The sequence below is a fragment of the Gossypium raimondii genome, chromosome 12, assembly GCF_025698545.1.
Source record: "Gossypium raimondii isolate GPD5lz chromosome 12, ASM2569854v1, whole genome shotgun sequence".
NCBI lineage: Eukaryota > Viridiplantae > Streptophyta > Magnoliopsida > Malvales > Malvaceae > Gossypium > Gossypium raimondii.
Window position 1 is genome coordinate 13,004,654 of NC_068576.1, and position 72,089 is coordinate 13,076,742.

Sequence of the window (72,089 nt, forward strand, 5' to 3'; positions counted from 1 at the left end):
GGCTTTAGGGAAGACAACCAAGTCGTATATACCTAAGGCAAAGATATCTAACCTCTTTCTTACATCTGGGTGGGTGAGAATTGCATCCTTCAAGCTCCTCCAAGGAATGCACTTGTTGTCCCCCTTTTGCTTAACTCGTGCAGCGACCCACTGCTCACTCATCCCTGTTATTCCTATAAGCTTCTTTGAAAAGGTTGGCACATTCACCGCTCTCGAGTAGACCCTATCCACTTGAAACTTTGAACATTGGAGTAAAGGCACATATTCCTCTATCGTAGGTACCAAATCAACATTCCCAAACGTGAAGCAACTGTAAGCAGGATTCCAAAACTGGGCGAGGGCTCAAAACAAATGTTTGTCTATATTCACATCAAGCAAATAAGGCAAGTCCCCATAATTGTCATAGAATAACTGCCTAACCTCATTATTCCACTGATCCCAAATTTCTTTCAACTCCTGCAAATTGTTTTGAGCCACACTGATGCGAGTAAAATCCCATAATTTCGATACATACCCATCAGCCAGGCTATCACCCTTTTCTTGCTGCGTTGTTTCAGACCAAGTTCGGACAACCGCATTGTCTTCCACTTTATCAAGAAACCCTTTTTCCATGTCAAGCTTTCTATCTAGCAACCGAATCTAAACTGACGCCTTTTATGATGAAATGAAATGCCATGTCATGCAAACAAAAATAAAACACAAGAGTCAGTATCCAATACCAAGCATATAATCAAGGAGGAGTAAAACGTCTATTAGGACATTTACTAGGGGTTTAGTATAGCTCTGCTTAGGCAAGCTTCTAAGGCTCATTATATGTAGTTTGGCTCTAAAGTAAAGGTACCCGAACCAGCAGATTCCTTAATCCTCACCCATTATAGGCTCATATAGATCAAGTTCGGTTCAGGGGGACACATTTTCCCTATGACTATACGGAGATGAAAATCTCACGAAGGCATAGGTACCGATGTATCCCGAAAGCAATCCACTATCCTATACAGAGGTGAAAACCTCACGAAGGCATAGCTTCTCACTCCCACTTAAAAGGGTAAAAATGTTCAACTCATGAAACGTAGAATGCAAACAATATTTAAACAAGAAGATAATGAATGCAAAAGGATGTCATGAGTTTTTTAAAAAAAAATATTTTCTCGACCATAAGACAAATTAATCAACTTTGTGGCTCGACTCTCTTATTTTAAAAAGTCCCCAGTGGAGTCTCCAAGCTGTCGAAACCATTTTTCGAAAACAAAAATTTTTAAGTTCTCGACTTTATAAAATGAAAATTGGGAGTCGCCACCAATCTTTTATTATCGTGTGATTGGATCACCTACAATGATTTTGATCTACGAGTTTTAGAAAAACAGGTTCGGGAGTCAGTTACGTACGAGGAAGGATTAGCACCCTCGTAACGCCCAAAATTTGGTACCAAGTTGATTAATTAGTGTCTTAAGGTTGAAAATTTTTAAAATATAATCTTTAAAAAAACTTAAAGCGTTGCGTATTAAGACCCTTCTCAATTTAGAGAAGCAAAAATGTCACACCCAATACATTAGGGCGCAACATTCTAATTTCCTCCAAAATGAATTGGGCCAAAATACTAGTGCAATAAAACTTTAAAAGAACATCCACTTATCCAAGATTTAAGAAATCACACCCAACGTTAGGGCACGATTCCTCTAAAATCCCAAACTTGGAATATTTCCTTTACTTTAAAAGAACATCCACTTATCCAAGATTTAAGAAATCACACCCAATACGTTAGGGCACGATTCCTCTAAAATCCCAAACTCGGAATATTTCCTTTATTATTTTTTTTAAATCTTCATTTCGAGAAATCAATACGTCACATCCAATACGTTAGGACACAACGTGTTGAATTCCCAATAATGAGTTCTTATTTTAGTTGGTTTAAAGAGCAATCATTGATCATTAGATTTTCAAAAAACTTCGAACCCAATACGTTAGGGCTCAATTTCCTTGAGAAATCCTAAATACGAGTATTATCTCTATTTTGAGAAATTTGATTTTAAAAAAAATTGAGTAAAAAATGTAATGTTATGACACTTTAAATATATAATGCAATAATAAATATTATGATAGCATAGAAATAATACAAATATATAAACAAATAAGTACAATAATGGCATGCAAAATATCAAATAAATGGGCAAGATAATAAAAATATGTAAACCTAAATCAATGGAAAAATAATTGAAATAAATAAAAAATGTATACATATACACATAGAAATATATAGGTTTAAAAGAACTAAATAATATCTACATTATCAAAGTTAATGAATAAATATATATACACATGAGAAAATATTAGTTGCAAAAAAAGTAATAATAATAAATATATAAAAATATACATATATATAGGTTTTTTTTTTAAAAATAAGGAAAAAATATTATTAATTGATAATAAAAAATAATGATAAAAAAACTAAATTGAATTGCAGTTTAAAAAAATGGGTAAAATCCACAAATAGTAAAAATCAAAGGACTAAATTGAACGCGCGAATTACATAGAGGGGCTGGAAGGGAAATTTTCCCTTCTCCTCTAAAACGACACCGTTCCAGTAGAATTAAATTGAAATGGAAAATAAATTAAAGAACAAATTTAAAAACACAAAAAAAACCTAATTGGAAATTCATTAAAAGGCGGAGGGGTCAAAAGCGCAATTTGCCCCTCCGCATGAAAAACGCGAGGATCCTAGGTTCGGGTCGGGTCGACACGCGGATCCTCCCCTCAAAACGGCGCCGTTTCAGTTGGCTATTTAAGCCAAAATTAAAACAAAAATTTCATTTCAAAAACAGTTTTTAAAAAAAACCAAATTCTTCTAAAAAAAAACTCTCTCAGCCCCTCAGTCCTCCGACCATCGATCGGTCATCGGCCAGTCATCGGCCACCGCGTCGGCCGCCGATCTCCGGTGCCGGCACCACCGTCTGCGGTGGCCGAAAAGGGGAAAAATTTCCAGATTTGACCCTCTAGACCCCCTGAGCCTAAATCCGGGCTCAAATCTCACAAAACTCCAACGGAAGTCCCCTTAAAAGCACTAAAACCTTTCGGCTTCCGATCGTCTTTCATCGGAGACGACACCCTCGGCCATCCACGGCGATCTAGGGCTCCGAAACACAGGTTGTGTCTTCTCTTCCCCTATTTATTTTATTTGCATGCATATAATGGTAAAAATAATAATAATAAATACAACAATAAGTAAAAACTGCAAACAACCTTCAATTCGTTTGTTTCTCTCCTTGTGTTGTAAAAAAAAAGCTTTTTTTATTGATTTCGAAATCCGGCCTTCGTTACAGTATATTCGATGGCCTTTTATAGCCATATGAAACTAAAACAACAATAGAAACAAGAAATTTGCTTGATTTGATCTTGATTCGATTTAATTTTCTTTCCTTTCTTGTGTTTGCAGGTGAAGATTCGGCTACGGCGCAAACGAGCTTGGTGGTTGCGGCGTAGATGACCTAGAAACCCTAGTGTTTCTAATTTTTTTCGGGCCATTGTATTTGGGCCTGTTTTATTCCAGTTTGGGCCATGTATTTTGGGCCACCTTATTTGGTTTTGGACTTGTAAAAAAACTGGACTTTTATTTATTAAGGGCCGGGCAAATTTTAGGCATTACAAGTTGAATTACTGATTACAGCTTTAATCCATTACAGCTCTATTCAATTACAACTCTATTCCATTACAGTAAACCAAACATACCCTAAGAGAGTCTTGAACAGTATTGCATTGGACCCCTCTTTTTTTGATTTGCTTATGTTTAATTAGTTTATGTTCGTTGTTTTCCTGTTTACTAAAAAAAAAGGGTAAACAAAATCTCTTTGTAGGATTTCAATATTCTTCTAAGAAATATTTTCCATTTTTCTATTTTTTATGTCAATTTTATAGAATTTTTTTTAATTGGGGAGGTTCTTTGAGATTTCGTACTTTGTTTTTTTTATTTAAATCCTTCGCAACATCTTTTTTACCATTTTAAAATTTAAAATTTGCCTAATTTTTTAGGCATAATTGTAAAAAAAAAACCCTCAACGTTTAGGGGCTTTTGGTTTTGTGCCCTTGACCTTTTTATTTTTTTATTGACACCCTCAACATTACAATTTTTTAAGAAATCCATCCAATTTTAACGGTCAACGTGAGTTGACTGTTAATCAAACTGTAGGTCAACATAATAGCCCATGTGGCATGCCACATAGCGCAGGACGTCATAGATGACGTCATCTATTTAGCAAAATTTTTTCTCTCATTTTCTCTCTTGCCAAACGCCATTTTTTATCTTCAAAACATATGGTTGGAGTAACTGGAGATGAATGCAACCCGGTTTCAACAAAAAACTCGAACCCGGAATCCATTTGCTTTACCAACGATGCTGAGTTTGTGGATCAAGATCCAGGTCACTCTTTCGAAGCTGTTGAACAACAAGAATAAACCACACAAATCCATGATTTAGCTCCTTAAATGAAAAATGTCTCCCTAATTTTTCAGTTTTACATTAAAAAAACATCGCAGTTCAAAATTTTGAATCGTTTAAAAATAACGATTGCAAAGAAAGCAGATGAGATCTGAAAAAAAAAAGTAAAAGTACCTTTTTGTGAGAATCCATGGAAGAAACAGGAAAGTAATGTCGCTTAGGAACTTTAACAAGCCTTAAGGAAGAAAAATCAAAATCCTGAACGACAATATCAGCCGTTGATTCTTGTGATTGTTTTTGAGTGAGGGTTAGAGTAGTAGAGGATGAAGAAGAAGTATCATGATGATCGATGATAATGTTATTATTTTGTTGATTCGAAGAAGAAGGAATCAAACGGCGACGTTGAAACCAGCGACGAACACCGTCCACGAGACTTCCACTTCCCCCCATGTACTCTTTTTTATTTGGATTCATAGCCAACCAATATCAACATTAATAATTCCCTTAATAATTTTTGACTGGTCAGCATAGCCAGCTGTGGTGTCTAGGTTGTCAACATCGTAATCAAAGTTGAATTTTGTTTCAAGTGGAAAAGGGGCAATGTCCCTTTTAATAATGTATATATGCTTATAAATATAGTTGCTGTCATTGTGGAAGCCTAATAGAAATTGTTATTCGAGGCTTCGTCTGTAATCTTGAAGTTTCTACTGACCATGTTTAGGTGGTAGATTTATTTTTCATCTTAGCTAGCCTGAAACTTAAGCATCACTTCTTTTTGTTTTTACAGTAGTTCCAATGATAAAAAAATAAGAAACATTTAGCCCATGGCTACCTACAAAAAACAATCTTTGACAAGAGAGAAAATGAGAGAAAAAAATGACAGCCGACAGTGGAGGAAAAAATAATGATTTTAAGTTGAAAGTGTGGTGTGGGTTTACAAAAATTGCACAAAAGCATGATTATAATCATGGTAATTGATATTCTTGTAGATGAAATGAGCTAACCATATGTTTTGAAGAAGAAAAATGGTGTTTGGCAAGAGAGAAAATGAGAGAGAAAAAATGGCAGCAACTATGTGTTTTGAAGAAAAAAAGTGGTGTTTGGCAAGAGAGAAAATGAGAGAAAAATTTTGTTAAATAGATGATGTCATCTATGAAGTCATGCGCTTATGTGGCATGCTACATGGGCTATTTTGTTGACCTATAGTTTGATTAATGGTCAACTCATATTGACCGTTAAAACTAGGCTGATTTCTTAAAAAATCGTAATGTTGAGGGTGTCAATCAGAAAATAAAAAGGTCAATGGCACAAAATCAAAAGCCCCCAAATGTTGAGGGTTTTTTTTGCAATTATGCCAATTTTTTATTTAAAATTTGAAAAGAAATGTTATTATAGCCTTATAAACTTGATAAAGGGTCGGCACACTAAAATTGTTAAAGGGTAGAAACCCTAATTTTGCCTTATGATTGGATTTAGAGACGGGCCAGGTCTGCATCAAACTTTGAAAACAGGCCAAAATGGACCATTATCAGACTAAAAGGGCCAAAACTAGACCATTTTCTGACCTTAAATCAGGCTTTAAAAATTAGCTTCAAAATTGGACCTTATTGCAAAAAAAATCTAAATTGGGCACATTGGACCTTATGGAAAATATTAAAATTGAGTTTTTGCACCGGTCAAATGATGATAATTAAAAATTAATTTTAAAACAAAATTGAATTTAGTTTTAAAAATTCAATTTTATTTAAAAACAATTTCTAACTATCTCTTTTATTTAAAAATATCCACACTTCCTGCGAAATTCTCATTAACATAATAATTGATTAAATATTTTACTAGACCCAAAATGAATTTAGATCAGAATAAAATAAATTCAAATCAAATCAGAATAATATTTTCAATTAAAAATTAATTGAAAACTTAATTTAACTTTAAATCAAAATTTAATTTTATCCAAAGTTAAACTAAAAACTCAATTTGGTCCTTTAAATTTCATTTTAAAATCTAAAATTAGAATAAAATGCAACTTAGTGTTGATTTCAACTTGTCTAAAGCCAATTCATTACATAATTTGGGTCAAAGGGCTCAGACAAAATTAGGTGCTTACAATTTTGTTTATTTGTGGGTTTAACTTAGAAATGGTGCTATTTTATGTGAGTAAAAGAAATAAAAATAATACAAAAATATTTAAATATTAATTATTGATACACTAACAAAAATGTAAACAATTTTGATTAATTTAGATTTTGGTTATGTTGGTATAGTTTAGATTTTAGAACTCATATATAACTAGTTCAGATCTTTAGGAGAATGGTTTTTTTTTTAAATAAGTTAAATTACATATATAATCCTTTTAATACATTATTTGTTTTAAAATTTTCATCATTCAGTAATTTTTCAATTTAGTTATACCCGATTAATTTGTAACATTAACTTAATCAAGAGTTTGAATAATAGTATAAAAATCTTAACTTTAAACGTTAAAAAGTTATGTCGATAAGGACTTGACATTGTTAGCAAAAGTTAGGCCTTCGGGCCCTTAAATACCTAGTTTCTGGTCCACCATGAATAATTGCCCCATGTTTTTTTGTTCATTTGTGTTTTTGTCAAGGTAGACAATACCATATTAGTGGATATACCGTTTTTCTATTGGTATGTAAGGGATTGATCTATTTTGGTGTATCATTTCAGGTTTATTCTTATTTTAAAAAATATTTAATATATGTATATAAAAAATATTTACAAATATCAAATAATAAGGTTAAATAAATCTCAAACATAAAATACTCGTCAAAAATAAAATTTTGGTTGAAGTGGCAAAGAAAATATTTTAAAAAAGTTAGTGCTATGGGTTCAAATTAGATGTGATCATGGGTCGGGCCAGGCCCACACAAAATTTTAGGCTCGATTTTTAGGCCCAAGCCCGGCCCAGCCCGAAATATGGGCCTAAAAAATTGTCCAAGCCCAGCCTGAGAGAAAATTGCTAAGCCCGAGCCCGGCCTGGCCCAGCCCATATTAAATATATATTTAATATCTATAAAATATATATTTGATTAAAATAAAAAATATATTTAATATATAATTCGGGCCGGGCCGGGCTCGGGCAAAAAAAGTTTTACCCGAGCTCGGCTGTTTTCTAAACGGGCCTAATTTTTTTGCCCAAACCCATATTTCGGGCCGATATTTTTACCCGAACCCTCCCATTTTTTGGGTGGGCCGTCGGGCCGGGCCAGGTAGCCCAACCCATGATCACATCTAGTTCAAATCTCACCGTACTTAAATTTTAAGATTAAAAAAACTCATTACTTATATAAAATATTCTTTAATAAACTTCGCTAATGCAATCCATCATCGCATATTGTGTATAAAACAATTCATAATTCAATAAATTCAAAATAAAAATTTTAAATTATCTTTTTGGCACTACAAGTAAATAATAAAAATGAAGATTTAAATTTTAAATATATTTTAAAATTATTTTTTCAAATAAATAATAAATAAATAAACTTAAATTTAAATTTAAAATATATTTTAAAATTATTTTTTTGGTATCGGCTAGTACACCATATTCCGGCTAATATGGATGAAATCAATCAGTATGCACCAGTATAATGGATATCGATTAGAATTTACATCGGAACAGAACATAAAGTTTATTTTTATGATTTACTACTAGAACATAGTGTTTCAGCTATATGGGCAATACCGGGACAATACCGGCCACTAGGGTTTCTATATTGGTTTGATTCTTTAATCATGCGTTTATAATTATATTATATTGCATTTGTATTTATAAACTCTAAAAATACTAAAACAATATTATTGGATTTTAAACACTTTAATAATATTTCATTATTATATTATTAATAAATAAAACATTTTAAAAATAAAATCACCAAATATAACAACAAAAAAATTTTAAAATAAGTATAATTTAATAAATTAAAAAAATAATTTTCCATTTCTGTTTTTTAAATTATATAAATTCCTTCATGATTTAATTTCAATCTCTTTAATAACTTTCTATTAAATAAACAAGATGTTGTTACACTTGAACTATCTAAATCGAGCAAGTGACTTATGAACAATACAACTAGATCCCTCGAAAGGACCCCACACAAAGATTCTTCTCCCGAGACAACAGTCAAACGTATCCAACTCATTAACTGTCACCTCAAACTCCTATCACAACGTCCCATCTGAAGTTGCACAGGGTGAATCATAGCAGCACCCTAACTAGACTTAAATTATCAGACCACTTGACCACTTCCCACTAATAATAGCTTGACAATAAGTACCAAGGGATAAGTTACTAAGAGTATATAAGATGCAAAAGGACCAAATGGCAAAAGGATCTCTCCTTCACCACTCACTCAAACTCTTTCTCCCTTTCTTCTCATTATTCTCATCTTTGGCCACCATATCATGCCCAACGGTTCTCCACCTTGTACAAAACAAGGTGAACTGTGCATCTCTACCACCTTCTCCGTTTTATCCTAATTACCGTCAACAATTGATATGGAGAGTGTGGACTCACTTTCGCCGTGATACCTCTCTGACTGCAAACCCAGAAACCACACCATTCTTACCAATCAAGTTAACCAAACCCAAAATATCAACTAGACCTAGCCAACCCAAAATTTTAATTGGAACATACTACTACGAACTTTACAATCAATACGATCCACGATACATATACCATCTAGAGATATTATGAAACTTATCCCAACTACCTATTTCCAAATCAAAGCTACACAACTCAAAACCAAAATTTAGTTCCTAACAGTTCTCTGAGTTACAAAAACAATTATGAAATATGCAAGAGTCTTTAGATAGTCCCAGGAATCTCAACAGCAACAACTGGCTTATCAACGGCAGCAGGAGCTACTACAATACAGTATGAAAGAGCTGTTGAATGCTTAGCACTAGGAAAGAAGACAACACTGATGAGGAAGAAAGCTTCCTCCATTCGCCAAGAGCAGGATTACAACTTGAACTGTGAAGCCCTACGACATGGGGACGTAGCAAAAAACCTTGTAGAAAATAGGGGAGCACCATAGAAAAGAGTCCTAGAATATGTTTATCAACGCGTTTCAACATGGGAGGCAGCATGGAAAAGTGGAGTAAAAATCCTTCGGTAAGAGTTATAAGAGCTATAAACTGCGTAGCTTGGTTATACTGAATAGATGCTAGATGCCAACACCCCTTTGGCGCCTCATATCACTAATAAATTGTATCCAACCAATTTCAAGCTCCCAAAAGAAATGTCCAACGAGAGAAAGGACCCAATGGATCCACCTTTTACAATTTAAAAGCTACATGGAAATTTTAGGCCATCAGAAGAGTTGAAATGCAAGGTATTCCCGTTAACGTTCTGAAACAACACGAAGAATCGGTACAACTCTTTGTAAGTAGGGTCAATTACCAATTTTTAGGAGCTTTCTAAATTCTACATGGGTTACTCCTGGCCAACAAAACTGCGTTGAAATCAAAGTAGGGCCTGTTGGCAGTGAAGCATCAACTGGAGAGCCCCTTAGGGAGTTTATTCGAAGGTTTAGTCAGGTAACCTTGGAGATAAAAGACCTCATTGATGATTGGGCCAAATCGGTATTCATTGCTGGCCCTGATCACCAATTCTTAAAATATGCTTTAGCAGTCAACATGCGAGAGGAGTTGTTTCAGTTGTATGACATGACTGTTGTTGACACCATTTTTAGGATGAAAAATTGGGTCGACTTGGTTTTGAAAAATGGAACGGGAGTCGCCACCAATCCTTTTTATGAGGTGTGATTGGATCACCTCGAAAAGTAGTTGTTTTTAATAAAAGGGTTTGATTTTATTAAAACAACAAGTTTGGTCCACGAAATTTAGAAAAACGGGTTCGGGAGTCGGTTACGCACGAAGAAGGATTAGCACCCTTGATACGCCCAAAATTGGTACCTAGTTGATTACTTAATGTCTTAGTGTCGAAAAACTGAAAACTTTAAAGAAATTTAAAAATATGATCCTTATATTAAAATGTTGAAAATTTTGGGAAAAGGGGCACGTTCCACGTTAATCGAGAAAGAAAGCATCATATCCAGTAAGTTAGGACACAATGTCTCGAATTCCCGATACGCGAATGAATGCTAAAATTTTATTTATTTTAAAAGATATTTTCTTATCTCGGGTTTAGGAAAGGGATCATGCCCAGTAAGTTAGGACACGATCTTTTCTTAATTCTCGAGATCATTTAAAACTTGAGTTTGAAAAGATTCGTAGATTTAGATTTATTGTGAAAATCGAAACCCAGTAAGTTAGGGCCCGATTTTCTCGAATCCAAACACGAAATGCCATTTAAAAAAATATTATATCGAGTAAAACAAAACACAAAATCATAGTGAAAGCAAATTACATTTTTATGCATGGCAAAATCTTAATGAAGACAAAAGCATAAAATGATATGAGCAATAGTAACAATAATAAATAAAAGTCAAACCTACGATCATAACAATGCATACAAACAAATAAATTAAAATATTTGTTCAAAGTAATAATGAAAATGAAATAAATAGTGAACACGAATAAAAATACAAAGAGATATATATATGTATATAAACATAAATTAAAATATGTGTGTATATGTATATGTATTTACTAAAATAAAATATGTATGTATAAAAGTATAAAATACAAATAATATATACATCATAGGCGCATTTATATCTATATAAACTTAAAAGAATATGTACACGCACATATAAGAAAATGTAAAAATTTAAAATGTATAAATATTATATAAGAATATAAAATATGAATGTGTGTATATCCTTACAAAAATAAAAAGTGTGCACATATATTAAACATAAAGTGTAAAATATATAAGTATGTACATATATATATATATATAAAAAACAAGGTTTTGGAATGAGACATAAAATGTAGCAGAATAAAAAATAATAATAAATAACATTAATCATAGCAATATTAAATGAAATACATAAAAAATGAGAAATACTAAAATGAATTTCAGAATGATATTTGGGGTCTTAAATTGCAAACACATAAAATAAGATCGTAAGGGACGGAAATAAAGCGCGTTCAAAGTATGAGGGACTCGCGAGGAAATATATCCCAGTCCCAATACGCTGCGTTTTAACAGAAAGGCGGCATATGGTCTAAGGACCAAATCGAAATGGGAGCTAAACTCACAGGCCGAATTTATAAAGTAAATAAATAAGCAAAAGGACGAAATCGAAATAAATAAAAATACGGATGGATCAAAGGCGCAAATAGCCCATTTCATGTAAACGCGGATCCCCACAGAGCGGTCGGATCGCATGCGGTCATGGGGCCTCAAAGCAGCGCCGTTTAATGAAAACTTAACCCCCTCTTAACCTAGTGCATTCACCTCAAAAATAAGAAAAGAAAAGAATCCTTCTTCTCCTCATTTTGTTACTTAGACCTAGGCCATCATCGCGCCTCCATGGCTGGCCGGAGTTCTTGAGAACGGCCTCTCGGCCTCCTTCTGCAGGCGTCCCAAGGCTAAACCTTCTCGACCACGGGACCAAAGAGGAAAAAGGTAAAACACCTCCTTTTCGCCCAACTCGGTGGATCGCCAAGGTGGGACTCGGCACCGATTCGTCGGCGGTCAGTATTTCCTTTTCTTTTCTCTTTTAAATTCCTTTTTATTATTAAAAAGGTATTGAAACAAGTAAATGAAAATAAAAATAAAATAAAAATAAAATAAAGAAGATGAAAACAAATAGAAAAAGGATTGGAATCGGGCCTTTTCTTAGATTTTTAGATATGCTTTTGTCCGATTATTCCATTTTCTTTTCGTTTCTGTTTTTGCGTGTAAATGATGAACATAGAAAGGAAATAAAAACAGATTAAAAGGAGCATGAATGGGTAAATCTCAACCTTTTTGATTTCTGTTTTCTTGTTCACCAGATAATCCAAAAAAAAAAACCTCCTCACTGAATTACATTTAGTTCGGCTTTTATAGCCAACTATGTTATTTTCTTTTTACTCTATTCTCTTGTTCTTTTCCCTGTTCTCTTCTATCGTTTTGTCCGGTTTGCGTGTTTTGGGCAAGGTCAGCGGTGTTGGAAGGATAACCCGACCATTTTGTGCAAAATCGATGGCGTCTGTCATGCTTGAGCGTGAAGTACGCTGCGAGCAAGAGAGGACGTCTGGCGACCGAGGTCGTGGTTGAGGGTTGAACTAGGTTAGGGTTTTGACATTTTGGGCTAGGTTTGTAGTAGGCTGTTTGGGTTACAGCTGCCCCTCTTTGTTCGTTGTCGTGTAACGAGAACAGAGCAAAGACTAAGAAAGGCCCATTTTGCCCGATCTTACCAAATCTTGATTTCTTGGCACCTTTTTCCTTTAGGTAGCCTCATTCCAGTCCACTGTGTCTTGTCGCTTCGATCCACTCTACTATAACTTCGGATACGACTTGTAGCTTCAATCTACTCTGCTACGACTCCATGAGGTTGAGGTTTGTTTTTAGTCTGCTCTACCACTGCTTAGGGAGATAAGATTGGTGGCTTAAATCTGCTTCACTACTGCTTAGGAAGATGAGATTTGCCGTCTTCGATCTGTTCCATTACTGCTTAGGGAGATAGGATCTAACATCTTTGACCTGCTCCACTACTGCTTAGGGAGATAGGACTGGTGGCTTAAATCTGCTTCACTACTGCTTAGGAAGATGAGATTCGCCGTCTTCAATATGCTCCACTACTGCTTAAGGAGATAAGATCTACCATCTTTGACCTACTCCACTACTGCTTAGGGAGATAAGATCTGCCATCTTCGACCTGCTCCACTACTGCTTAGGGAGATAGGACTGGTGGCTTAAGTCTGCTTCACTATTGCTTAGGGAGATAGGATTCGCCGTCGTCGATCTGCTCCACTACTGCTTAGGGAGGTAAGATCTACCATCTTTGACCTGCTCCACTACTGCTTAGGGAGATAAGATCTGCCATCTTCGACCTGCTCCACTACTGCTTAGGGTGATAGGACTGGTGGCTTAAATCTGCTTCACTATTGCTTAGGAAGATAAGATTCGCCATCTTCGATCTGCTCCACTACTGCTTAGGGAGATAAGACTGGTGATTTTGTTCTCTAGGGAATACGACCTGCAAAATCCATTTCATGGACCTGTTTATGCCTAGTGTTTAGGATGTCACGATTAGAATCACATGCTCCTGACTAGATGTGTATGAATGATATTTGCATGAATGTGGAGTGTCATGAGAATGATTCCTTTTTAAAGTTTGGGTTATCGTTGCTCGTTGTTCATCAAGGTTCTATCACTGATGCCTTCTTATTCAGCAAGTATCTTTGACAGAAGATTCAAAGAAATAGTCTCAATTTAGACTATCCTTTTCTCAAATGTTTTCAACCCTCGAGTTTGGTCAGTTCTAAACAATAGTCCTGTTTCAGGTCCTCGTATTATTTAGAAACTTGCAGAGTAATATGCAAAACTCCTGTTGCATGAGTATTGTCAGCCCAATAATCGTTACTTCAATGAAAATGTTTGAATAAGATTACCAAAATGGACAAGATGGAATATTGTTAAGAGCAAGGCTCTAAACAAATAAATCAATCAAGATAACAAATTTTGTTAAGATGAATAAGATGAAAAAGATTATCACAATGGGTAAAAATGGAAATTAATTGAGAGTAAAGCTCGAATGAGCAAATTAATCAAGATAGAGATTTTGCTAAGATACAAAAATGAATAAGATGAAAACAGTGCCCCAGATATCACAACGTGAGCTTCTAAAATCCTAAACTTTTTGAAGACCCTTTGAACTTAACATGTGTTTAGAAGTCCTAAAAGACTTCGTTGATGCCCCAAGCTGTAGTATCTCTCCTCTTATTAACTTGGAGATGACAAGATTACTGTATGCCTCATCTTGATCAAAAATTTGAACTGCCCATTCCTGGGTTTTCAATTCAATACCCCTTTGGTCTCAAGGCGCCCTTTGCGGGTTTTCGCCTTGGCCTCTCCCCCCCTTTTTTTTTTTAGGCAAAATACCTCTTCATTGAATCCGAATTCACAGGATTGGCCAAGCTTTTGCCATCCATTTCGGTTAAAATTAACGCTCCTCCAGAAAAAGCCTTTTTTACCACATAAGGTCCTTCCCAGTTTGGCATCCACTTTCCTCTGAAGTCTTTGTGTATGGGAAGGATCTTCTTCAGTACCAAATCCCCTTCATAGAAGTTCCTAGGACAAACTTTCTTATTGTAAGCTCGTATCATTCGTTTCTGGTACATTTGACCATGACGGATAGCTCTTAACCTCTTTTCTTCAATCAAGTTCATTTGATCGTATCGGATTGGACCCATTCGCTTCGTCTAACTTTAGTTCGACAAAACTTGGAGAGGGAATTTCGACCTCAATTGGTAGCATCGCCTATTCCATAAACCAAAGAGAATGGTGTTGCCCGGTAGAAGTCCTAACGGACGTTCGATAAGCATAGAGGCGAATGGTAACTTCGTGCCAATCTCTATAGGTCTCGATCATTTTCCCACAATCTTTTGATATTTTTATTGGTCGCCTCCACCGCTACCGTTCATCTTCGGACGATATGGCGATGAGTTGTTGTGCTTGATCTTGAATTGACTGCAAACCGCTGCTATCGTGCTATTGTTCAAGTTCAATGCATTGTCAGATATAATCCTTTCGGGCATTCCATATCGACATATGATTTCTTTCTTTAAAACTTATCGGTACGCCTTTGTGACGTTGGCGTAAGAAGTAGCCTCTACCCACTTAGTAAAGTAGTCAATCACTACAAAAATGAAACGATGTCCATTTGAAGCCTTTGGCGATATCGGCCCAATGACGTCTATGCCCCACATGGAGAAAGGCCATGGGGAAGTCATGACGTGAAGAGGTGAGGGAGGCACATGAATTTTGTCTCCGTAAATCTGGCATTTATGGCATTTCTTAGCATATTTGATGCAGTCTCCTTCCATGGTAGACCAATAATATCCGAATCTCATGATTTGTCTAGCCATTGTGAAACCGTTAGCGTGTGTTCCACAAATACCATCATGGACTTCTTCCAAGATCTGCTTGGCCTCCACAACGTCCACACATCTTAACAGCACCTGATCCTTTCCTCTTTTGTACAGGATCTCTCCATCTAAGACGTAGTCATTAGCCAGCCTTCTCAGCGTTCTCTTGTCATTCTCAGTTGTTTGGCTCGGGTATTCGTGATTTTTCACATATCGTAGTATGTCCTGATACCAAGGGTTGTTGTCTTTTTCCTCTTCAACGTTACAACAGTGGGCTGGAGCATCATAAATGCTCATTTGGATAGGCTTTACATCCTCCTGTTTATTTGCTTTCATCATGGAAGCCAATGTAGCCAAAGCATCGGCCATTTGATTCTCATCTCGCGGGAGATAACAGAAACTGATACCATCAAATTCCTCAATCAATTCGAGAACCAGCTTTCGGTAACTGATCAATTTGGGATCTCTTGTCTCCCATTCGCCTTTGAGCTGATAGATTACTAGTGCGGAATCTCCATACACCTCTAGTACTTTGATTTTACGCTCAATAGCTGCACGGATACCCATGATGCATGCTTCGTATTTTGCCATGTTATTTGTACAATCAAAGTCCAATTTGCTGGTGAATGGATAATAATCTCCATTCGGAGATACCAAGACTGCCCCAATTCCGTTGCCTACGGTGTTTGAAACTCCGTCGAAGTTTAATTTCCAAACATCGCCTCTTTGGCTATCATCTTCAATGGTTGCCACATACATCAGATCCTCATTTGGAAAATCAAAGCTCAAGGGCTCAAAATCTTCTAAAGCTCTACTAGCCAAAAAATCTGCTATTGCGCCCCCTTTTATAGCCTTTTGATTCACATAAACTATGTCAAATTCAGACAGTAAAATTTGCCATCGGGCCATCCTTCCATTTAGAGCAGTCGATTCCATCATGTATTTCAGAGGGTCCAACTTTGAGATTAACCAAGTCGTATGGTATAACATGTATTGTCTCAATCTCCGCGTAGTCCAGACCAAGGCGCAGCATAATTTTTCGATTGTCGAGTATCTCGTTTCACATTCAGTGAACTTCTTACTAAGATAGTAGATTGCTCTTTCTTTTCGTCCTGACTCATCATGTTGGCCGAGCACACACCCCATGGAATTTTCAAATACTGTCAAGTATAGTATCAGTGGCTTGTTCGGGCATGGTGGCATTAATACTGGGGCGTTAGACAGGTAATGTTTAACTTTTTCAAAAGTTTTCTGGCACTCCTCGTCCCATACACCTGGATTATGTTTCCTAAGAAGACGGAAGATGGGGTCACATTTCTCAGTTAACTGTGAAATGAATCGAGCAATGTAATTTAGTCTTCCTAGAAAACCTCGAACTTCTTTCTGAGTACTCGGTGGAGGTAATTCTTGTATGGCTTTAACTTTGTCTAGGTCAATTTCAATTCCCTTTTCGCTGACTAAGAATCCCAGCAGCTTTCCTGATCTAGCCCCGAAAGTACATTTGGCTGGGTTAAGTTTTAGCTGGAATTTTCTTAACCTTAGGAACAATTTTCTCAACACTTGTACATGCTCTTTTTCAGTTCTAGACTTCGCAATCATATCGTTAACATAGACCTCGATCTCTTTGTGCATCATGTCATGGAATAGGGTTACCATGGCTCTTTGATAAGTTGCCCCGGTATTTTTCAATCCGAATGGCATCACCTTGTAACAAAACGTCCCCCACATAGTTATGAATGTAGTCTTTTCCATGTCTTTAGGATGCATTTTTATCTGGTTGTATCCTGAGAAGCCGTCTATGAAGGAGAAAAGTGAGTATCCAGTCGTGTTGTCCACCAAGGTATCGGTATGAGGCAGTGGGAAATTATCTTTTGGGCTGGCTTTGTTCAAGTCTCTGTAGTCCACACACATTCGAACCTTCCCATCTTTCTTAGGAACAGGGACTATATTGGCTACCCATTCGAATACTTGACCATTGTAAGAAACCAAAGATCAAACCGCTTTTAACTTCTTCCTTTATTTTTAGCAAGACATCGGGCCTCATCCTTCGAAGCTTTTGTTGAACTGGCTTACATTCTTCCTTTATAGGCAGTCGGTGTACCACGATATCAGTACTCAACCCCGGCATATCTTGATAGGACCATGCGAAGACATATTTAAACTCTTGAAGTAACTCAACGAGGTTTTGCCTTGTTTCCTTAGTGATGCCAGTACCAATATTTACATTCCTTCCCTCTTCTAAGCTCACTACTTCTACTGATTCCTTATAGGGTAGGATTTGTTTTTCTTCTTCCTTCACCATTCTCAACAGATTTGGAGACAAAACGCTGTCTTGGTCATCTTCAAAATCCTGAGGATCATCTATACTCACGTCTTGTTCAAAAAGGGATCCTGAGTCAGTAACAGCGTCGCTCATCTCGTTGATATCTGAAGACCTGTTATTGGGACGAAAAGAGGCCCAAATAAAAGAATCTAAGAATACTTGTATGCACAGTATGATTATAAAAATGGAATGAAAAAGAATGAAAGAATATTTGCTCAAGGTGAGACTGAATGATAAGTTTTCATTGAAATTAGATTTTGGACATGTGCCTTTTACAAAAGATTCTTGTTACCCCCAGGCTTAGGGCAACAAGTGTTCTGAACATTACTCTGAATTAGTTCTAAATGTTACAGGGATCTCTTCTGCAGATCCGCTTATTCGAACGCTACGGTTCGTAAGGGCGAATACCCGATAAATTCTTTTCCACCCTTTCTTCCGCGGATATGGCATTGATGTCCAACCTTCCAATCCTTCCTTCTGTAACCTCATCCTTCTCCTCAGGGTAAACAATTCCCCCCGAAACAAAAGTCTTAGATATATGGGGAAAGGTTATCGGTCCCCATTTGGCTTCTATCCCGCTCAAATGTGTCCTTCTCTTTTCTTGCTTTTTCTCCATCTCCTTCCTCCTTTCCCTCGCATTAGGCTTATATCCCAAACCATAATGGTCCTGTTTGTTAACCAGGATCGGTACTTCGACCCGTCCCTGGAGGTATTTTCCAAGTCCTTTTCCAAGCAACGCTCCCTTTCCCATTGTTAGCTGTAAGCTCATTGACGTAGCTTTGGATATCTTAGGCTCTGGGATTTTGCTTCTCTCGATGACAAACGTGGCATTTACGAATTCCAATGATCAGAATGAACATTCTATCGCTTCACTATCAGTCTCTATATATGGCATATCATCGGTAACTGACGCAATGATGTCTTCTTCTGCACCTATAGTCACCAATCGACCCTCTACTACTAACTTCACCTTTTGGTGAAGTGACGATGGTACGGCTCCTACGGAATGGATCCAAGGCCTCCCCAATAGGCAATTGTAAGATGGTTTGATGTCCATTACCAAAAAGTCCACCTCGTATGTACTTGGACCGATCAATAGAGGTATCTCGATTCTTCCCATCACTCTTTTCTCAGTGCCATCAAATGCTCTCACTATATTTTGGCATGATTTCATGTGAGAAATATCCACAGGTAGCCTATTTAATGTGGATAGGGGTAAAACATTTAGTGCCGATCCGTTGTCAACGAGTATCCCCGGTAGTGTACACCCATTGCAACGGGCAGTGATATGCAAGGCCTTGGTAGATCCCATACCACCTGGCGGAATCTCATCATTGTTGAAAAAGATAAAGTTGTCGGCGTTTATGTTATTAACCAGGCGGTCCAGCTTGCTCACAGAGATATCGTTAGCAACATAAGTCTCATTTAGCACTTTTATCAACGCATTACGATGTGACTCCGAACTTAGAAGTAACTCGAGCACTGAGATACGAGCCGGTTGCTTACGCAATTGCTCCACCACGCTGTACTCACTGTGCTTCAAGAATTTTAAGAATTCTCTAGCCTCATTCTTAGTCACGGGTTCGTTAACCTGTGACCCAATTCTGGCCGTCTTTGCTTTGTCTTGTTCAACTGCCACAGCTTTTCCTTTCATAGACTCCTCTTTTGTATTTGCCGGGTCGTAGTGTTTTCCATTGCGTGTATAGAAACCTACATCGCTACACTCCTTTGAAGCATTTATCAGGTTCTCTTCTCCCGGGATCATCACATTGCAATTATAATTCCAAGGAACCTTTTTGATATCCTGGTAATGAAAGGCTACAGGTTTTTGGATTATGACCTTTGGCGCTAGTTGTATTCCTGATCCCGTATTTCTTGGTCTTGAAATAATCACCACCGGGTGATTTTGAGCTTTTCTCGCGGGTCCTTCCTCCGAGGCATAGACCTCTCCCTTTTCTAGTCCTTTGATCTCTTCATAAAATTCTAGCTCTTTATTGTCCATCATATTCTGTACCATGACCCTGAATTCAGTACAGTTTTGAATGTCATGGCCCTCTTTAGCATGGAACTCGCAATATCTCCCTATTCCTTTGGGCCTTTGCTTTGATTCTTGCTTGATTAGGCCTTGATTTTATCATTTGCCTCCAAACCCATTTCAGTGGGGTATTTACCTTCGCAATGTCATCTTTGATCCTCCTTCCCCCATTCTCAATGATCACGTTTACCCCTTTATCAGACAGATTGGGTAACGGATTCCCTGCTACGTTTGGTCCTGATGGGTCATCAAGCTTTACCAACCCCATCTTAATGAATCTTTCTACTGCCTTTTTAAACGCAGTGCAGTTCTCGATCGAATGCCCCGATATCCCCGCATGGTATTCACACTGGGCATTCATGTCATACCATTTAGGGTATGGTGGTTGCATAGGCTCTAGATAATGTGGAGACACTATATGCGCATCGAATAGTTTCTGATACAATTCCCCGTAGGTTATTGGAATGGGCGTAAATTGAAATCTCTCTGTGTTAGTCCTTGTGTTGGGCCTTGTGTTGGGCTCCTGCCTTGAGGAGGTCTCGTAACCGGGAGTTATCATTTTGGGGGCCAAGCAGAATCGGTTTTGAATGGCTCTTGCTATATGTGCTTACATTGTTCACTTCGTTATCCTTTTTCCTTGGGGCTGATCTTTTGAAGTTTTCCCCTGCTTCTATTTTACCGCTCCTTATTGCGTTTTCGATCATTTCACTGGACATTACCATATCCGATAAGCTCTTGGTGGCACTCCCCAACATGTGGCTGATGAACGGGGCCTTCAACGTATTGATGAAAAGCATAGTGACCTCTCTTTCCAAAAGAGGTGGCTGGACTTGCGTTGCCACTTCCCTCCATCGTTGGGCATATTGCCTAAAACTCTCGTTTTGTTTCTTTTCCATGTTCTGTAACGTAATTCGATCAGGTGTTATGTCTGTCACATGGCCATATTGCTTCATGAAAGCTTGCGCCAAATCTTTCCATGAACTAACTTTAGCACGACTCGATTGATTGTACCACACAGTTGCGAACCCGATCAAACCATCACGGAAGCAATGGATTAACAGTTGATCATTGTTGGACGTATCCTGTCATTCTTGACGAACATAGTTATATGAGCTCCGGGACAACTAGTCCGTTGTATTTTTCAAACTCCGGCATCTTGAATTTGGAGGAGTACGGATCGAGAACCAAACTTAAATCGTTGGCGTCAACTCCACATTGGTAGTCGATGTTTTCCATGCCTCTAAATTTTTCCTCTAGCCATCTACACCGCTCTTCCAGCTTGTTTTGGGTGTCCGTTTTGATTTTTCCATTTCGCTATGTCATCAAGATCCGGAACCACGGGTTGGTAGGGTTGTCCCGTGGTTAGAACCCGAGCCTACTTGAAAATGCACTTGGTATTGAGGCGCCACTCGATATTGAGGTCTAGGTGCTCCTTGTGGGCCTATGTCTTGTTGTGCTTGGGTATTTGTCGGGGTAAAACCTGGAGGATAAACAGGATCCTCCTGATAATTTCCTGAATTAATCACAGTGCTTTTTCCTTTATCAGCCAACAATTGTGCTAGTGGCTCATAATCTTTTGGGATTCCAATGCGTCTTGTTGAATTCTATCCAATTGTTCCCTGCATCCTATCTTGCATTTCTTTTTGCATTTGTTCTAGCCTTTCTAACCTCTGATCCATTGCTTTTGTTTGTCGTCGAGTACCGTAGTAATGTTTGGTTGGTGGATTTTTGTTGGTTTCCAGGATAACTGTGACAATTTTGATTAATTAGGGCCTTCTTAATGAAACTTAATGCATGTAATGAAATGTAATATAAATGCATGAATGCAAAGGAGGCATTGATTCTAATTCAATTTCATTAGAAGAACTCGATTTAGAAAACAAATTTCTTTACATAAAATGGACTACATATACGGCTTTGCCCTCATACTCAAAGTCTTAACACTCCTAAGGAGCTGAGCCAACTTTCGACCTCGGCTTGATTCTAATTCATAACTTAAACTCAGCAAATCAGCTTGAACTGCCAAGGTTTGCAGATGATCGGCTACTTCTCGTACTTGAGTAACAGCTTGTCCCATAACGTAATCTCTATCTCTAATCTGATTTTGGGCATGATGGAACTGCTCCTGGTACTGTTCGTTACGCCTTTCAAGAAGCTCCATTCGCAGCTCAGAATTGTGCAATGCGTCCTCAAGCTCTCCTATCTTTCCTTTTAGTTTTTTGATCTTTTCTAAGCTCACTCTTAACTCTATCACAGAGTTGCAACTACGGTGCAAATGAAGTGACTTTTCCAATTCTGCTACCCGGGCTTTTAATTTTACTTCTTCATTCTGACATTCTAACAAGTTTTTCTCCAAAGCATTCTCTCGAACTAGGGCGTCTTGAAATTTCTTCTCCCACTGATCAGCTTTAGCCTTTTCTTCTTTGACCTCATGTCGCCACTGCTCTGACGTTTTACCGGCAGTTCTCATCGACACTCGCAGCTTCTTATAATCCGTTTTTAAACTATCTAAATCTTCTTCGGCTTTATTCTTTCCTTTCTTCAACTTCTCAACTTCCAACTTGTGAATATCAACATCCAATCCCAAACGCATCTTTTCCTCTTCTAGTTGCTCAATTTTCTTTCCCAACTCCGAACTTCTTTTTTCAAAGTCTTGTTTAATGATCTCTAGTTCTGATGGAACTACTTGTAGATGCTCCTCTATCGGTCGAACATCCTCTTGGCTTGATGCGGGGATGTTATCATTGATTCTTCTTCCCCACAACAAATTATACTCGGGAGTTGTCATCGGGTTTACAGTGAATATCTTCATTCTGTGGACTTGGTTCCAAGCATTTGACATTTCACGAACCTTCTTCTTGTGATTATCTTCTTTGAACGAGAATTCACACTGAGCCAACCCATGTGTCGACGGTATGAACTGTCTAGACCTGTACTGCCTCAAGACTAGTAAAGGGGCGTACCCAACGGCTCCCCAAATTCCGAGCAAAGGAACCCAATTGAACTCTCCACACCGGTACAAAATTTCGCTAGGGATCATCCATGGGGCTCTCCATTCGACATCTTCCTCCTGAAGGTTTTGGAGGATCACCAACCATTTCTCTTCTGTGATATCGTCTCGTCTTGGCGTAGCTACTAATTCCCTTAATGGAGAATAGTTTTCGGAGAATACTCGATAGGAGATCTTCTCTACTTTCCAAAAGTGACTATGGAACCACACTAATAACAATTGCGTGCATCCGATGAACCTTCCTTCACCCGCTCTTCGACATACACTTAGTGATCTGAAGGTTTCGGCCAAGATTGCTGGGACCGGTGTGACCCTCTTGTCAAGCCTGTCAAACAAATCTGAAACTGCTTCGTCCACATGCCCTAATGCCTTGGGGAAAATGACCAAACCATAAATGCTGAAAGCGAAAATATCGACCCTCTTTCTCACATCCGGATGTGCCAAGATCAGATCTTGCAGACTTTTCCAAGGCATGCACTTGTTGTCTCTTTTTTGCTTGATCCGGGCTGCAACCCATTGCTCGCTCATCCCTGTAATACTCATTAATTTCTTTAAGAAGTTCGGGACATATGCCGCTCTCGAATAGGCCTTATCAACTTGGGTCCTCGGACATCGTAGCAAGGTCGTATATTCTTCTATCGTGGGTACCAAATCTACTTTTCCAAATGTGAAACAACTATAGGCGGGGTTCCAATACTGTACAAGGGCTCGGAACAAGTGTTTGTCTATCTTTACGTCGAGCAGATAAGGCAAATCGTCGTAGTTATTGTAGAAGAGTTGTCTAATCTCATCACTCCACTGATCCCAAATTTCCTTCAATTCTTGTAGGTTGTTTTGAGTTACGCTAATTCGAGTGAAGTCCCATAACTCTGACACGTATCCCTCCATAAGGCTATCACCCTTTTCTTGTTAAATTTTTTCAGACCAAACTCGGACGGCCGCATTATCTTCCACTTTACCAAGAAACTCCCTTTCCATGTTGAGCTCTCTATTTAAACACCGAACACGAATCAACACCTCCTTTATGATGAGAATGCCATGCAATCACAATCAAGGTAAAAGCAAAGCAAGTCAATATAATAAACAAAAATTCAAAGTATACAAGAGATAATAATTAAGGCTACTATTCAGGAAACTACTAGGGCTCCAGGAATCTCTACTTAGGGCAAGTTCCTAGGCTTGTTACATGCGGCTTGGTTCTAAAGCAAAGGTACCCGAACCAGCAGATTCCTCAATCCTCACCCATTATAGGCTCATACGGACTGAGTTCGGTTCAGGGGAATACATTTCCCTATGGCTGCACGGAGATGAAAATCTCACGAAGACATAGGTACGGATGTATCCCGAAAGCGATCCGCTATCCTGCACGGAGGTGAAAACCTCACGAAGGAGTAGCTTCTCACTCCCACTTAAAAGGGAAAGATCGAACGATCATGCAGTGCAATGTGCAGAGATATACATCTAAACGCAGTAATTATAAACAAGATAATAAAGACTGAAATAAAGACGAATGAAACGCAACACAAGGATCGTGTCAAGTTTTCAATCTTTGACAAAAAGACAAGGTAATCAATACATGGCTCGACTCTCTTATTTTTTGTCCCCAGTGGAGTCGCCAAGCTGTTGACACCATTTTTAGGATGAAAAACTGGGTCGACTTGGTTTTGAAAAATGGAACGGGAGTCGCCACCAATCCTTTTTATGAGGTGTGATTGGATCACCTCGAACAGTAGTTGTTTTTAATAAAAGGGTTTGATTTTATTAAAACAACAAGTTTGGTCCACGAAATTTAGAAAAACGGGTTCGGGAGTCGGTTACGCACGAAGAAGGATTAGCACCCTTGATACGCCCAAAATTGGTACCTAGTTGATTACTTAATGTCTTAGTGTCGAAAAACTGAAAACTTTAAAGAAATTTAAAAATATGATCCTTGTATTAAAATGTTGAAAATTTTGGGAAAAGGGGCACGTTCCACGTTAATCGAGAAAGAAAGCATCATATCCAGTAAGTTAGGACACAATGTCTCGAATTCCCGATACGCGAATGAATGCTAAAATTTTATTTATTTTAAAAGATATTTTCTTATCTCGGGTTTAGGAAAGGGATCATGCCCAGTAAGTTAGGACACGATCTTTTCTTAATTCCCGAGATCATTTAAAACTTGAGTTTGAAAAGATTCGTAGATTTAGATTTATTGTGAAAATCGAAACCCAGTAAGTTAGGGCCCGATTTTCTCGAATCCAAACACGAAATGCCATTTAAAAAAAATATTATATCGAGTAAAACAAAACACAAAATCATAGTGAAAGCAAATTACATTTTTATGCATGGCAAAATCTTAATGAAGACAAAAGCATAAAATGATATGAGCAATAGTAACAATAATAAATAAAAGTCAAACCTACGATCATAACAATGCATACAAACAAATAAATTAAAATATTTGTTCAAAGTAATAATGAAAATGAAATAAATAGTGAACACGAATAAAAATACAAAGAGATATATATATGTATATAAACATAAATTAAAATATGTGTGTATTGTATATGTATTTACTAAAATAAAAATATGTATGTATAAAAAGTATAAAATACAAATAATATATACATCATAGGCGCATTTATATCTATATAAACTTAAAAGAATATGTACACGCACATATAAGAAAATGTAAAAATTTAAAATGTATAAATATTATATAAGAATATAAAATATGAATGTGTGTATATCCTTACAAAAATAAAAAGTGTGCACATATATTAAACATAAAGTGTAAAATATATAAGTATGTACATATATATATATATATAAAAACAAGGTTTTGGAATGAGACATAAAATGTAGCAGAATAAAAATAATAATAAATAACATTAATCATAGCAATATTAAATGAAATACATAAAAAATGTGAAATACTAAAATGAATTTCAGAATGATATTTGGGGTCTTAAATTGCAAACACATAAAATAAGATCGTAAGGGACGGAAATAAAGCGCGTTCAAAGTATGAGGGACTCATGAGAAATATATTCCATCCCAATACGCTATGCTTTTAACAGAAAGGCGGCATATGGTCTAAGGACCAAATCGAAATGGGAGCTAAACTCACAGGCCGAATTTATAAAGTAAATAAATAAGCAAAAGGACGAAATCGAAATAAATAAAAATACGGATGGATCAAAGGCGCAAATAGCCCATTTCATGCAAACGCGCGGATCCCCCCTGGAGCGGGTCGGATCGCATGCGGGTCATGGGGCCTCAAAACGGCGCCGTTTAATGAAAACTTAACCCCTCTCTTAACCTAGCTGCATTCAGCTTCAAAAATAAGAAAAAGAAAAGAATCCCTTCTTCTCCCTCATTTCGGTTACTTAGACCTAGGCCATCATCGCCGCCTCCATGGCCGGTAATGGGAGTTCTGTGAGCAACCTCTCGGCCTCCCTTCTGCGGCGTCCCCGAAGGCTAAACCTTCTCGACCATGGGACCAAAGAGGAAAAAGGTAAAACACCTCCTTTCTGCCCAACTCCGGTGACTGCCAAGGTGGGACTCCGGCACCAGTTCGTCGAGGCGGTCAGGTATTTCCTTTTTCTTTTTCTCTTTTAAATTCCTTTTTTTATTATTAAAAAAGGTATTGAAACAAGTAAATGAAAAATAAAAATAAAAATAAAAATAAAAAAAGAAAATAAAGAAGATGAAAAACAAATAGAAAAAAGGATTGGAATCGGGCCTTTTCTTAGATTTTTAGATCTGCTTTTGTCCGATTATTCCATTTTCTTTTCGTTTCTGTTTTTGCGTGTAAATGATGAACATAGAAAGGAAATAAAAATAGATTAAAAGGAGCATGAATGGGTAAATCTCAACCTTTTTGATTTCTGTTTTCTTGTTCACCAGATAATCCAAAAAAAAAACCTCCTCACTGAATTACATTTAGTTCGGCTTTTATAGCCAACTATGTTATTATCTTTTTACTCTATTCTACTGTTCTTTTCCCCTGTTCTCTTCTATCGTTTTGTCTGGTTTGCAGGTTTTGGGCAAGGTCAACGGGTGTTGGAAGGATAACCCGACCATTTTGGTGCAAAATCGATGGCGTCATCATGCTTGAGCGTAGAGTACGCTGCGAGAGCAAGAGAGGACGTACGGCGCACTGAGGCTGTGGTTGAGGGTTGAACTGGGTTAGGGTTTTGACATTTTGGGCTAGGTTTCTAGTAGGCTGTTTGGGTTTGATTTGGGCCCGGGCGGAAAATGGGCTGTACAACTGGAAAGTGTGCTGAAATTGAAGATGTTGACAATGCTACAAGCTCGAGGTATAGCTTTAACCCTTCGTCCCAAGAGTATGATCAAGGTTGGAAGAAAAAATAGGGTAAATATAGGGAAATAATGCACCAGGCATTGTGAATACACAAAAGGGGGACAATCATGTCCTCAGTCTCCATCGCTTCAAAGATGGCGTACAAAAGGGTGTTCTTGAGAGGAGCTCGACATTCTACAAATAGATGAATAAGTTTAGCCCTATACTATTAAAAAAAATTAAAAAATGTTAAATTTTAATAGAATTAATTTTTACTGTTTCAAAAATATAATTTATTATTTAACAAAATTATATTTGAAAAGTTTTTTTATGGTTTTATAAATGAATTTTTTTAAGTTGAATCGCAAATGGGCAAAAGAATTCATGTAATTTTTAAACAATAAATGTGAACTTTGTCCAATTTTTTTTAATAACACACAACTAAATTGATTCATTTGACATTAAAATGACTTATTTAATTTAGTCTCTATAATAGGAGACTTCCACAATACTTTCATCTTTATTCTTTAATACATTTTCAAATTAAGGAGATTTGTATTTGAATTTAAATTTTCATGTTCCATAAAATTCTTACCATTGAATCCATGGTGGAGCTACCCTCTCAAAATGAAAAATGTTTCATTTAGATTCTTAATAATTTATAAAATTTTAAATTAGTAATGATAAAATTGTACTTTGGCCCTTAAAAATGATAAAATTTGATTTAATCCTTTAAAATTATAAATATATATTATTAAAATGGTGAATTCCCTAAAAAAAATTCTGACTCTGTCACTGATTGAATAAAAAGATTGTCGGTTTAAATTTTTGTTTTTTTTTTTTAATTTTGCTCTATAAAGAAGGGAAATATTTTGTATACATACTTCAAGTTAAAGATAAACCACACAATAATAGAAAAATTCCTTCATGGATTGTTTTTTTGGAAATATCCTACACGATTTTGATAATGCCCTTACATATCAAAATCAAAACCAAAATCTAATGATCAGATAACCATATCAAACATGTGCTATTACTGTAAGCCAAATGAGGTTTTTAAGGTTAAAAGAAATTTAAGTCTGTAATTAATAATTTTTTCGATGAACGCTTTGGTTTTGTCCGATGAGAGAAGCGGTGGCGACATTGTTAATGATGATTATAATACAAAAAAAAGGTCAAATTTAAAGAGATGGGAGAGGATCTTGATGGGAATATGTCTGTTGATTCGGCCTCGGTGCCTGGATCTTCCTAGAAAGACAAGCTGTTAAAAAGAAGATCCATCGGGTTGATGATATTTTCTTTGGGCTCTGATATCTTAGACGGAGAAGATTGTGCAATCTAATGTTAATGGTATCCCAGCCATTGACTTCTTAGAGCGAATTCAACACCTTTTGGTTAAGGATATGGTACCACTGTGGTAGTGAAATTATTAAGGAGAAATATTTGATATTCTACACTTCTCAATCGAATTTCTAATCTTTGGATACCCTTTCAATCGTTTCATCTAATGGGCATGGAGAATGGGTCTTTTTTTAGTTAGATTCCAAAATAAGAGGGACTATGAAATGGTGTTGACTTAGGGACTATGAAATGGTGGTGTTTGGGCACTACCTCACTGTCCAGCCATGGATTGTGGACTTCAACCCGTCAAAAGCCTTCCCAAGTGTAGTGTTGACATGGATTCGATTCCCTGGTTTGCTAGGCTTTTTGCATAAGCGAAAGGTTCTGGAACAGATTGGAAGTTTGGTTGGTAAGGTGGCTCGGTTACATCTAAAACCGGATAATAGAACTAGTGGTAGATTTACAAGGATGGTTGTGTTTGTGGATTTAGATAAACCGCTCATCTCACAGGTCTTGGTCAACGGCAAATTTCAAATAATAGAATTCGAAGCCTTACCGGGGGTTTGTTTCGCTTACGGCCGATATGGCCATGTTAAGAGTTCATGCCATTTTGAGATGGTTGAGTTAAACCTTCCTAGCAAGGAAGTAAAAACCATCCCCTTGACAGAGAACGTTAACAGTGGTGGAGGCTCCTTACGACCCTTGGATGATTATCGAACGAAGGTCTAGGCTGAATGAAAGGGATATTAGTGGAAAAAAAGGTAATAATTACGGCTAAAAATTAGGTAGGATCCAGTTTTGATCCGTTAACTCGAGGATTATGGCCCATTTGAGGGTGTTAAAGGCAAAGAGAAATGGGTCGAGACAAGATAATGTGGGTGAGGTGTCTGGTGAATCAAAGTTAACAAATTAGCTTGGTTCAAATGGGTCACATGTCTTAATTCGTGAATAAGGGGGCAAACGATGGGAGTTTTGGGCTAGCATTTGGAAAAGTCTATTGGACAGAGTTTGATTGTTTCTGGGTTGTCTCCTTCTCATCTTCACGGGCCACTCCCTTCCAATTCTTTACATCAGGCGTTGGAATTGACGAAAAGGGTGGGTACCTTCAAGCCTAATAACAGTGAGTTATTAATTAACCACCCTCCAACATAAGAAATTTTTACTACCAATACCGGCTCGTTAGAGGTCGTGGGTAATAATCCCACAGGGATTGGGACTCCTAATATCGTTTTTATGTGAGCAGATTCAAAAGTCATGGCAGCTGTCGTGCCCACGACTTCTCGCATGCTGGATTGAAAAATAAATAAAAGGGGATTTTAGTTGATAAATGTTAAAATAATAAAATGAATAGAATGAAATAATAACAGAATGATAATTGCAAAATAAAATTAAATTGGTAAATGAAATATGCAAATTCTTAGCCTTAGACTAGATAATTCCATTCTCGAATCGATCCTTGAAAGTGGATTTTTCCTTCCAAACGATAAGGTGGTTATAGTGACCAAGGACGCCTCAACCGCCAACTCCTCTTTATGTAGTTGATTCCGGTACGACTTGCAAACCAACCCTTACTGGCTATCTAACCACGTAACACTTGTTCGTAATTTAAGATCTTGGCAGCCTTGCGATCTAGAAAAGTCCAACTTGAATTAATGGCCTCAACCGCGTGGGTTGTTTAAAGTTGATCACTATCTCCCTTTACAGAGGTCCAACTGGCCATTACCCACCTGGATACGCCAATTTATTTACGGGAACTCGAACGCGGCAAACAGCTGTCTTGTTTTCTCAACTGTACACCAAACTACTTTGACCTAATGTGCACTTTTTGAGTTGAAATAAAATTAACTTTGAGGGACGATTGTGACTATCCCATATTCCGGAAAGATAATGAATACCGTGTTGTAAGGTTTTAGCGCGGGTTCATATCTCACAATTTTCGACCGGAATGATAACCGACCTAAGGCTAAATGTAGATTAGTTGAGCATGAAATTAATCATACTAGATTGGGGTTTAAGAGTGAAAAGTCAATTGTACCAAAATATAAAAAGAAGAAAGAAATTACAGAAAAGCTTGAACAAAAATATGCTTAGTTGCTTCTTAATTCAAGTGTAAAATCAAGTATGTTTTCAAGTCACAATTACAAGCCTTTATATAGGCTTCTCAAAGAGTTAATTTAGCATGTTTTTATGCTAAAATCATGTTTAACAACCAACACAAAATCAAATATTTTTTTCTAAATATAGGATTTAACCAAGTAAAAGAATAATCTTGCAATTTTCAATTCAGCCCCTTGTCTTGCTTTTTGTTCCAATTTAGCCCAATTTTGCTTGTTTTTTAACTTCAGCATTCCAATAGCATCCCTGATAAAATTTAAACAAGAAATCACAAGCTTAGTAGCATTCTATTAAAAAATTACCAAAAATAGGTACATTAAACACAGGAAATTAGCTTGCTATCAATGAGCTTTAACCATTCACCCAAAAAATGATGCTCCTACGTATGTGCTTAAATTGTTCACCAAAATATGGTGCTCTTAGGCATGAGCTTAAACTGATCATCCAAAATATGATGCTCCTAAGCACGAGATTAAGCTAAACATCCAAAAACATTTTGAAATGCATCATGACTTGATCATTCAAAATACGACAATGCATAGGTACTTGGTTTCATTGCTAGGTTTAGTCTAAATGAACTATATATATTCTTGATGGCATCATTTGAAGATTGCAAATCTTGTCAAGCCAGATTCAAAGATGAATTGCAACATTTGAAGCAAATCATCACTTTTTTCACTCAATAAAAGTCGTGTATATGGCCAAGTCTTGAGGGAGTATTTGTAGAAGGAGAAATTTTGAATCAATCAGAATTCTTCACTACGTGTCGTTATTGTTTATATATAATTGAAATAAATTAAATTAATTAAGAGGTAAATGAAGAAATTAAATCATTTTAGAACTTTTTTATATAAAAAAAATCACATTTTTAAGAATTATTTATCTCTAATTTGTTTAAATTAATATTTTTTGGTACAATTATGATTTGAACCTAAGTTATTCCTGGAGAAGGTGAGCACCCGATCAATAACACACAACTTGGGGTTCTAATTTAAATTAATATGAGATAAACAATAAATGAAAGATTTTAATTCTTGTAGAACACTAAAAATAAAGAACCTTCTTTTACTTAGACTTATTGACACTATAAAAAGGATCACCTCCAAGCAATTCAACACAACTTTATAAGTTTGAAAGTCCAAAAGTTCAAAAATCGTAGCTTGAAAACCCTTGAAGCTTTACCAATCAAATTGTATCAACATAAAGAAGATAAAACCGATTCTTAAACATCAAGTTTAGAATACCATTAAAGCAGACTTAACCATCCAAGATGAAATTTCAAAGATTCTTGGATTCAAACTATCTCCACACTCATTTTCAAGATTTAGTCTTGACGACTTTTAAAATGAACTTCAGTAATTCAGGATCAAAGTCTAGAAGACCTTTGAATCCAAACTAAATAAAATTCTCAAGCAAACAACTCTCTAAACCCGTTTCAAGATAAAATCCCAACAATCCTTAAAGCGAACAATATCCATTTCAAATGTAGTCTATACGACTTTTAAATCAAAACTTTATTAATGAGAAAAATCAAATGATTTGTCTAGAAATTTTAACTCAAAATTCATAAATAAATTTGTTTCCTATTGGTTTTAAATTTTTAAATATTATTTTCGAGGGGTAAACTACACCCATGGTCACTTTTGTTTACCTTAGGTTACATTTCAGTCACTTATGTTTGAAATGTTACGTATTAGTCACTTACGTTATCGTGTTGTAACATTTTAGTCACTGAGCCGTTAATTGTCGTTAATGGTTTAATGGTAAGCTGACGTGGCACGTTAAATCATCATTTCAAACAAAAACTTTAGGTTAAATTGTACAATTGGTCCCCATAATTTTTCATTTTGAGCAATTTAATTCTTTTATGTTCTTTTAACTTTCTTTTTTTTTTCTTTTTCTTTTCCATTCTCTTCTGCTTCTCCCTCTGTTTTTCTACCTTCTTTATTTCTTTTAACATACCAGAAAGTCGAATTGGTAGTGAAGAAAGAAGCATGGTATGGGTTTATGGGTTTTGGTTATAGGCAAAAGATGACAGTCGACTTCCTACTTCTTTTTTCATTGCCAATTCGACTTTCTAATATGTTAAAAGAAATGGAAAATGTATGAAAACAGAGGGAGAAACAAAAGAGAATGGAAAAAAAGAGGAAAATTTAAAGAACATAAAAGAAAAAAATTAAATTACTTAAAACAAAAAAATATAGGAATCAATTGTATAATTTAACCTAAAATTAATGATGATTTAACGTGCCACGTCAGCTTACCGTTACACCATTAACGACGATTAATAGCTCAGTGACTAAAATGTTACAACATGATAACGTAAATGACTAAAACGTAACATTTCAAACATAAGTGACTAAAACGTAACCTAATGTAAACAAAAGTGACCATGGGCGTAGTTTACTCTATTTTCGAGGCATAATTTGCACTAATTAGTATATATTTAAATAAAAAAAAGAATCAGTCGGTAATAAAAATGATTTTCCATTTATTTAAATTTGATTCCAACTGAAACAGAACAGTTTTACACAACCATAACATGTGGAAAAATTAAACTAAAAAGAAAAAAGAAAATAAAAGAAAAGAGAAACAAAGGGTTTTGTCGGTCGTGAAATGAAGGGAATCTGGAAAAGCAAAAAAAGAAAAAGAAAAGGGAAGACACCATTCGTTTGTAACGGACGGGTATGAGCAAAAGAATCTTTACCCTGCATTAAACGTTCCTGATTCTTATTCTATTTTATATAATTAATAACAAACCAAATTAAATTGCATTGTCAAAAGAATCTTTCACATGCCTGCCACACCTTTTTTTTAATACTAAAAAAAGAAGAAAGAATTTTACTAGACAAAAAAAGAAGCCATTTTTCTTACTTGGCAACTGTTGTTTAGTATTAGAAAACCCATCATCTCATTTTGCTTTATAATGACAACTTCGTTGGCGCTAGGTTAGAAAATTTTATGTTTAAATATAAAATCAATGATTTCTCATAACTCTGAATACGACGTAGTCTTCAATGAATGTTTGGGTTAAAAGTTAAATCTCTTAATTTAGAAGGAGAGGGAAAAGACAGAATTGCGGTGTAAAAATCAAATGGGGAAAGCATCCCAAAGACGTGGGTCAACTGTTTACATTCAATCCACAGTCCACACCTAACCTAAGAATCTTAGCACACTGTAATTTCATTTCCAATAATTAAAAGAAAAGGGCTCCATTTTTTCAACAATTCTCCGCGTGCTCCGTACGGAACCTAAAACAACTCGCCGAGTGAAACAACCGAGTCACCGAGTTTATAGCTTTAATATACGCGACGACCCGTTTGGGGGCGAATCTTGAATCTTTCTTACATTTCTATATAAAAAAAACATGACTTGCTGTTCCTTGTCATGTTTATCCTGGAAATGATAGAAAAGGAGAGGAAAACAGGAAAATAGAAGAATAAAGGAAAATAATGGAGTTGAGCTTGGATTTGAGTTTGGTTTATGTACCGAAAACTATATCTGAGTTTCTGAAAGAAGTTTCGAAGATCAAAAATGGGTTTCAAAGGTTAGCCAAGATTACGGATTATCTTCAAAGATTGGAAGATGAGATGAAGAAAATCGATGCCTTTAAACGCGAACTTCCTCTTTGCATGCTTCTTCTCAAAGATGGTATTTTTAAAAAAATATATATTTTGTTTTAATTCTGAGTTTCACTTTTTTGTGGGATGTAATTTGATTTTCTTTTTTGATCTGATTATAGGGATTGAGAGATTAAAGGAGGAAGAAATACAGTGTAAGGAAATGAATGATGGATCAGTGACCGAGGAAAATGGAAGGGAAACTATGGATAACGATGGCGGTGATAAGAAAAACTGGATGAGTTCAGTTCAGCTATGGAACTCTAATTTTAACAACGTTGATCCCCACAACAAACCCAACACAGTTCCAGAACTGAAACTGGTAATGTCCAAACTAACTGTTTTCTTCTTTTTTTTTCCCTTCTTCTTTTGAATCTTATTTTAAGGGGAAAATAGTTTAAATGTTTCTGGATTTGGAATTTGACAGACAAGTGAAGAAGGAGAAGATGGGTCTGAGAGTGAGAACCCAATTGAAATTTGTAATAAGCAAAGAAAGGGAGGGGCTTTTGTTCCATTTAAGGAACAAGCTGATAAGAAAGTTTCAGGGCTTTCCCTTATGACCCCAAGTTCTGAATTGGCTTCATGTATCTTGAAGAACAATGGCGGCTGCCGAATTGGTTCAGGCTCTTCTTTATATGCACAACAAAATCAAATTAAGTTTCAGACAAAGTCACAAATCCGACACGAGGAACAACCTCAGCAGCAGAATTCTAGGAAACAAAGGCGGTGCTGGTCGCCTGAGCTCCATAGACGATTTGTTGAGGCACTTCAACAGCTTGGAGGCTCTCAAGGTTAGGCCTTTTTGATGTGTTCATTTACTTTTTTGTTTTTGTTTTTAAGTAGTAGTGGTATTTAAGTTGAATTGAAAAACCCTTTTTGTTGTCTTTTATGAACAAAGGATTGGAATCTGTTTCTTTTTGAGAAAATACATGAATCAAGATCTTTTTTCTGAAAATATTCTGATTTGAGTTCTTTTGGTATCTTTAGCTTTTAAATATGTCTGATTGGTTTGTTGTGTTCGACAGTGGCCACTCCTAAGCAGATTAGAGAACTGATGCAAGTTGATGGTCTCACCAATGATGAAGTGAAAAGCCATTTGCAGGTTAGTCTTTAGCTTATGGAATCTGCTCATCTTATCATCTTTAGTTTCTCCTTTCTGGTTTACTGATTTTGTGTGTGTGAATTTGGGTTTTATGTACAGAAATACAGACTTCATATCCGGAAACTTCCAGCTTCTTCTTCCGGGCAAGGGAATGAGCTGTGTTCAGCTCAAAATCAGTGCAATGTGAAGATGAAAGCAAGCATGTCACAGTCTGGTTCCCCACAAGGTCCCCTCCTTGGTAGTGCTTCAGCTAAAGATATGTCGAGTACCGGGGGCGACAGCATGGACACCGAAGATGAAAAATCTGATGGGCATAGTTGGAGAAGTGGGATTAAAAAGCCTGGAGAGGTTGATGTATAGTCGGATAACACTTATTCCCCATGAATTTTGCAGAAACATGGGGAGAAAAACATATTGACTTACTGAGAATAATTTAGTAAAACATCTAGAGGAATTTGAAATCAGTATTCTGTTTGAGGCACTAAGGGATTTCTAAGACATTATGCCGATATCATGGACTGGTTTAGTTTGTCTCCATGATTCAACTTCCTTCTCTGAATATGAAAGTTTGTCTAATTCCTGATGATGGATTTGTAGGAACCAAAATGACAATTTTTAAGAGTTCTTTCATTTATGTTTAGACTTAACCCTCTTTAATTTACAACTGATGTACTTTATAATATATGTGATATTTGAGGTTTGATTTGCCTGGTTGTCATGCCCTTGTGGGATATCTCCAGTGGGAAGATTAGTGAGAGACTCAGGCATTCTTTATGCTCATAATGCTCTCAATTGCAGATATCATATGATCTAATGCTCAACCACTGATGCCATGTAAAATGCCGATTTTGAGTCTTGTTCTGATTTGGTTCAATTTCGAAGTGATTTTGAAAAATCTGATAATCTTTTATTTTTTTAGATAAGTTATAAAATAAAATATATATTTAAATGATATTCAAATTCATGAGGATAAAAAAGTAAAATCATGAAGGTTAAAATAAATTTAGCGTTTCTGCTTAGGTTACTTTTGCTCGGGATGATGGTTTGAGGTAAACAAAACATAATGAAAAAGAAAGAGTTAAAGCAGTGACAGAATCTTCATTTTTGATGCACAAATTGTTTTGGATTGCTTGTGATTAGGCGTTTTGTCCTGGTAGTTTGAAGTAACTTTTTCTTACTTGCTCACCAAGAAGGCATCGATCAGATGAGATGGGTGAAAAGAATGGCATCCATTGCTCCTACTTTTTTCTTCTCAAAAAAATACGGCAAAAGTGGGAATTCAGGCCTTTAAAACATCAATAATTTCAGACCAATCAATTGGACATCAGCTTTGCATCTGCATATGTTCTTTGCATGTTATTTGTTTATCATATCAGTCCATGTATAATTTAATCTTCAACAAGAATCAGCTTTTAGAGTCCATTAAAAAAAAAAGAGTGGGGTAACTAAGGTTAAATGGCTCTCATTGTTTAGATTATCCATTTTACACAATCAGTCAAATACTAAAATGAAATAGAGAGATAGAAAAGGACAAAGCAATCGCATTCAGCATAAAAATACAATAAAGTTAATGAATGAGGGCAAAAGGATATGGTGAGCCCACGTGAAGATTTTGGTTTGAAATTTGAATTAATAATAAATAGCCCATAAACGCCACATTTTCTTGGAAATTTCGAATCTTTCTTCTATTCTCTTCCTTTTCACTTTCAATCTTTTATTTTACTAAAAACTCAATAATATATCAAACTTGTTCATCCATTTCTTCATACCATTTTGTTGTTATTATTATTAGTGACGGTGATGGGTAAATTACACAGTGATAGTAAGTTTTTATTTTAGGTATAAAAAATTGCATTTTAAGCCTTACTATTCATTTTTCATTTAGGTCACCTTCCATTAATTCAACCTTCATTTTAATTACCTAACTTTAATAAATTTTCATTTTATCTTTTATTTTTTTAAGAAATAATTTTAATTTTTTCAATTAAAAGGAAAAGATTAGGGTTTTACAGGAATTACCTCATTTTATGGAAAATAAAACTTGAGTTTTAAAATAAAATCACTATCTTTTAATTTCCTTTATTTTTCTTTTTCTTTTTAAATTAATTTTAGTTTGAAAGAACATGAGGTTTTATAGAAAAACTTTTTATTATCTTTTAATTTTTCATTTTAGAATTAATTTTAGTTTTCTCTCAACCTGGGTTTTACAAGAAAATGGGCTTTTATAGGAAAAAATTAAATTTTTACCAAAGAAAACATTTTAACATTTTAATTTCTTTTCTTTAATTTTAATTTTAATTTTTAGAATTAATATTATTTTTTCCAATAAAATTAATATTAATTTTAAGTTTATAAATTGGTCACTCAATTTTAAAAAGTTACGAGTTGCTAATTGATCTATTATTAGTATAGAAATTTATAGTTTGATCACTCAATCTTTACACCATTACTCCCTAACACGATAATCCAAGCAGTATCAATAACAACTCAAGCGCCAAACTAGCAAATACAATGTTAACCCTATGTCTCACCTCTAGCCCAACCAACTTAGCAACCTTTCATTTTTAACCCATTCACCATTTCCCCTTCAACCAAAACCATAACACAAAAAAATCCACAATCAAGCTATTCACACACTATAATCTTGAACCAGCAATCAAATATCACTACAACCACAATAAAAACAAATAAAAATTTAAAAGAAAAGCAAATAAGAAAAAAGAAGTCTCCTATTTCAACGAACCCCAAATAGGACTTAGGGAAGCAAAGGGACAAAATCAAATAAGAAAACAGAGAATTAAAATATCAAATAAAAGGAGACTTAAACATATCAAATTCAATCAAGAGTTAGTCGAAGAACTCCAACGGACAAAGGCTTAATCCAAAAGGTCAATGAGAAAGTCTTGTTGAGAAAAGGAATGTAATGCCTCAAAAATTTGAATGTCTGATTGTTAAATTTTATTATAATTAAGTCTCTATATTTGTGGATAAGTGCTCTCTTTATGTGTTTAAGATCGGGGGTTTGAGTCTTCCTTCATGAAATTTTGGTTTAACCCCTATCCTTGAATTCTCAACTTAACTTAATCTATGTCAAGAATGAGCTTGATAGTTCAATGGTTAATCTATGTCAAGAATGAGCTTGCTAGTTCAATGGTTAATCTATGTCAAGAATGAGCTTGCTAGTTCAATGGTTAAGCTTCTGTATACCTTCTGATCCTATTTTCGAGTCTCTACGTATACAATAAGGAAATATATTTTTATTTCTCTTTTTCTTTAGTTAATTAAATTAAAACTTTTTTCCCTTCTTTTTGTACGTTTTTTCCTGTTTTTTTCTTTTTCTTCTTTTCCTTTTAGCCTCCTATCATTCTTCTTTGTCCTTTAATTTTTGTAATCTTTCCGTTAAATCTTGTTGCTGTTTTGTCGGGAAGCTGCGTTATTTGTTGTCCTTTTCCTGAAAGAGTAATTGCGTAAGTTTGTAGTTGAATTTTTGTTAACGTTTGCTATCGTTCGTTCTCTTGTTGAAATCAGTTCTGCTTATCTTTGCTCGAATTCTCTACTTAATCGTTCGATTCATTTTCTTTTAGGCGAAGATCGTGAGGATAACAATTCCTAAATGCTTTAGGTCTGTGAATGTGCTATATCGTATGAAGGTAAATGTGATTTTTGAATTTGGGATTTTTGTGTTGAAGCTTTTCGATGTAACTCGATTTCGTGCGCTAAGTAGAGTGTATTGTTTAGGGAAATCATTGTTTAATTGGACAATTGGTTGTCATTTTTAGGTTTTGGGATCACCTTTGCTGCTTCTACGTCAAACCCGTACCAGGTGTGTAACGAAAACCTGAAAACTTGCGAACGATAGAGGCTGGAAAACATGGTTGTTGACACCACATCACCGTGTAACTCACTATTTTAGAATTAGAGGCACACAAGCTAGAGACACGGGTGTACGTTCAGACTGTGTAACTCACTGTTTTAGAATTAGAGACACATGAGCCAGAGACACAGGCATGTGTCCAGGCCATGTGAGATATATTTTGGATCTCGAGTCATATGGTCGTGTGCGAGGCCATGTGCTAGACCATGTAACTTACTGTTTTGAGCTACATGGTCGTGTGCTAAGCCGTGTGCGACATTGAGGTGGGCCACACAGGTGTGTTCTTGGCCGTGTGGACCACACGGGCTAGCCACCCGGCTGTGTGAATCCACATAGGCATGTGGGCCAAAAATCAAGATTTTTCCCTAGGACAGTAATGGTCGTTTGAATTGAACGTAGGCCTACCGTAGGGTCCGTATGATCTAAATTAGACAATGAAACCGTTATCTGACGATCTATTACTGGATGATCTATTATTTCCATATAAATTTTTGATATGAAATTTGATAAGCAATTGTGATGGCATTACATGAGCGTGATTTGAATTTGTACTACTGTATACTCATAATCTGTTAAATCTGCATCTGCATTGGGTTGAGAATTGTGAAAAGGAGGAAGTGCGAGCAGTTTAATAATCTGTCAAATCTGGTGGCTAAGCCACAAATATATATCTGACAATGACAATTTGTCGTATTCTGATTTGGTAGCCAAATTGCAATTATTTTGGAACGTGACACACAATCACTATGCGTTGTGTAGGGATGGATAGAGATGGTGTGCAGTGGTTAGGGGTAGGAATCTACATCTGTATCTGAAATGTTCTGCAACTGTATCTGATAACCTCTGTTTCTGTTGCTATATTTGTTTCTGGGAATTTATTGATTAATGGAAAATCGAAATCATATTTGTTAACTGATTAATTGATAATGTAAGTTACACAATGAGTTGTAAACTCATTTAGTCTGTTTGTTTGGATTACAGGTAATCCACAGACTTAAGCGGGTCAGCATGGCAAGAGCTTGGTCAACTCTCTTCTAGTTGTTTTACTGTTTTATTTAGACTTATACGATTGTGTGTTTCATATCGGATTACAATTTATAAGTTTGGATTTCCACATTTGGTTAAACTTTAAATTGTTAAAGGTTGGACTTTTCTGAAATGATTTGATGTAGCTTTCCAGACTTGGTCTTAACGTTTAGGCCGGGTATGAGATGTTAGAAGGAACATATAGGAGCTATGTGGACATTTGACGATAGTAAATAGATATCGGAGAACTTCTCCATTATCTCTTTGGGAAGTAGAGTTTCAAGCCAATTCAAGGAAAATTAAACCACAGAGTTGAAAAAGAAGAGAAAAATTCTTGCTAGATATGTTTCTTTGTCAAAAGTGGAGGATAGATACAACTATTTTGATGGTCACAATTATTCAATTTTGTTATGACTAAATTATCGACACTAAAATTGTAAATAATTAGGGATGAAATTAAATGGTCACAATTATTCAATTTTCTTGGGACCAAATTATTGACACTAAAATCATAAGTACTTGTGTCAAAATTAAATGGTCACGATTATTCAAAAAAAATGGTACGATTGAAATTTGAATTAGTCTATTCTTGAGGAAGATGAACATTGGACCAATATGCAAAAGCTTTAGGTTCCAAAATTATTCAATTTTTTTATGATCAACTTTTTTACACTAAAATAATAAACATTAGTGGCAAAATTAGATGGTCACACCAATCATTTTTTATGCCAAAATTAAATGGTCACAATATCTTTTTCTTTTGAGGCCAATATTTTCGACTCTAAAGAAAATTGTACTAAAAAAAAGTCGTCACAGAAATTAATTCTCTCATGACGAAATATCATTAACAACAATTACAAATGTCTTCACTAATGTGTATAATATTTCATAAGTTGCATTACAAAAGTTAAAGTTATTTTTACAATAATTGTTTTAAGAAATAGGTTAATTAGTTTTATATATTTAACTTTTATCTTAAAATAATACCATTGGTGAATAATTTACAAAATGTAACAAAAATTTGTTAGGCTATCACGACTTACAAAAATAAAACTCTACTTAAAATATAAACTAGTAATAGCAACAAGTAGAGGTGTATCCACAATGATCGGTGATAATTCTATTTCTAAAATAAAAACAATTGAAATATAAAGTGAAATATAAGAGAATTTTAGAAAATAAAAAACTAAATTTAAATTAAAACTTAATGAAGAAAGCAACAATTAAAAGATTTGGAAAATCAATAGGAAAAACTCTAGTTAAAGGTAAAATCTCCATTTGATGCATAAGTTCAATCATCGATGTAAGGATATTTTCAACGCTTTTAATAAATTATTTATAGTTGTTAACTCAGTACTGGGTAACCAATCTCTCCTTACTTGTTCGGTAACCAAGAGGCAGTGCATTTGGAATTATTTCTCTAACCAATAAATAATCTTGTAACTCAACGCACAAGATTTTAACTTACCAGCAACATTAATAACAAGAGAGGCCTAATTTTAACAAACAAACTTACAACAGGGTTTATTTAAACTAGATAACACATCCATACCACATAATAATAAACTAAGACAAAAATAATTTTGCAGTTCGTCACTAGTATTAAAATGAAATAAACAATTACGGATTTAATTATTCTAATTGACAAGCTAATCTTTTAAGTTATCAAATACTAACTACATATTTAACGAATTGTAATTCAACCGGAAGATCCATGAATACTAAAGAACAAAGAAGAATTAAGCACAAATTAAGTCTCAAAATTTTTGAATCAAACTTGATAATCATTTGACTTGAAAAGTGAGTTTAGAAATTCATAGAGAAAATAAAATGCAAAAAATATATACTAAGGTTGATATTTAGGTATATCCTTGGTCTTTATCTAATAATGCCTATTTATAGGGGAAAATAATATAATGGAGAAAATATAAAAGTGCCTTTAATTAAATAATACAAAAAAATTTTATGTTTTTTTTTGGCAATTTTCGCATCAAACTTCCAAGCCATTTTTGGGCACTTTCCTGAGGCTTTTTAGGCTCAAGTTGTGAAATAACTGTGTCTAGATCTTTCAGTTCTCTTCAAATTGATATGTTATGGGCCAAAAAAAGTTATGTAGAGCAAGTTATGGTCAAAATGCTGAAGTTGCGCCGTGTTGAAAGTCCAATCCGCAAAAACTTGTCAAAAATAAACTTTAAGTGTGACCCCCCACACCCAACCATCAAATCCAAATGCATGATGGCACATTACTTTGTCGAGCAACTTAAACTATCTTAGTCCAGTTATGGAATATTTAAGCTTATAGACATTGAATAATTGAAAATATCTATGACGTTCCATAATATAACATTCAATGTATTATACCTTAACTTGGTTAATTAAGTGATTTAATACCTATGAACATACATACTAATTGATACAGATAAGTGTGTAACAGGATTGCAAGTTTGTCCAAGTCACAAATTTGACCTAAGGCTTTAGATGTTCGGAAAGAAACTTGGATTTTGACACAATCTTAAACGCAAACAAATCCAAGTCAGATAAAAGAATTTGAAGAAAACAATTAAAATAAATAACTAAGATAAATAAAATAGAACAATAAATCAAAGATTAGAACAAGAAAGAAGAAAATAAAGAAGATAGATGGAAAACATGGAACGTGGCATGTAGAACTCCTAAGGAGCCTTAGAAATAAGAAGAATCCACAACCTCCTTCAAACGACTCTAATTTCCCTTCTAAGAAAGAAAACTTGACAAGAAAAAAGTTTGAAGATGATCCCCACAATCTGAAAAAATTGTTACAAAACTCTTCTAAAAGAAAACCCAAGAAAAATTCTTGAAAAGAAAAACACAAAGAGAATTTATTAACTCAAACGAGAAGTTGTTGAATAATAATGAATTGATTGTTTTGTGTACAATGTAAAGACCTTAACATAGGCTAGCTAAATAAATCTAAATAAAACTCTCAAGTATACTAGAACTCTAATTAACCTAAAAAATAAGTAGTTTTAAACTAAACTTTCTTGTTAACATAAAACTCCTAAATACCTTAAAATACTTAATAATTATCAAAATTTTTAAATAAAATAATAATAAAATAATAAGGGTGATAAATACAATATTGGAATCATATATAATAAAAATTAAGCCTAAAACCTAAACCTAATATGATTTAAACTAAAATTAAAAGTCTGAAACTCGTAATTTTGGTAATAATCCCATCCAGAGATTCTTCTTGTGCAGTCTTTGTAACAGCCCAAACTTGACCTAAACGTTATGGCCAAATCTGGAGGAATTACATCAACTTGTTTAAAAACTTTTGTCTTAGTTAAACTTAGGGTGCGTTTCGAAATACGTAAAATTTGGCAACACTCTTACAAATGTATAAAAATACTTAAGTACGAAATCACTTGTTTCAAACCCAAAATTTGAATGCAAAGCTGGGTTTTGAAAGTAATTATTTTTGGCAAAACCCTTTCTAGCTTGAAGGCAAACAAACGTTAAAACTATTTGATTATTTTCAGAAAAACACTTAAAAGGTCTCTTAATTTTTTAGCGAAAAATTTACAGAGTTTTAATTTTAAAAACCAGATTTTTAGTTATTAACCCGTGTGGTTTCGCAGTGTCATGTTTAAACACATGAAGACAAACAACAGAACAAAAACCAAAAACAAAAGTCTGAACAAGTTTACAAACCAAAATAATTAAAATGTAAACCTTCAAATAAATAAATCAACAATAATCCGAGCTCTCGAACACCGTTCGATGCTAAATTTTACTAATGACCTGGAATCTGAGAAATAAAATAGAGGGGTGAGCTACAGAGCCCAGTGTATAACGAAACTTGAATATGAAACACGCAATCACAATATACAAACTAGAGTATCACAGAGAATTTCATATCGATCAATTAAATAGAATTGATGATGTATGAATAAGCCAATGTGGTATTTTTCAAAAAACATAATGCAAATTTTCCTGAAAACTTCCTACCCAACTTCGCTACACACCAAAATAGAGTTCCCAAGAACTCGTCCATCCAAAATCACACCAACAGATAATCGTAGACAATGCCACTAGAAATTGCAATTAAAATTGCCATATCATATATGTGGTCAAGCCACCATGTTGCAGCCTAGCAGCCAGAACATAAAATGTGGATAAACCACCACATAATGCAAATCATTAAACTGCCAAAACTTCTTCCGTACCATAATATCCCAACCCCATGCAATGTGACATGGCATGCATAAACTGAACAGAATGATAAACATATTGAACATTTTTTCATATTCTTAATAGAAACCACTAAGCATGTGATTTCATGCTTCGTAAAAAGATGTATCAGAAATACAAATCACCATAAGCAGAATCGCCACAATGTCAAATGCATGGTCATATAGCTGAATCAAAACATACCATCAGAACTAATAGTATCGGATCATGCAAAGATATTTCACATATTTTAAAAACATCATACACAGAATCAGATTAACAGATACCATGTTTTCAAGCCTTAATTAAACAATATGAGCCCTACAGAAAGTTTAATTATAGATTTCAGTGTAACATCCCTTTTAGGGTCTAGTTAGAACAGTGATTTTGAGACCACAAATCTGATGAGGAAAAATTTATTTTTGCTATATTTTTATGGCCTACAATTTCACGGAAAGATTTCATGAATATTTTGTTCAAAAATTTTGACGTTTGGGCACTCAATTTAGTCAAAAGGACTAAATTGTAAAAAGTGCAAAAGTTGAGTTTTATATGTTAAAGGTATTTAATTGTTATGGAAATATAAATTAGGGGTCCTTATATGGTAATTAGACCATTAGTTAGTGATGGACAAAAATGGACATGAGATAAGTGAAATAGGATTTTTTTAAGTAAGGGCAATTTAGTCATTTAGTAAATAAATAGAATTAAAAGGGAAAAAAGATGTAAAAATTGTGTTCATCATCCTTGCTTGCTGCCAAAACTTGAAGGAAGCCATAGCTAGGGTTTCTTCACTTTCTCAAGCTCATAGTAAGTGATTCCAAGCCTCATTTTAAATGTTCTTTACGTTTTTGGAATCCTAGTAGCTTAATTTAGCTTATTTTAGCAATAATTTAACCTAGGGTTCATATTTGGAAAAATACCCATAGGTGAAATATGTTTATTTTGATGTTTTATGGTAGAATATGAAGCTAGGAATTATGTTAAACAACTTTTGCTAGTCGATTTTAAGTGAAAATGAGTATATTGACATAATCGATAAAAATACCTAATGTTCATAAGTAAGTGTTAGAGTAAGAATTTGATGTTGTCATAGAAGGGAAAAATGTTCAGAATGTTATAAACCATAAGAATAAGAGATGAAGTTTAATTTCCGAGCTTTGGGGTAAAAGTGTAAATATCAAAAGTTTAGGGGCAAAATTGTAATTTTGCCAAAATTGAGTCAAGGACTGTTTTGATGAATGTGAGTATTAAATAAGCTAAATTTGCTATTATAGATCAAGAAGAACGAAATCCGGAGCTAGGCCGGGGAAAGAAAAAGATTGAGGACTAAAGTGTTAGATTTGATCACATTTTTGTACCGAGGTAAGTTTATGGTAAATAAATGCAATATTTCAATAATTATTATTAATTATGCTATTTTTCAGCAATTATATATTTATTTCATGAAATTATTTAATGTTGACTTAAGTATGAGATGACAGAGAATCAGTGATAAAAGCCCCGTTGAAACATTGGAGTGTATTGGATACAAATGTCATGACATTTGGGTAAAGAGATCCCATGTAAGACCATGTCTGGGACATGGAATTGGCATCATTGAGGTTATGAGAGGTGCCATGTAAGACCATGTTTGGGACATGGCGTTGGCACCGAGATGAGAGGTCCCCTGTAAGACCATGTCTGGGACATGGCATGGGCACCGATATGAGAACTCCCATGTAAGACCATATCTGGGATATGACATTAGCAGTACAAGAAACATCCCATGTAAGACCATGTCTGGGACATTGCTTTGGCATGTTATTATCAGAAAAGACCCAAGTATCCTTATTATTCCAATGTGGCTCAACGGGCTAGAAAACATATTATGTTCTATGGAAGTTCGAGTAAAAGTATAATTATCAACTTCAGGTGAGTTATAAGAGTTAAGAATATGTTATGATATCAGTGAGAACCAATATTCCAGCAAGAGAAGAGTAAGTTGTAATCTTAAGCTATCTAAATAGGTAAGTAAATAAACAAGTAAATGAGAGTAAGTAAAGAGGAAACTTAAGAACATGATACTTGCATATCATTATTTGTGTTAAATGTTGTTATTTATTTACTTGTAAACTTACTAAGCTTTATGCTTATTTATTTTATTTCTTTTTATTTCATATAGTATTATCAAGCATAGTCGGGATCTTGAAGACGTCGGAGAGCGTTCACACTATCAACCACCACAACTTGGTATTTTAAGACGATAAATGTTTCGAGCTATGGCATGTATAGGGACTTAGTCATTTTGATTGTATATTCTTAAATTATGACCAAAAGATGATATGTAAATATTTGATGATGAATAGTTATTAAAATGGCTAAGTATGAAGGTGTTTTTTTGTTATAAATGTCTAGGTGATAAATTATGCATAGAAATCATGAAAAAGTAAAAATTGGTAGTGAAACAGTTTTGGGACAGCAGTAGTGACGTGACTTTGAAAAATCACCAAGGATAGTATAAAATGAATTAGAGAGTGAATGATATATATAATTAAATCTTATTGAGTCTATTTTCATAGAAAAATAACAGTGTAGACAAAGGAATTATGTATTTTGAGATATTTTCCTTTTAGTTAGACAAGGTCAAAGTGGTTTTTGGAATCCCCTGTTCTGACTTTGGAAAATCATTAAAAATTATAAAAAATAATTATGAGTTGTAATTTATATGTCTAGATTTCTTATTGAGTCTATTTTCTGTAAAAACAAGTGAGAACACCATATGAAGTCTGTACAATGAGATAATTAAATTTTAGTGATGAGAGGTCAGGACAGTCGATCAGTAAAATACGGGAGAATTTAACTAATAAACTGTACTAATTGGCTAAACCAAAAATTCTGAAACATTTATGGTAAAAATTTATATGAGTCTAGTTTTAAGGAAAATTTACGGATCTAAATTTTAAGTTTCTTAGCTCAAGTTATATTTAATTTAGTAACTACTGCGCAGGTGGACAGCTTTGCTGTGAATAGTGAAATTAAATTCAAAAGTAAAATTTTATGCTCCGAACTTTTAAGTTAAGTCAAGTAACGCCTAATGCTCGACTCCGGTAACGGTCTTGGGTAAGGGGTCTTACATTCAGAGTCAAACGGGCCTAGGTGAAAATTTTCAAAAAATGCGCCTACACGCTCGTGTGGCCCACACAGCCCAATCGGCCAGCCCGCGTGGCCCACACGACCTACACATGCCTGTGTGGCCCACACGACCCAATTGGCCTAGACTGTATGGCTCACACGGCCTATCATACGATCGTGTGGTGCCAACAACCTTAAATTTTGACTTTTTTCGATCGTTGTTTTCTCGGGTTTTCGTTACACACCTTACTGATTCTGAAACACGATGATGCGATACACCTCCAGACCCCAAAATAGCAATTGAAATAAACCAATTAGCTTTAAACATCAACACTAATTTACCGATTTGATCAAAACCATCAAATAAGAGATCCTAACACCACAGCTCAGCCCCCTTCAAGCTACTCAATTACTCACCCAAATGGAACAACTGCTTCAAAAATACTTGAACTCGTCGAAGAAACGTTGAATGCCCCACAAACTTCTCCAATAGAAGAACAAAAAGTAGAGGAAGAGTCGATAATAGATGGAATAAACAACCGTAGTACCTTACGAAAGACGTCTTCAAAGAGAATGGAAATGGACTATTTGAGAGAAGAATTAGGAAATAGAATAAACAAGAAAAGAAAACAACAAAGAAAAAAGTGGTAGAAAAACTCATAGTTGCCATAACAAGAAAAACCAAAGTGAAAATAAAGAAAGAAACAAACAAAAAAAAAGGGAAAATGGGACAAAAGAAACAAATAGACGACAAAAGAGAGAAAAGAAGAGAAAGTGGGAGACGTGTGAGGAAAATGGGGAGGAAATCCCTCATCACTAACTTTGAAAAACTACCCCACTAACTTCCACATATTAACCACTTCTTCTTTTTCTTCTGAACTCAAAACAAAAATCATCTCCACTTTGCACACATAGGATTCGAACACAGTACCTTAGGGTAAGCTAACAAACACCTTACCACCGAACCAGTAGACTCATTCTTATCATAAGTTGAGTGAAAATATTATGTATGGCAGATGATCAGGAATAGAAGTTAAGACAAAAATACCAAAAAAATTTCAAAAGTGAGATTTGAACCTATGACCTCGAACACACACATCCAAAGAACTAAACCATTGAAGCAGATACTTAACTTTACAAAATTTTTACAATCTGAACTCAAAATTTAGAGCATGACAACTCTTGGTTTCACTAACCCAATTTCTTCTAACCTGGTTTTTGGGATGTGACAATCTTCACTAAACCGGTTATAGATTGAGTTCTCGAACTCAAAATCGAGTGATTCAAAGCGTGTTTCAAATATTAGAGATAGATCTTCGAACGCTATGAATACATCTTAATCCAGAAATTCCTGGATCCCATCCAAAAAATTGTTGCAAGTTGAGTAATCTTTTCAACTTGAAAATTGACATCTAGGTTGAATTGACTTTAATACATTTCCCCATTCCGTGCATGTATCAACTAGGACTTGTAATACACCCTAATAATTTAGGTACATGCCTTTTTACAGCTAAGTCTGAAACGAACAGAAAACAAAGCAATTCCACACATTGAGTTGAGGACCAAATCTTTAGATGCTTTTAGACTCATGATCAAATCACACCCACAGCTACCTAAGCATGGAAAATAAATAATTCCACATTTTGAGCAAATAAGCTCATTGGTGCTAATCATAATTTGATTTCATTGCATAAGCACATTTAATACATAAGTATGATATTAATTAATTATAATATATTACCATGTGAAATTCGCAAAGTAAAAATCAATATTCCATAGTCTTATTTTCTTAAATAATCACAATATTATCATATTTCATGTTTCATAAATTATCTTATTAATTCACCCAGTGGGCTTTGCATTTCAATTTCACATATTAAATTATTTAATTCGTATTCACAATATCATAGAGCCCTTGGGGCATTTAATTCTTAATATGCACGGTCTTTCACATGCTTATCGAATATGCCTCATATGGTCACATATCAATTTTCCTCGGACTTTTAACTTATAATCTTACATGGCCTTTCAAATACTATTCTAGTTTTATAAACAATATCATAAATCAAATAAGTTGTATTCCATTTTCATAGTTTATTCATATTTCTTTTCTCTATTTTATATCATATCGTAGTTATACTATTGCCCCTATAAATTGGGTACAGACTCAAGATTGGATACACGAATTACACCACCAACACACCAATATAAGATGCACCCAGTGCTCATTGGTACGTTCAAAGTAATATGCGGCCAATGTTCATCGTTATAAATCAGAAATATATGCACAACACTCATTGGTATGTCCGGAGTAATACATATTGAAATAACATAATCTCACATCTAAAAAATACAAGGTTGTGGAGAGTTTGTACTACTATAATAGGGGTTGTTTCTCCACCTTTGAACCATCCCAAAATTTGTCATTTTTTTCATAAGGTAATTTTTCTCTTCTTATTTGTAATTTTTCACTTGTATCTTTTGTAGTGAAATATATTTGGTAGTGTTCGAGGACATCGGCGTAATTTGTTGAACCTCATTAATTTTTTGGTTTTTTTATTGTTTTCATTTATCTTTCAATATTTTGTAGGGTATAATTGTAGTGATATATTGTGCTATTAAATTACATTGTAGTGAGATTTTGTCTAGGAGGTTGGGTTTTAAGTAGGATTGTTTATGACTCCTCCAATATTTCCTAGAAATTAAATTTAGTGTGGTTTTATAGTACAATAATTTACTCTTTTTTAGTATATTCACACAACAAGTGGTATCAAATTTGAAGGTTATTTGAAGTATGCTCCGTGGTCGTAGTTTAAACTGATCTTCCACATCAAAAAAGATTTCCTTAAGCATACTGAAAGATTATGGCTGAAATGGTAGATAATTCAAGAGGATCCACATCTACAACATTGTCCCTGTGGGCAAGACCGATAGTGGCAAATAAGAGATTGGTATGGAGATATTTAATGACACAAGTCATTTTGGTATGTAGAAAAGTGAGATTCTAAATGTTTTCTTTCAACAAGGTCTAAACATTGCCATTGATGAAAAGAAATCAGATGATGTGAAGGAGAAAGATTAGACGATTATCAATCTTTTGGCATCTGGTACAATTCGATTGTGCCTTTCTCGAGTGTAGAGGTATGCTTTCTCAAAGGAGACTTCTACAAAAAAGTTGTGGTTGGCATTAGAAGAATTTATGTTTGAAGAAAAACAGTTAAAATAAGCTTCACATGAAGAAAAGACTATTTTGCTTCTCTTATGTTTCAGGTACCACTATGAATGATCACGTCTCTAGTTTTAATCAATTAGTCACTGATTTGGTGAATATGGATGAGACTTTCAATGATGATATTTGGCTTTGATGTTGTTAGGGTCATTTCTTACGGTGTTTAAGCTCCTTGAAATTACTCTACTTCACAGGAAGGCTGATGTATCTCTTAGTGAAGTGTGTGCAGCTTTATACAATTATGAATTGAGAAAGAAGGAAAAATAGGGAAATTCAATTAGAGATGCAGAAGCTTTGGTAGTCCGGGATCGTTCACACATTTTGAGTAGAGTACAAAAGAGGAAATCCAAGTCAAGGGGGAAACTGAGCAAAGATGAGTGTGCTTTCTGTTAAGATAAAGGACACTAGAAGAAAGATTTCCAATAGTTGAAAAATAAGGGTAAATTTTATGAAGGGAAAGCTGTAGTAGAATCAAATATAACTAAGTGTGATGATGAAGATTCATATCTCTCACTTGTTACATCGATAACTAGCCATTATGATGTGTGGATCTTGGATTCAGCTTATATATATATGTGTAATCATTTAGAGTGGTTCTTCGATTTTAAAGAACTAAAGGGTGGAGATGTCTATACAACAAACAATACTCCTTTTACCACATATATGATTGGTTCTATTTAATTGAGAAATCATGATGAATCAATCATAACTTTACATTATATTTGTTATTTGCCAGATTGGATGAAAAATCTCATTTCTGTGGGAACCTTGGAGTTAAAAGGTTTTAGAGTGAGAGCTAAAGATGGTGTAATGAAGATTATTTCCATGAATGAAAAAACACAGTCCCTTCATAAGAATTAGACTTGGAAACTAGTTAGTTTACCAAAGGGAAATAATATAATTAGACACAAATGGGTGTTTGCAAAGAAAGAAAGATTTCCTAGCCAAGATAATGTTTGTTACAGAGTAAGATTGGTGGCAAAAGGCTATGCTCAGAAGGAGGGAATTGATTAAAATGAGGTATATTCTCTAGTTGTGAAGCATTCCTCCATTAGAAATTTATTGGCTTTGGTGGCACAGTTGCATTTGGAACTAGTTCAGTTGGATGTAAAAACTATTTTTTTTACATGGAGACTTGAAAAAAGAAATCTATATGACTCAAATAGAAGGATTCAAGGTTGTTGGAAAATAAAATTTAGTGGTAAACATAAAAAATTATTGTACAAATTAAAGCAATCTATGAGGACGTTGTACAAGTGATTTGACAAGTTTATGATAGAACATAAGTTGTAACACCCTTAACCTGTATCTGTCTCCAGATTAGGGTTATAGAGTATCATCGATCAACCAGAAACCATGCAACATAAATCGTTCAGTAACTTATTTATCAGAAACCATTCAGAAGCATGCATATTGTCCCTAAGTCAAGCCCTAGAGACTCAACAAAAATATCTTATAAGCAAATCTGGACTAATTGGAAACAATTTGAAAAGTTTAGGAAAAAGATACAAAAATTAAAAACAAGGGTCACACGACCAGGTGGCCAGGCCGTGTGCCCTACATGGCTGAGACACATACCCGTGTCCTCACCCGTGTAACTCACTGATTTGCACCTTAAGCATTCAACAGGTGACACACGGCCATGTTGCCAAGCCGTGTGTCATACACGACTGAGTCACACACTCGTGTCTCTGGCCGTGTGAACCTAAAATGTAGCTTAAACAACAAATTTAGCATTTGAAGCTTACTTGGGCCTTAAGTAATTCAAATACCAATCATTTAACCGATTCAAAATACGATTAAACATACTCAAAACATGCCAAAAAAATCATCCTTAGTGCCTAACCAATGTACCCTCATTGGTACCACATTTTATGTCATCAATACACATTAACAATACATCATCCAAATCAAAGTTTAAAGTATGCCAAAATCACTCAATTTAGCCTAACATAAAGCTATTTAATACATCAAGCTTTAAGTTTCATACACATATCAAGTCTTTGGTCAAAACACATACTAACATTTAGCTTCAAACATAAACATATACTTATTACTCAATTTACATCACATTTACAAAACAACTAACAACCAAAGCCATCCTAGGTACATGCCATTACAAAATTAAACATCACCACACTTGAGATCGGGATTGTTGTTGGATGCTGAGTCGATGATCAAAAGAGAGTACCTAACTTGCGCACGGAAAACAAAACCATACCCTGAGTAAAACTCAGTGATATTTCTATAATCTGAACATTTTAAGACATGATATGATACATGAATGCTCAAATTGAATTATATGATCATACTACTATCTAAACATACAATTACAAGATATCACCATTTGAATTTTATGCATTTTATCACATTATTTCATGCTATACTCAATTTTCACAAGTATTCACATTTAGTTGGTTTAAACATATTCTCAATTCATATCACTTGCTATATAAATAGCTTTCCATAGATCAATCAACAATTTACTTATATTATGGCACAAATTAATCCACATTAAGCAAACTTCACTTATTCGAATAACCACAAGTATATCAAAAGCATTTGAATTTATTTCACAACTTTAATAATCTAACTTAAGAATATATCATATATTCTAGTGAATAAATGTATATACATGAGTAAATATAATCTTCTTTAGTAATACCTATAACCATCCTTCTTAGATGATTCATAAAACCTTACTGTATAGTCCAGTTGATACACGACACCCAATGCTTAGCGAATAATCCGCGAAAGAGTTTGCACCAACGCTAGTCGGATAAATCGAAAAAATAATTAGTGAGCCCAACTCTAGTTGGATAAACCAACAGTATTTGCGCCCAACGCTAGTCGGATAAACCGACGAATGTGTGCCCAGCACTAGTCAGATAAACTAATGAAAGTTGCACCCAGCGCTAGTCGGATAAACCGATGAAATAATTAGTGAGCGCAGCTCTAGTTGGATAAACCAATGGTATTTGCGCCCAGCGGTAGTTGAACGAATCGACGATGTCAATTACTCATTTGCAAGTCCAAAATTTTACTTTTCATAACTTAATATCACATTTCATAATTTAATAACACTTCCAATCCAATTATCTAGTAATCATACATTAATTTATTCCATAATGCCACATTCCATAAATCTCCATTCAATTGGATTAACAAATACATTAAAGATATAATAAGACATCAAGTAGTAATTATGTCAATTAAAAAAAAATTATAAAGTTTGAGTTCGGGGACTACAAACTTACCTAAAACTGAAGATGATTATTTCGCAACCTTCTCTTTTCCTCGATTTACAGTCGATCTATTCGTTTCACGATCAAAACATAATAAACTAATCTATTAACTAATTCTAACACCATATCAAGTTCAAATTCAAACCATTCTACCATTTAATTACATTGTTACTTATTTGCATTCAACATTTACCCTCAATACAATTAAATCCTCAATTATAAGTCATATTATTTAATTAAAATCAAGAAAATCCCATTTCAACTAATTATTCCACAAGGTCCAAAAAACTCATACTTTCAATTAATTCACAATTTAATCCTTGAATTTACCATTTCCATAATTAACCAAATATACATATAATTTATTAACAATCCTTAAATTCTTGAATTTTATAACTTAAAACCATGCTAATTTAATTTATAGCATTAAACTCCTTGAAAGCTAGTACTAACAAAACTCATCAAATTAATGGACTATTTGTTTAAATAATCCCTTATTCTAATCCCACTTTGCAATTTAATACTAAAACTAATTTATCACCCACTTATTTTAATTTAATAATTCAACCCCAAGAATATTTATACTCAAACTTTTAGCCCTTTAAACAAATTTCACATCTTTGCATTCAATATATATATAAACTATTTTCTAGCATTCCTTTAATCACTATAAATCACAGTTTAAACCATGTTATTTTGAATTTACAACATTTAAGTGCCTAGAAATTATTATCAACAAAAATCATTACACAATTTGACCAATTTAGCCTACAAGACTTATACTTTAATCATCACTTCAAGAACATTTAACATTAAACAAAATAACACCAAACCTTTGAATTTCTCATCCATGGTAATTTCTGCAATTATCATTCACTCTCAAAATTTCAATATGGGAAACCTAACTCATAACATTAAAGCATCAAAAACATAAATTTCATACAAAAATAATCAAATTTCACTTACCAATCTAAACATGCAATAAAGCTTCTTGGCCGAACAACCCCTTCTCTCTATCCTTATGGTTTCGAAAAGAAGAAAAAAGAAATAAAGATACTCTTTCTTGGTTTTTCTTCTCCCCACTAACTATATTTCTCCTCCTTTTATTATTAATAAAATATAACCTTTTATATTAATTTTTTTAACTTAATTAATATACTAACATAGCACATATAATACTTATAATATTTACTAAAACCGTCCACCGTCACACACTTATATAAATAATGGCTTATTTATTTAATAAGTCCCTTAATTTAGATCCACCTTATAATTTAATTTAATTTCCCACTTTTATCACTTATTTGATTTAGTCCTCATACTTTAATTAAACACTTAATACTTAGATTTATATAACTATTATACAATTCCTTCCTAAGCAAAATTCATTAAATATTTAATGAAAATAATTATAAACCCGATTCATAGAAACGAGATCCTGAAAGTACGTTTCCCGACACCTTTGACTTTCAGGTCATTACAGAAGTACATAAGAAGCAAATATGATCATTTTGTGTATTTTCGCAAGCTTCAAAATGATTCTTTGATATATCTTCTTTTTTATGTTGATGATATGTTGATAGCTTTCAAAACGCAAATAGAGATTGAGAAGCTAAAGACATAGTTGAAAAAGGAGTTTGAGATGAAGGATCTAGGAGAAGCAAAAAAGATTCTTGGCATAGAGATAACTAAAGGTAGAAGTTTGTAGAGGCTTTGTTTGACTTAGAAACAAGATTTGAGAATATTACAAAAGCGTTTTGGCATGAATAAAAAGTCAAATCCTGTTAGCACTCCTCTTGCTCCTCATTTCAAGCATAATGCCTCTATGTTGCCAAAGAATGGTGTAGAATGAGAATACTTGTAAAAGATATGTTGTTGGAAAATTAATGTATGTTATGGTATGGTAAGTAAAAGACCTGGCATTTCACAAGTAGTGGGGGTTGTAAGCAGGTATATGCATGATCTAGGAAAAGAGCATTGGTAATCTATGAAATGGATTTTTGCAATATATCCATAATATAATGGATATTAGATTGATTTTTGAGCAAGAAGATAATCAGCGCGTGGTTGGATATTGAGATTCAGACTATGATTGTGATGTGGACAAACGATGATCAACTACTAGTTATGTGTTTACTCTTGCAAAGACACTAGTTAGTTGGAAATATACTTTATAATCAATAGTTGTTTTATCTACTACAGACACGAGTATACGAAAATCACAGAGGTTGTAAAAGAGGCAGTTTGGCTTCAAGGGTTGCTTGGTGAACTAGAAATTAAGCAGAACTATGTCAAAGTACATTGTGATAGTCAGAGTGTTATTTAGTTAGCAAAGAATCAAGTTTATCATGCAAGGATGAAACACATTGATATTTGGTATCATTTTGTACGAGAGGTTCTGGAAGAATGTGGACTAAAGATCTAGAAAATTTCAACTACTAAAAATCTTGCCAATATGATGACTAAGGTTGTGACTGCGATCAAGTTCCAACTAAGTTTGGACTTGATCAATGTTAAAACTTGAAGGTTGAAATTTGAAGACACTATCAAATGTTGTTTCAACAAGGAGAGGTGGAAATTTGCTAAGGTGGAGATTTGTTAAAATAACACAACCCCACATCTAAAAAATACAAGGTCATGGAGAGTTTGTACTACTATAAATAGGGGTTGTTTCTCCACCTTTGAATCATATCAAAATTTTCCATTTTCTTCATAAGGGAATTTTTCACTTGTATCTTTTGCAATGAAATATGTTTGGTAGTGTTTGAGGACGTAGGCGTAATTTGCTGAACCTCGTTAAAATTTTGGTGTTCTTTATTATTTTATTTATCTTTCAATATTTTTTAGGGTATAATTTTAGTAATATATTATGTTGTTAAATTAAATTGTAGGGATATTTTGTTTGGGAGGTTGGGTTTTAAGCAGGACCATTTATGATCCCTCTAATATTTCTTGGGAATTAAATCTAATGTGATTTTCTAATACAATAATTTACTCCTGTTTACCCTATTCACACAAAATACACGCCCAATGCTCATTTGTGTAAATCGAAGTATCTCCGTATAATGAACCCTATGGCATACCAACTATATCCGTAACTCTATTTGAGACTGTTTAATAAGGAATCTATACTATCATTAAACATGAATTCACATATCATTCAATCATTTCATTATAATTCCATATTCATACCATTTCACAATATAAACATACATATATATATGTATATTCAATAGTTCATCAAATTATCACGTCTCGAGTTTAACTCACATTGTATGAAGTCAAGCACAATCATTATTCCATTCTTGTTATTACACTTTCATAGTCTCTATCACATTTTGAATATATGCTTTTATGTGTTAATAGAAAGTACTTTTATCGTAAACTAAATTTAGCATATTACAACTTATTTTATTTTATGATACTAATATGATTCAATACATTATGTTATAATGAAATTGATTTATGCTTAATTTACCAATTCATCTTATATATATAAACAATTATATTTACTTGTTTACTAATTTTATCAAATATCATAATCTAGGAATAGCTACACATGCTTTCGTTAATCCATTATCAATTAATATTAATCCATCATTAATGTTCAAATTCATCAAAACATTACTATCTTTATTATCAATTTCTTTTTTTATAACTACTTAGTCAATATAGGTAAAGAAAGCAAATTATATTAGCAAAAATTGATTTTTTCTATCTGCTGTCTACTATCGCCTTAGTCCCTTGATGTTTCAACTTTGTCTTTAGCTATGTTCGTCTTTTTCTATACAACAATAATCATGTAACGTACACTTAAAACATATTTTGCAGTCTTTTCACTTTAGTCCCTTATAATCTTAATATCCAAAATTCACATAACTCGTAATCCTTTCATTTGAATTTAATTCCGGTTTATAATTTACGAACCCTTAACTATAAAAAATTGTTCTTAAATATTCTATCTTAATTTCAACACCTAAAAGTTTCCCATTCACACAAAACGCATAACTTTCTTAGTATTTTTTTATTGAAATTTTACAACTATAAGAATGAGCTTACACTAATCATTTGTAGTTGTAACATGAATCTAATTTATCTCACCCTTCTCAAATGCCAATCAAAAAACCCAAAGTCTTACTAAATCCATTCCTTTAGTAATATTTGGTTACCTAGGCATGAGTTTTGAAAACCAACCATTTATCTATCTTTTCATTACTTTAAGCAATTAAATCTTATTTAAAGGATAAGGGCCTACGGTTTCATGGGTAGAAATCTCCCCTTTTTCCTTGTTTCACCACTGCTTGGAGGAGAAGAACAAATTTAAATATTTTTCTTTTCTTTTCCCTTTGTGCACAAGAATAGATAACGACCATAGTATTTTTTATATTAATATTACTACTTAATTATACTCAATTATAGTAAATCTAGTGGCCATGCTTTCATCTTGCATTAATAGTAGAAGTTTATGGCTCATAAAAAAAGTGCTCCACTAACTTAATTCAAGCATTTAACCACTCCTCTAATCCCTTTAATTGAGCTATTTTATAATTTAGTCCTTATGCATTAATTATTAATTTCTCCAATAATTTACTTAGAAATTCCACTTTCTTATTTTGTACTTGTCTCGTAACAACTCAATCTAAATTTCTTAGACTAGCTTGATTTAAGGAATTCGGTCTTGAAACTGACTTTGCCAATACTAGAGAAAATAAGATTGTTACATTAAGGTCCTTTTTCTCCCATTATTCAATAATAAAATTTAAATAACATATATAAGAATATAAATAAAATAATTCTAGAGATGAAATATCACAAATGAATTGAGAAAGTACGCACTTATCAAATTCTCCAAACTTGAATCCTGCTTGTCCACAAACATGAAACACTAATGCAAATGCAAATGCAACTGCGTACGCAACCTAAAGAAATACTTAACTCAAATCAACAATTGAAAATATCGTTATATACCAATGGGATAAGCAAACATGCTTTCATGAGCATAGTCAAAATCCAATATGCTAATCAAAATATAACAGTAACAATAATTCATACAATTAGGAAGAATTAGAAACAACGGATCTTCGTGCTCGTATGTGACAATCCTTGTACTAATACTTCAGTTATGCGATTGATTGCTTTGAATTATTTTCTTCAACCGTTCTCTGCTTCTACAGAGGTTGATTTTCACAACTTTTTAGGCTCTCCTTCATTTGTGACGGTTGCACATAATGATTCTTTGCTTGCTCCTTTTATAGAGGGTGAGTTTAAGACAACGGTTATGAAAATGCACCCTGATAAGTCTGCTAGGACAAATGGGTTGAACCTGAATTTTTACCAACAATATTGTTCTATTGTTGGTAGTGATGTTTTTTTTCTCAATATATTAGCTGGTTTAATCAAAGCCAGTTCTTATTAAGGTTCAATGATGGTTCTTTCGAACATAATCTCCCTTATGCAGTCAATATTTGTGCCAGGAAGATTGAGTACGGATAATGTTCTGATTGCGTTTGAGGTAATACATCATATGTGCAATAAGGATCGAGGTAAAGTGAGGGGTGTAGGTTTGAAAATCAATATAAGTAAGGGTTATGATTGAGTAGACTAGAATTTTTTATAGTTTATTATGCGTAAGATGGGATTTGATGAGGTTTGGATTAATTGGGTAATGCTCTGTGTGACGGTTGTGACCTATTTGGTTTTTTCGAATTGAAGGAGAGGGTGGAAGGTAGGATCGATCCTTCCTAAGTGAGGGCCTTGTCAAGGTAATCTGATTTCTCCCTATTTGTTTATTCTTTTTATTAAAAGGCTTAGCTTTTTACTCCGTAATGCAAGGAACTATCCAAAGGTTTTTTGATTATCGTTGAGGACCAAGTGTGTCTCATCTACTATTTACGGATGATAACTTTATTTTCCTTTGAAATATTGTCCTTAAGTGCAATAATATTAAAAATTTTTTGGCGATTTATGAGGCTGCTTGGGGTTAGGTTATAAATTTCCAAAAATCAGGTATTGCGTTGAGTTCTAACATGCTAGCATCTATTTGGGACACGGTTATAGGTATCTTTGGAGTGTCCAATCTAGTTGATCATGGACATTATTTTGGTATCCCTTTCTTTTTTGGGTGTAATAAACGTCAACTGTTTTCTTTTCTAAATGTTAGTAATCGCTTGTTGACTTGGAAGAATAAATTGTTATCTAAGTCGGGTAAGAAGATTGTTATTAAAATGATAGTGTAGGCTCTACCAATATATTGCATAAGTGTATTTTTGCTGCCTCCCAATTTTTGTAATGATATTCAAAAGTTGATGAACTCGTTTTGGTGGTGTAGTGCTAGTAATGGAATAAGGGGCTCAAGTTGGCTTCATGGGAGCAGTTGTGTGTCTCTAAGAAATTTGGTGGCATGGGATTTTGAGATCTACATGTTTTTAATCTTGCCATGTTGGGTAAGCAGGTTGCCTCGATTTATGATGGATCTATCCTTTTTTGTTTATAGGCTCTTCAAAGAAAAATATTTTCTGAATGGATCTTTTCTTGATGCTTTTGAGGGTGGTAATCCCTTGTTTGTATGGCGTGGTACTTTAGCATCAAAATATGTGCTTTCATGTAGGATGCGATGGCAAGTTGGGAATGATAATGAAATTTTAGTATTTTGTGACCCATGGTTAGTTGATGACATGAAATTTTATGTTAAGTCATTTCCAGTAACAGGTTTTGAGGATTTGTGTATTGCTAATTTATTTAATGTTGATGGTTATGCATAGAACAAGGACTTAGCAGAAGGCATTTTAGCTCTTGATGATGAAAAGTGTGAGGTCGGCATACCGTGTTGCTCTTAATGTGTTTAGATCGGTCATTGTTGGATGAAAACATCGTTTGGGTCAAGCTATGGTGATGTAAGATTCCGTCAAAGGTTAAGGACTTTGTTTGGCATTGTTTGAGGAACTTTTTATCGACACGGGTTGGTTTGAATGAGAAGGGTATTTCACTATCTCCCTCATATAGTCGATGTGGTAAGGCTGAGAGTATGGATCACATTTTGCTACTTTGTTTGTATATGCAGACTATTTTGAGTGCTGCTAGTTTTTCATTCGGTTAGTAAAAAATGACTGACATATTTTGCATGCTTCTTGATTCGACAACTCTTGAGCATCTACAACAAGTATTGGTACTATTTTGGATGATAAGGTCTAATTGCAATTATTTTGTTTAGAAAGGGGAAGATGTGATCACGACATCAGTTGTTCGGGTTGTTGATACTTTTCGAACCTGATGGCAGTAGCTGATGGGGGTGTTTGCTACAGCTGATGCAAGTGGTGTCTGGGACAAAGTAACTCATGGTCAATAAAAAGGGCTGGTTAGGCACCTTTGGAAGGTGGCCTGCTAAAATATAATGTAGATTCTGCTTGTTTTGAGAAAGAGGAGGCTACTGGGTATGTGGCCATAGTTTGGGACTCTACGGGCTATGTGCTTAAAAGTTTTTCCAATTTTATTAATGCTCGTTTTAGTCCTTCCAATGCTAAAGCTTTTTCTATCAGGGAGGCATTTACATGGTTAAATCTTTGGCCTTGGATAATGTTATAGTTGAGTCAGATCGCTTGCTTGAAATTTTGGCTTTGTCATGCCCATCGTCTGATCTTTTTGAACTAGGTGTGTTGTTACATTAATTTTTACTGATGAAGAATCAATTTCAACACCTATCCTTCTACTGGAATTGTCGGTGTGCCAACAAGGCTTCTCATTCCTTAGCTTGAGCGACTTTATTATATGCAAACCACATGGAATGAGATGGCTTTCCCATTGTTTCTTTTAATGAGAATGTTTAGTCTGTATGTCACATCCCAAAAATGATGGATCCAAAAAGGTGAGTAAGTATGTATGTAAATTGTTTTGGCACTGTAGTAGTATAATCTGCCACCCTGCTGACTTGCTGGTAAGTTAGAGTATTTACGCATACTAGCATTAAAGTATACGTTTGTTAGCGGTATCTAAGAATTTAGTTACAGACGCCCTAGAGTTTTGGTTAAGCACTAAGAGCCTATCAAGTGTATGAGAAAGCTGTAGGAGATTTGGTTGTCTTTAAGACCATGCCATACGTGAGTCACCACCAAGGTATAGTACGCCCGATTTACACGAGTACTGTTCTGGTTGGTCTTCATAACGAGATTAGTTGGGAGTCAATTGGATTGATTAGACCCTCTCTATGACTGGTCAAATAGTAACGAATATCTTTGCCAGATTCTCTTTACCTTCCCTTGGATTGTTGTGGGAAAATCAAGAGATTTAGGTTGGGTAAGCATCGTCACTTGTAGTTTATATCTAGTGAAGGGGGAAAACCTTCCAGATAGTTTTCTTTCTACTCTACGTTTAGGTCCTTCTTTCTAACCTAAATGTTGTTTTCTTATTCATTAGATAGAGCTAAGACCTCATTTTATCAATAGATTATTCAACCTTCTGGTAAGTCTTATAACCCTGTATGTTATAATTGTTGATGAGTAAGGAAGTTAAAATGTGTAAGAACAGTTGGGTGTGAGTGAAAGGCCCTACATGGGTGTCGCATGTAGCTGAAATGTTAATAAACTATTTATAAATGAAGATTCTAATAGAAATTCATGATCTTGTAAGCAATTGTTACTGCTGGATCGGGATGGATGATTGAAATAAAAGCTCTAGATCGAGTTAAAGATAGGTCTCCTGAGTCTCTAGACTCGTTACCTGCACGTTATATTATAATGGCTCTGTGTATGATTAACATCCACATAGATAAGCATATCTTCTTGAGGAGTTGCAGTATGTATGTTTGTTTGTGTGTAGCATCTGTATGTATGTACTGCAGTGTATGATGTGTTATATGAATATGATATTGTTGGTAAGTATGTAGCGGAAGTTATGTGTTAGTAAGTATGATTCTGTTAAGAGTATAAGTGAAGTCCATGTAAATGCGTCCATTATGTTATTTGAGTGATTCCTGACAAAGTATGGTTGGCGATAAGGGGGTTCGAGTGGAGTGTCGGAAAAATATGTGATATGATAATGGACCCCGCAATGGTGCTTGATGATGTCCGCCGAGATTGTAAACTTGAGATGAACAATATTTATCTACTGGGGTTTCTGGGTGTCCCAAGGGCGATGGTGGGCAAACATCAGGGAATGTTGCGTTTAGGCAAATTCATATCGTAAAACAAGACGATTTATGTGGTGCCTTGGTGGCAAACCAACCAAGGCTTTGTGGCGAGTCACCTGTAAAGCCTTTGTGACGATTTATTTGGGAAGTCTTTGTGCCAGGTTACCTGTAAAGTCTATTTGGCGTAATGTTTTGAAAGCTTGTCAAGCGACTTCTGTAACGCCTAATGGCGAGTTCTTAGTCTGCCATTGTGGTGAGATCTGGGCATGCCTTGGAGGCATTTTCTGAAAGAGTCCTCGACAGTGTACTTGACTGTTGAATCTGCCATAGTAACTCGTTAGGTCAGACAGAGAGCTTGGCATATATGTAATTAAGGGTGATGTAAGTGTCCGCTAAATCTGGAGGTTTTCCCATTTTGTATTGAAGTTAACTGAATTTCTATTGGGTGTGTAACACCCCTAACCCGTGTCTGTCGCCGAATTAGGGTTAAGAGGCATTACTAATCAAACACAACTCAAAACAGACATTCAGTATAGTTTAATAAATTTTAACAGTTACATATAATAAGCTAGGTCAAATATTAAAAATGCAAAATTTTAAGCTTCTCTTATGACCATTTAAAACAAAAAAAAAACATTACAATCCAACAAAAGCATAAGAAAATAAGCCATTGTCGTATGGCTGTTAATTTCAAATACAATATATCAAAGTACGACTTTCCAAAACATTTATCTAGCCTGTACATGACATAGTTAAAATTTAAACAGTTTAATATCGAGACTGTAGATAGAGTGATGAACTTTCTGACGACCCCCGAGCTTGAAGCTTGATCTTTAAGTCTATAAAACAGAAAGACATAAACAAATAAAGTAAGCTTTTATAGCTTAGTAAGTCTATAGCATAACAAAAATTATATAAATAATTATATAATTTCCTAGTACACATAATGAATTCACAAATACTATATATATTAACTTATTACATATAGTCAAATGCATACTTAATCATCAACTCTTAAAACCGAATGTATAATCACTATAAACATGAATAGCGAATGCATATATACATATATGCTTAACAAATATTAGCTCCAAATGTATATACACTTTGAACATGAATCGAATGTATATTTACTATAAACATGAATAGTTGAATGCATATATACATATGCTTAACAAATATTAGCTCCAAATGTATATACACTTTGAACATGAACCGAATGTATATTTACTATAAACATGAATAGCGAATGCATATATACATATGCTTAACAAATATTACAACCAATTGTGTATATGTATTTATCACTGCATATATCCAAATGCATATATGTACTTAACATGTACATATAACTAACCCTATACAAAATACCTATTACATTTCATAGTGTGTATATATATATCAATCATAAACTTTTAACCTAATTTATATATAATGCATATAACCAAATGCATTCTTATTCAACATTTACTTATAAACAAATGTTTATACACACACATATATATATCCCCAATTGCGTATAAGGATACTCATCAATTTAATATGCCAAATGCACACATATATATATACTTTTCAACTACATATAACAGATGCATATATATATTTATCAACCACCTATGCCGAATATATGCACAACCTCTTCAAACACTTAAATCTGAACATTCACATAATTTAAACAGATTCACTGGTGCTTAGCCTGTTAGACGTAAAGTCTAAAATATTTCACCGGCATTAAGCCAGCTAGACGTAAAGTCTGAAACATTTCACCGGCATCAAGCCTGCTAGACGTAAAGTCTGAATCATCTTACTTTCAAACTATACATGCCTATAAAATCCATGCATTAAAATTCAGCTCAAAATTCAAAAATTATATCTTTGAAACACATGGATATATAAATCCCAATCATCAAATCTAACTTTAATAATTCAATAATTCAACGAAACATATTTATATATATAACCTCATACTTTAGATTCCACTACTAATATCATAAGATTTAACTTATAATATACTATGTACCTTTAACATTCAATTCCACATATACCTATATAATTTCATATACCATTTCAATACAAGATCTTATACATGTACATATATACATATTGAATCTAACAAATATATATATTATTCTATACTTATATTCAAAACAAGAACTTATACTGTGTACTCATACATATTGAATTTAACATATATATATGTATAAATATAATTTCATACTTATACTCAATATAAGTATTTATTCATAAGTATACATTCTTATTCGCTCCAACTTATACAAATATTTTATACTAAATTCACACCTTATTCACACATACATGCATATGTTCGAATATATCTCATACCTATGTAATTCCATACCTAAATTCAATACAAAAAATTTACATCTATATACATTTATATTCAAATATAATTTATACATACATTTATGTTCATACCTAAATTTATTACAACAACATTTATATGCATATTTGCATATTCATAGTCATTCGAACCTAACACACATATATATACATAATTTCATACTTTCAATTCGATTTTTATACTTTTAAATTTAACTCAACAAAAATAAAATTGATATACATACACATATAGTGATTTAATAAAATTAAATAGCTAATAGACTTACCCCGGACAGTGAAAAATTGAAACCGGACAATTAGTCGACGACTTTAGCTTTTCCCCTATCTAACTTCGATTTCTTTGGTTCTTAATCTAAACATATTCAAAATGAGCTAGTTTAAATATTATTGTATTAAATTTAGTCCAAAAAACTCATAAATGGGAAAATTACCATTTTGCCCTGACATTTACACTTTTTGCAATTTAGTCCCTATTGCATAAAACACAAAATACACAAAATTTGTCCACACTATACAAGGGCCGAATATCCCTAGTGCTCATACAAGTCCACATATTTCATTTATTTCACATTTTAGTCCCTCAAAAATTTCACCAAAAATTCAAAGGCAAAACATATTAATCTTTCACCCTTCATATTTCATCATCAACTATCAAAAAGCTCAAACATTCATCAATGGAATATCTCAAAATCACCATCAAATTCTAATATTAAAGAATGGGTTTTGTAGTACACAAAGCAACGATCTGAAAAACGTAAAAATTATCAAAAATCGAAATCAAACCATACCTTAATCTAGCGTTGGAAGTGCCGAACATTCAAAAAACCATGGATGAGTTTGTATCTTCCACATTCGACTTCCAAAGATGATAAAAATCATCTTTTCTTAACTTATTTTAACTAATATATATTATAATTACTAAATGACTAAATTAACCTTAAAGAAATAAATTATAAAACATATAACATAAGGTTAAACTTGTCAAATGCCACCCACTATAAGCTGTTTTGGTCTTATTTCTAATTAAATCCTCATACTTTAAAAGATAACAGCATTCAGGTTCTTTTAAAATTTGACCCCTCAATTTTTATTTTACGCGATTAAGCCGTTTTTATCAAATTGAGCACTTAAACGATCAAAATTTCATACGAAATTTTCACACAAAGTAATTCACATACTACAAATACTAAAAATAATTTTTAAATATTTTTTTGACTCAGATTTGTGGTTCCGAAACCACTATGTCCGATTAGGATCAAAATTGAGCGATTACAGGGTGATCTAAAATATTACCTTCATCGAACCAAGTTTGTTGTCTAGATTGACATGAATTAATGGCGTGACTAGTATTCTGATAATCGTCAAAGTTATTATATGAATCTACCGAGAGTAGTGTATATCATTTTAGGAAATGTATCCAATTTCTATCTTTAAGCGATTGTGAAATGGGATCCGCTATAAGGTGGGAAGTCTATAATCCACCAATCAAGTGGAACGTGTATAAGGTGGTCGAGTTAGAGGCTGACATATAGTTATCTACCAGGAATAAAAAAAAGTATTCTCCAAAATCTGAAAGGAAGTTTAGAATTCTTAAGTCAAGGAATTCAACATCATAGTTTAAAGGTAACAATGGTTGAGATTTGCTAAGTTTTATTGAACTTATAAGCATTTATTTGTAATGCATGTTGTTGGAATTGAACCAGTGAGACAGGAGGGACCAAGCCAGGAATGCGTTAGGGTGGCAGTTCGAAGAGTAATATTATGCATACAGAGAGATACTCTTGGCAGCGTGGCGAATAGAATTCTACGCCATGAATATGTCTGTCTCACTAAAGATTTAAGTTGTACTGTTTTATATTACCTTTAAGAGTCTGTTATAATTAATAAATGTTTCATTCAAATCTTTGACTTAGAAAACATTTTAAATAAATAAGAAGTACATCTAGTATGGTTTTCACTAGTGGTAAAAATTCTTGTTAAGTATTTAAGTGTTGTGCCATTCTATATTCGGATAGGTAAATCGAGTCGGGTATAGGGTGTTGCACTGTAACTAAAGATAGTGTGATTGGAGAGTGTAGATGATAGGTTCAGGTGAATGAGATGAACTTGCTGACTCGGGTTTTAGTTTGTCAACATGCTCAGTTTGCTTACTGTTTTAATGCTTTTTCTCATTAATGATTTTCAATTTTTTCTCAAAAAAAATAAAATAAAACTCTAAATATATTCTATACTAAAACTATAAAACTTAATATAATAAACTTTAAAACGTTATGTAATATAATAAAACTATAAAACTTGACTTAATATAATAAAAGTTTACGTAATATCTTAATATAATAATACTAAATTAAGATAATAGTCAACTAAGATATTATACCATAATAGATTATAAAAATAAAAAATTAATATATTATAATCTTTATCGTAATATATTATAAAATACATATCATAATAATATTCATTAAAAAAGTTTACCCTGTATTAATTAAGATAAAGTTTACCATGTTATAACGTTTTAATATCTTATAAAATACTTAATTAAGATAATACTCAATTAATATAGTATTATTTTCATATTATATATCTTAAAAATTTACGTAATACCGTAATATAATAAAACTTTTAACTTCACGTTATACATTTAATAATTATGACGTCCAACTATGATTAATAATTCCATCCTTAGAAACAAAAATGTTGTAGCAATAAATTAACATAAAAATATTATTTAAAAATAATAAATTGAATAATTAAAAACAAAACAAAAAAACTCAAATTTACATCTTATTATTGTTTGAAAATATGATAAAATTTGTTACTTGTTATAAAATAAAGAGAGATGGAGAAAATAAAAACAAATAAAATATGAAAGCAATAGAGAATGTACTTTATTGATCAAAGGGATGATTTACAATGCTTCATCGAGTCTCTATTTATAGGTATAAGAAGTATAAAAGAAGTAGAGGTCTAATTCTAATAACTATTAGAATTTAAAGTACATAAAAACTTTATCTTGATCATGATGGACATCCACTTAATAAGATATTCATAATACTCCCCCTTGGATGTCCATTAGTAGATAATGTGCCTTGTTAAAACCTTGTTAGGAAAAATCCTATGGGATAAAAACCTAATGAAGGAAAAAGAGTACACAATTTTCTATTACAAGCTGCCTCGTTAAAAATCTTTAACAGTAAAACCTAATGAGACAAAACATTGGTTAAAGGAAAAGAGTACAGCTTGTTTTTAGACTCCCTCTGATGGCAACATTACATTACATCTTTGAGTTAACGCATTCCAATCTTGTCTAGTAGTTTTTCAATGTTGAAGTTGGCAATGCCTTAGTAAAAAGATCTGCTAAATTATCACTAGAACGAATTTGTTGAACATTTATACCATCTGTTTTCTCAAGATCACGGGTAATAATAATTTTGGTGAAATATGTTTCGTTCTATCAGCTTTGATGTAACCACCCTTCAATTGAGCTATACATGCTGCATTATCTTCATATAAGATAGTTGATATCTTTTCTTGTAAACGAAAATTATATATCTTCTAGATATGTTGGGTCAATAACCTTAGCCAAACACACTCTTGACTTGCCTCATACATTGCAATTATTAGCCAAACACACTCTCGACTTGCCTCATACATTGCAATTATTTCAGCATGATTGAAGAAGCGACAAGTAATGTTTGCTTTGTTGAATGCCATGATATGGCAATACCCCCACATGTAAATAAATATCCTGTTTGAGATCGACCTTTATGTGGATCTAATAAGTGTCCAGCATCAGCATAGCCAACTAATAGGGATTTTGAATCATTTGAATAAACTAACCCCATATCAATGGTCCCTCTGGAATATCTAAATACATGTTTAATTTCATTCCAATGTCTACGTGTTGGAGAAGAACTAGATCTTGCTAACAAGTTTACAACAAAAGCTATATCAGGTCTTATGTTGTTTGCAAGATACATCAATGCTCCTATGGCACTTAGATATGGTACTTCAGGACCAAGAAACTCTTCATCATTCTTGTAAGGATGAAATTGATCTTTATTCACATCTAACGATCATACAGCCATCATAGTACTTAAAGGGTGTGCTTTATCCTTGTAAAATTTATTTAATATCTTTTCCATATAAGTTGATTAATGAACATGAATTTCATCTTTTAAATGCTCGATTTGTAATCCAAGATAAAACTTTGTTTTTCCAAGATCTTTCATCTCAAATTCTTTCTTTAAACAATTTATTGTATTTTGAAGTTCTTCAGGAGTTCCAATACTATTTAGGTCATAAACAATTATCAAAAAATCTGATCCAAACCTTTTTATAAAGACACATGAACAAATTGGATCATTTTTTGTAACCTTATTTTAACGAGTATTCACTAAGATGATTGTACCACATACGTCTAGATTGTTTTAATCCATATAAAATTTTCTTTAATCTGATCAAGCAATTTTCTCAGGAAACTCTATATCCTTCTAAGATTTTAAATCCTTCAGGGATTTTCATATAAATTTCACTATCAAGTCTACCATATAAATAGGCTATAACAACATCCATTAGATGCATGTCAAGTTTTTCACGTACTGTCAGACTAATAAGATATCTAAACATGATTGCATCCACCACAAGAGAATATGTCTCTTCATAATCAATGTCGGACCTTTGCAAAAATCCTTGTGTTACAATTCGAGCTTTATATCTTACGACTTCATCAATTTCATTACGTTTTCTCACAAATACCCATTTATATCCTACTGGCTTTACACCTTTAGGTGTTTGGACTACATGTCCAAAAACTTCACGTTTAGAAAGTGAATTCAATTCAACTTGAATTGCATCTTTCTATTTTGGCCAATCTTTTCTATTTTTACATTCTTTAGTAGATTTAGGCTCATGATCCCCATTTTCTTTTGTTATTTTAATAGCAACATTATAAGCAATATTGTTGTCGATAACTACATTTTTTTTGGTTCCATCTTTTTCTCGTATTGACATAACTTATTGAGATCTCTTTGTTTCCATCATTTACATTTTCACTTTTAGGTACCTTAATCTCTTCTTAAGTTTTATAATTAGTTATGTCATGGGTCTCTTCAGGATCCCCCGCCTCTACTATATGACCATCTTAACACCCCCAACCCGGCCTAGACGTTATGACCGAATTTGGCGGTGTCAAATGGTAGTGTTTTTCAAAAAATGAGTTGTCGTAAAAAACCTCTTATCTTTACCACCTCTTTACACTCTCTTATGCTTAAATTCAAGACGTGTCGATCAATTTCAACGTGATTCATATTCAAAAGTTAATCTCTTTCAAAACGTCACTTATTACGGAAGCTTCTCAAATCAATTTGCATGTTTGTACAAATTTTGTTAAAATGTTTGATTCGTTTTGAAAACTTGATTATCCCTACTACTAGCAGTTGTAAATCAAAACAATAAAAACCCCAAATTAAAAATAAAAATCCAAAGAGGCCATTATTACAGTAAAATACCCCAAAATAATATAAAAAATTATAAATAGGTATAAAAGTGTAAAAAAAGTCGTGTGGCCATCACTGAGTCCTCAGCCGCACCGATCTGCCTAAATCTGGGGATTACCTGTACAGATTAAACAGAAGGGGTGAGTTTACGTAAACTCAGTGTGTAATCCCTATACAAATGAATAGACAGTAAACAGATAATCACAGTTTGGGCTTAAGCCCTTTTTAGTATCAATATCAGTCCAGTTTGGGCCTTAGCCCATCTCAGTACAAAAATAGTCATACAGTATGGCTTTAGCCCATCACAGTATCAGTAGTAATAATAGATATGCAGTCGTAAAAATCCTACCCATCCAGCCTCTACACACCATCTCCGTCCAACCCTACACTCCATGTGGGGATATAATCAACCCACCCATCCCTACACTCCAAGTAGTACCGAATGCGGTAGTAGACAGTAGTTTGCAGTTGAGCTGCCAGTAAATTAGGCTAGAGGCCTTTCAGTACACTTCCCCTGAGCATTATAATTCCCCAACCCAACCCAATGCAATACAATATACAGATATGACATGCTATAACATAATATCATGCATGTAAACAGGGCATACAGTATCAAATCAGTGGGACATCATCAGGCTTAATTATATCAGTCATACAATCATTTTAGCCAATTAGCGTCTAGATAAACTTATCGACCCTACAGTAGGTTCACAGTCGACTTGGGTGACCCGTGCAACCTTATCAGTCAAACAGTGAAAATGAGCCTACAAGCCCATGATGTTCTCCCGTGTGGGCCCACACGCCCGTGTGCCCCACATAACCCAAATTGGCCTTAGCCTTGTACCAATTTGATCAATTATTAAAGTTTTAGCTGTAATACCCTACATCTGACTCGATTATCAGATCCGAGTATAGAGCATCACAATTTAAAATAAGTCAAACAGGCGTACCAAACAAAATCTAACATCCCAAGTTCGGCGGACTACTTAATCCTCTATGGCGCTAACCCAAATTGTCAAACAACATATAAGTCTACGTATAATTAAATAATGTTTAAACAAACATTTGGCGAAAACCCTTTTTAATCCTTAAATATAAGTAAAGATAAATATGCTAGATCTCATTTGAAAGTTAAA

At 34.1% G+C, this 72,089-nt stretch overlaps 4 protein-coding genes across 4 annotated transcripts; 1 reads left to right on the forward strand and 3 right to left on the reverse strand.

Moving 5' to 3' along the window:
• Positions 1 to 3,627: 3,627 nt before the first annotated feature.
• Positions 3,628 to 4,896, reverse strand: LOC105763340 (mitogen-activated protein kinase 8-like). Its single transcript, XM_012581538.2, has 2 exons — positions 4,604 to 4,896; positions 3,628 to 4,426 (listed from the first exon to the last, which is right to left on the reverse strand). Exons 1-2 carry the CDS (start codon positions 4,877 to 4,879, stop codon positions 4,376 to 4,378), a joined length of 327 nt encoding a protein of 108 aa, XP_012436992.2. The 5' UTR covers positions 4,880 to 4,896; the 3' UTR covers positions 3,628 to 4,375.
• A 10,088-nt stretch (positions 4,897 to 14,984) lies between these two features.
• On the reverse strand, positions 14,985 to 18,513 carry LOC128035452 (uncharacterized). The gene is made up of 5 exons (XM_052625193.1): positions 18,152 to 18,513; positions 17,513 to 17,874; positions 16,817 to 17,406; positions 15,215 to 16,765; positions 14,985 to 15,062 (listed from the first exon to the last, which is right to left on the reverse strand). The coding sequence occupies exons 1-5, from the start codon at positions 18,511 to 18,513 to the stop codon at positions 14,985 to 14,987; spliced, it is 2,943 nt and encodes a 980-aa protein (XP_052481153.1).
• A 96-nt stretch (positions 18,514 to 18,609) lies between these two features.
• Positions 18,610 to 20,158, reverse strand: LOC128035453 (uncharacterized). Its single transcript, XM_052625194.1, has 2 exons — positions 19,934 to 20,158; positions 18,610 to 19,770 (listed from the first exon to the last, which is right to left on the reverse strand). Exons 1-2 carry the CDS (start codon positions 20,156 to 20,158, stop codon positions 18,610 to 18,612), a joined length of 1,386 nt encoding a protein of 461 aa, XP_052481154.1.
• Positions 20,159 to 33,791: 13,633 nt separating this feature from the next.
• On the forward strand, positions 33,792 to 35,979 carry LOC105763342 (hypothetical protein). The gene is made up of 5 exons (XM_012581541.2): positions 33,792 to 34,202; positions 34,294 to 34,493; positions 34,599 to 34,962; positions 35,197 to 35,273; positions 35,373 to 35,979. The coding sequence occupies exons 1-5, from the start codon at positions 34,004 to 34,006 to the stop codon at positions 35,631 to 35,633; spliced, it is 1,101 nt and encodes a 366-aa protein (XP_012436995.1). The 5' UTR covers positions 33,792 to 34,003; the 3' UTR covers positions 35,634 to 35,979.
• The last annotated feature ends 36,110 nt before the right edge of the window (positions 35,980 to 72,089 follow it).

Excerpts from the sequence above, each read along its gene's own strand:
- LOC105763340 (XM_012581538.2), bottom strand. The coding sequence starts at position 4,879 with ATGGGGGGAAGTGGAAGTCTCGTGGACGGTGTTCGTCGCTGGTTTCAA. Across the intron at positions 4,427-4,603 it reads CCATGGATTCTCACAAAAAG|CTTCGAAAGAGTGACCTGGA; the intron begins GTACTTTTACTT and ends GTTGTTCAACAG.
- LOC128035452 (XM_052625193.1), bottom strand. The coding sequence starts at position 18,513 with ATGGGAAAGGGAGCGTTGCTTGGAAAAGGACTTGGAAAATACCTCCAG. Across the intron at positions 17,407-17,512 it reads ACTGCCTATAAAGGAAGAAT|TATTCGAATGGGTAGCCAAT; the intron begins GTAAGCCAGTTC and ends ACAATGGTCAAG. Across the intron at positions 16,766-16,816 it reads CACCGAGTACTCAGAAAGAA|TTAACTGAGAAATGTGACCC; the intron begins GTTCGAGGTTTT and ends TTCATTTCACAG.
- LOC128035453 (XM_052625194.1), bottom strand. The coding sequence starts at position 20,158 with ATGAATGCCCAGTGTGAATACCATGCGGGGATATCGGGGCATTCGATC. Across the intron at positions 19,771-19,933 it reads TCAAAGATGACATTGCGAAG|AATATGATGGACAATAAAGA; the intron begins GTAAATACCCCA and ends GTCATGGTACAG.
- LOC105763342 (XM_012581541.2), top strand. The coding sequence starts at position 34,004 with ATGGAGTTGAGCTTGGATTTGAGTTTGGTTTATGTACCGAAAACTATA. Across the intron at positions 34,203-34,293 it reads CATGCTTCTTCTCAAAGATG|GGATTGAGAGATTAAAGGAG; the intron begins GTATTTTTAAAA and ends ATCTGATTATAG. Across the intron at positions 34,494-34,598 it reads CAGTTCCAGAACTGAAACTG|ACAAGTGAAGAAGGAGAAGA; the intron begins GTAATGTCCAAA and ends GGAATTTGACAG.